At 50.0% G+C, this 71,702-nt stretch overlaps 1 protein-coding gene across 1 annotated transcript; it reads left to right on the plus strand.

Annotated features, from left to right (window-relative positions):
* Window positions 1–16,839: 16,839 nt before the first annotated feature.
* LOC138082818 (uncharacterized) lies at window positions 16,840–33,987 on the plus strand. The gene is made up of 5 exons (XM_068976203.1): window positions 16,840–16,907; window positions 26,023–26,210; window positions 32,115–32,248; window positions 33,402–33,582; window positions 33,875–33,987. The coding sequence occupies exons 1-5, from the start codon at window positions 16,840–16,842 to the stop codon at window positions 33,985–33,987; spliced, it is 684 nt and encodes a 227-aa protein (XP_068832304.1).
* Window positions 33,988–71,702: the final 37,715 nt, after the last annotated feature.

Here is a 71,702-nt window from a genome sequence, read left to right on the forward strand (position 1 = left end):
GCTCAGCTTTCTTCACAGTCCAACTCTCACATCCATACATGACCACAGGAAAAACCCTAGCCTTGACTAGACGGACCTTAGTCGGCAAAGTAATGTCTCTGCTTTTGAATATGCTATCTAGGTTGGTCATAACTTTCCTTCCAAGGAGAAAGTGTCTTTTAATTTCATGGCTGCAGTCACCATCTGCAGTGATTTGGGGGCCCCCCAAAATAAAATCTGACACTATTTCCACTGTTTCCCCATTTATTTCCCATGAAATGATGGGACCAGATGCCATGATCTTCATTTTCTGAATGTTGAGCTCTAAGTCAACTTTTTCACTCTCCTCTTTCACTTTCATCAAGAGGCTTTTTAGTTCCTCTTCACTTTCTGCCAGAAGGGTGGTGTCGTCTGCATATCTGAAGTTATTGATATTTCTCCCGGCAATCTTGATTCCAGCTTGTGCTTCTTCCAGCCCAACGTTTCTCATGATGTACTCTGCATAGAAGTTAAATAAGCAGGGTGACAATATACAGCCTTGACGTACTCCTTTTCCTATTTGGAACCAGTCTGTTGTTCCATGTCCAGTTCTAACTGTTGCTTCCTGACCTGCATATAGGTTTCTCAAGAGGCCGGTCAGGTGGTCTGGTATTCCCATCTCTTTCAGAATGTTCCACAGTTTATTGTGATCCACACAGTCAAAGGCTTTGGCATAGTCAGTGAAGCAGAAATAGATGTTTTTCTGGAACTCTCTTGCTTTTTCCATGATCCAGCAGACGTTGGCAATTGATCTCTGGTTCCTCTGCCTTTTCTAAAACCAGCTTGAACATCTGGAAGTTCACGGTTCACGTATTGCTGAAGCCTGGCTTGGAGAATTTTGAGCATTACTTTACTAGCGTGTGAGATGAGTGTAATTGTGTGGTAGTTTGAGCATTCTTTGGCACTGCCTTTCTTCGGGATTGGAATGAAAACTGACCTTTTCCAGTCCTGTGGCCACTGATGAGTTTTCCAAATTTGCTGGCATATTGAGTGCAGCACTTTCACAGCATCATCTTCCAGGATTTGAAATAGCTCAACTGGAATTTCATCACCTCCACTAGCTTTGTTCGTAGTACTTAGAAGGGATTAAAATGCTGGGCTAGGGTGATGGTTCCATCGTGCCATCCTGAGCAATTCTCTCTGTCTCCTTCCTGAGGTTTGGGACCAGCAACGAGCCTTGTCTTCACGTGTGACTCCTGCGGACATTGGTCTGAGGATAACCATCTTAGTTCTTCCTTAAACAATTACAAGTGCCAAGCCTAGAAGGGCAAGGGGACCTGAGAGAATCAGCGCCTTTTCTGTGGATCAGATATATTCTTTAAAGAACCAACCAATCCCCCAAACTCACAATCACACACACACACACACACACACACACGGCCATATTGCTTACAGGGTTAGCGCCCTCCCCATCTAGTGACATTGAGGATGACCGCCTGAGCCTGACGCCTGCATTACCCAGATCAGCTCCCTCAGCATTGCGCTGGTGGCAGGCAGCGCTGCTCCCCTGTGTTTAGGCCGAGCCTTGCGAAGGGTGCATTCTTGTTTTTACAACTATTTTTAAGCTGTGGTTATGTATCGCCATCCAAACACACCAGGCACTGACCAGACTCTTTGCTGTCTGAGCCACCTGTCCACCTATAGAGAAGGGAACGTGAGGGTGAAGTCGTTCAGTCGTGCCCGACTCTTTGAGAGCCCATGGACTATAGCCTACCAGCTCCTCCATCCCTGGGATTTTCCAGGCAAGAGTACTGGCGTGGGTTGCCATTTCCTTCTCCAGAGAATCTTCCTGACCCAGGGATCGAACCCGGGTCTCCCGCATTGTAGGCAGACGCTTTACCATCTGAGCCACCGGGGAAGTTAGAGAAGGGAAGGGAAGGGTTTTTAACTGAACTGAATTGGATTTCAGTCTTGAAACAGGTGAGTGATTTTTGCTTGTCTGCAAGAATGTAAGGTGGCCAATCTCCTAAGCTGTAAGTGTACCTTAGAAACGATCACGCAGGACTTGCCTGGTGGCGTAGCGGATAAGAATCGACCTGCCAATGCCCCGGACACAGGTTCGATCCCTGCTCCGGGAAGATTCCAGACGCCTCAGAGTAACTAAGCCTGTGCGCCACCACTACTCAGCCTGTGCTCTAGAGCCTGAGAACCACAACGGGGGAGGCCGCTGCAGTGAGAGGCCCATGCGCCGCAGCGAAGCGCAGCCCTGGCTCGTTGCAACCAGAGAAAACCCGCACGCAGCTACAAGGTCATTTACATAAACAAATAAATAACTCTCCCCCGCGCCCCCACCCCGTTCAGTCAGCTCAACTGGCAAACGTTTATTGGCTATCAACTGTGGACCAACAGCTAGGTGCAGAAATACTAAGTTTTAATAAGATGTGGATGCTCCCCTTTGGGAACTTAGACTCAAGGACACCCATCAAAGACGCCTGTGCTGCCGAGGGAGAAATAGACGTTGTGCAATGTTCTCTGAGTCCTGTTAGAAGTCACAAGCTCCTAGCTTCGTGGTTAAAGAACACAGCTTCTAGGATCAGAGGGTCTTAACCAAGACCCAGCTCTACTCTCTGCTAGCTGTGTCAACAAGAGCAGACCATTTGAGCTCTTTCAGTTTTGGTTTCCTGACCCACAAGGTGGATGTCATCCTGGCCCCTGTCTCTACGTTGCTGCAGGATTAGAGACAGTGAGCGCAAACCACTCTGAGCGACACCCCGCAGAGAGCTAGTGTTCTCCCCTTCCCACCCCAGGAGGTAAAACAGACAGCTACTTTCCCAGCTGCTGCTCCACGTCCAGTCTCCAGCACAAAGCCATTTCCTGATGCGAGACCTACAAGAGAACCAGATCCCTTCCTCCTCTGCCGGCCTCCACGGTCAGCACGACACTGACCGAAAGTCAAAACCAAAGGACTAGGGGCTTCCCAGGCGGCGCTAGTGGTAAGTACCTGCCTGCCAGGGCAGGAGACACAAGAGACCTGGGTTCGATCCCAGGGTCGGGAAGATCCCCTGGAGGAGGGCAGGGCAACCCACTCCAGTGTTCTTGCCTGGAGAATCCCATGGACAGAGGAGCCTGGCGGGCCACCGCCTATGGGGTTGCAAAGAGTTGGATGGCGCTGAAGCGACTTAGCGTGCACCGTACAACAGGACCGACGCAAGCGTGAGATTGAGGTCTGACCACCCCAGGGACCTTTAGCAGGCCAGTGTCCGCTTACACATCTTTGTACCTGCGCTTTCCTGTCCCAGGGGAGAGCTGAGCCTCCGGCATGGGCTGAGGGCTCTGGACAGCATGGTGTCCTCCCGTCATCAGCCACCCAGCAGCCCTTCTCCAAGGACATTGCACAGACATCCCGGGAGTCCCCATCTCTGAAGTTCAAGGGCAGGTTCTCAGTTATTCCAGGGATGCACTGAGCGAGCTTTGCTTTCACCGGCGCTGGACGGTCATGCAATATGCCTGGTGTTCTCACAGTGAGGAAAGAGTGAACTGCTTTCTTTTAGGCAAAGGCAGAGAAAACTCTGTAGCTCTCTCCTTTAGTGTGTGCTGCTTAGCACATCACCTGGAGAAGCGTAGCTACTTCTGCCAACAGCAGCAAACCCTGCCCAGATCTCGTGCCAGGATTCCCAAGCTCATTGTTCATCTTCCTGATTCACCCTCAAGACACCAGTGCTGTCAGACAGTTAATTAGAACACGCTCCAGTGCAGAAGCGGTCCTGGTTCAGTTTCTTAACCATACTCTGTACTCAAATGCCCTTAAAGAGAAGCAAAAAGATTTGAAAATAAAATCAAGCCAATAGACCGTTTCCAAGATGGTGAAGAGCCCAGAATCAGAGCGTCACAGCTAATTGGTAAAGTTTTCTTTAAAAGAAGCCTCCGTAATCATTCATTGATCAGCTTTTGCTGTGTTCTAGGCACTATGCTCAGCACCTTACTTAGGTTTTTCTCAGCACATCCTCTCGCGCTCTCTGCAGAAGGTGCAATTACCTCCCCCGCTAAACCCGAGACAACACCAGCGCTTTCGTGAGGTTTAGCAATTTACACAAGGGCGTGCAGCAAGTTTTTGGACCCTCCTCGTTTCTAAAAAACAGCAACAACAGAAACTGTATCATCTGGATAAAGTCAAGTTTTAGCAACTTCAAACAGAAAGAAAAAATATAATCTCAACATTTCTCGGATTGCCTCGGCAGTAGAAGGGCTGGTTGAATGAATCTGATCTCAATGCCTTTAACTGTTTCTGGTTGAACCATCTTCTTTGAAACTAACTGTTTCTGAAGGCTGGATCGACGTAATCAATCAGTTCTGAACGGCAACACAGTCTACGTGGTTTTACAGCCGTTCCTCTTCCCGCCTCCCAGGCTGGCGTGATCGTCTGCTAGCAGAGAGGAAGACCAGGAGGTCTGAAGAGCAGAACAGAAAAGCTCAGCCACCTTCCCTTCCTCCTAAATGGACTTAAGAAACCATCACGGTGTGATCTCGTTTTCTCATTTGAAGTGTAGACATAATTCCTTCTTAGTAACCAGGGCCCTCGAGGTCCTGCTGATTCCAAAACAGAGTCACAGCATTAACACAGGTTACATTCACACAGGCCTCCATCAAGCTAAACCCTCTCCACTCACCTTCCTCTGCTGGCCATCACGTACTGGGCTTAAGTCTCCCCAGGAGTGTGTACTGTGTGGGCAAATGAAAACGGTAATGGGGAGCCAGGCTTCCCAGGGGGAGCAGTGGTAAAGAATGTCTGCAAGGCAGGAGACACAAGAGACATGGCTTCGATCCCTGCGTCAGGAAGATCCCTGGGGGAGGAAGCGGCAACCCACTCCGGTATGCTCTCCTGGAAAGCCCGTGGACAGAGGAACTTGAGGACCCTAAGAACACAACACACACTCTGTCTCTCTCTTAGGTGATGAAGGTTTAGGAGCCCTCTGCCATACAGGCCTGCAAACCTGCTGAAGTCTTACATCCCCCTGGGTCGCCCCCTCTCCTTCTGGTCTCCTGTCCTGTGTCCATCTGCTCAGCTCCGTCAGTGAGCCCAGCTGCACCAAGACCCCACGGTGTGGGTCTTGTTTGTACAACCACGGGTACCACCAGGCCAGACGCCATGACTGAGACCCCTTAGGGCTCTAGGGCCCTGCTGACGGACCATGCAGAGATGGCAAAGGGCAGATTTTGCATCCGGCCAGCCCCTTGATTGTACTGGCCACTGCTGACCTTAAAGTCCATCCTAAAGGAAATCAACCCGGAATATTCACTGGAAGGACTGATGCTGAAACTGAAGCTCCAGTACTCTGACCACCTGATGTGAAGAGCCCACTCATTGGAAAGGACCCTGATGCTGGGAAAGATTGAGGGCAAGAGGAGAAGAGGGTGATAGAGGATGGCATCACTGACTCAATGGACATGAGTTTGAGCAAACTCCAGGAGACAGTGAAGGACAGAGGAGCCTGTCGGGCTGCAGTCCATGGGGTTGCAAAGAGTCGGATGCAATTGAGCAACTGAACAACAACCTCCCTCTTGAACCTGCCTCCCACCTCCCACTCCATTTCACCCTCTAGGTAACGCAACCTCTAGTACCTGGAAATAAATTCCGTGGTCTCGGGGACTGGGTAGGGAGAGTCAATCTCACACTCCGCGCCCCCACCCCCCACACTTCCAGAAGAGAGCCTGAACTTCCAGCCCTTCTCCACCGGAACCCATCCCCACCTTAGGCTGCCAAGCCCTGAGGCATCTGCTCCTTCTAAGGCACTGACTTCTCTGCTTTGCCTCTATAAGCCGCCCAGACTTGTACTTCTCTTGGGAGGACTCAGAATAGAGTTACTCAATTCATTCTTCTGTACGGATTAATGCTTTTGTGGAACTGGGGTTGAAAAAGCTCCCACATAGACTGGACTCTTTGTTTCTTTCTTAACAAGTATAGTTTGTTTTAAGCAACCCAGACTTTGGAAATTTTTCACTGTAGATCCAGAAAACTAAGACAATTGTGTTTTTGTTGCTTTGTAAAACTATTAAAATCTCCGTTAGATATATCCTTAGATTTTGTTTAATGTTTTTGATGTCAGCAAAAAAGCACCATTTTTTAAAAGTTTTTTATCTAATTGTCTTTTTGTACTACACTGAAGGGCTTCCCAGGTGGCTCAGTGATAAAGAATCCTCCTGCAACGCAGAAGATGCAGGTTCGATCCCTGGGTCGGGAAGATCCCCTGGAGGAGGAAATAGCAACACACTCCAGGATCCTTGCCTGGAGAATCCCAGGGACAGAGAAGCCTGGTGGTCAGTGGGATCATGAAGAGTCTGACAGGACTGAGTGATTAAACAACAATAACATTACGTGGGAATCCAGCTGATTTTCCAAACTGACCTTGTATCCAACAAACTTGCTTTTTCTTTTCTTCCTGAAGGATGTTTTCCCTGGATGCAGAATAGTGAATTTATAGCTCTTTTATTTCAGCACATGAAAAATATTATGCCATTTCCTCCTGGCTTCCATTGTTTCCAATAAGAAACCATAGTTAAGGTGTTACATCTCTCTTGCTATTTTCAAGGGTTTTTTTTTTTTTTTTTGCTCTTCAGGTTTCTGGAGTTTGGATGTTCTGGGTCTTGGAGTTCCGGTCTCCTGGGTCTTGGCAAAGATTCCTTTGGTGCGAATTTCTTAGGATGGTGCACTGGATTTGGCTCACAGGACAGAGTTTGGCAATTCCCACCTCGATCAGATGTTCTAATTTTACAAGAAAAACTAGAAATAACGGAGTGTTTTCTTAAACTTTAAATCCCCTGGTTTTTTCAAAACTCTCAATAAATTCTAGTTTGTTTATGCCAAAGTGCTGGATTAAAAAAAAGAAAACAAAAAGGAAAACAATCTTCCCAACGCCAGAGGCCTCGGGACCTATTCGTTAGCCCTTCAATGTGATTCTCTTTAAAACAGTAAAGTGCCCTCTTTGTTTCATTTAACGCTCTTCAAATACTTTAACTTTGACACCAGGATGAAGACTCATGCTGAGTTTCACCTTACTTTTTGCCTGCCCTGACTTTCCCATTCTTTACGTTCAGCCCCTATGAGTCACTTTGTTTTCCTGGCGTCTCTTTTCTCAGCTTACAGTCGCGTTCAGCTTTGTGACCCCGTCGTGTTTTAGAAACGATGCTACGTAGCCCACTTACTGTTATTGACACACTACATATGATTCATCTTAATTTGCTTCCTCTGTGATGAGTGTCTGGGCTTCTGAAGGCACAGACGCAGCTACAGAACTACATTCCAGCAAAGATTTAGAAAAGCGGTCGCCATGACTACACTGATAGGATTTCATATGTCTAATCCTCCCTGGGATGTCTAACCTCTGATAACTCAGTTCTTAAAAGATCATCCTCACTTATTTACAGGGACAAAGATTCCCCTGAGAGAAAAACCTTTGAAGAAAAAGGAATTTCCGCTCCCCTTTCTGCCTCCTTTTGGCAGCAAGCAGAGGAATGCAAAGCCAGAGAGGCCAGTGGGGCTTTCTCTTTCCCGCACACAGCGGGCGCCCCTCACTCCAGAGCCGCCGGCTGGCCAGCAGCTGGCCCTCATTCCAAGAAGCGGACGCTCAGGCATGTGACCCCGGGACTCACTCGGCTGCCCCCCGAAGCAACTGGAAAAATCTGCTCACTCGGGCTCTTTTGCAGACTTGCAACAACTCAAGCTGCCAAAGATCAGAAAGGCATCATGAGAAAATGCCCTGCTTATTGCAGGCCTTCTGCTTCTGGGTCCTAAACAGGGATGAGGACAAGGGAGGGGCCCCTGCCTGGGTCCGAGCCCCACGTCTGTCCCATGGACCCAGCATCCATCCTTCCGCACCGCCCGCACTTCCCAAGCCCCGTGTTTAGACTGAGAGGGGCAGGACTACAGGGTGCGGCGGTCGCCAGGAAACTTTGAGAAGGAAAGGAACGGCAGAGCATCTCTCTGCCAGGCCGGTCACGGGATGATGGACTCTCCAGCTGAACTTCCAGGCACCTGGGATGGAAACCGCACGTCTCCTTCCGTAGAAACTGAGGCACCCAGAAGGGTCAGATCACGCTGGTCCAGCCAACCTGAGCTGGCCAGGACCGAGGCTGGGACTTCTCAGCCTTGAGGGCCAGCTGTGTCCCAGACAGCACGGCCCAGGGAGGCAGCCAGACCAGGGACTCACATCCCCAGTAGATTCCTTGTCAGCTTCCACTAGGCTTCACAGACAGAAAGCCAGGGATTCAAGTTTAAGTGTGCCAGAAGCCCTCCCCTGGACCCTAAGCAGTGGCGTTTGCTGAGCAGAGTGAGAGACTTGAAGTCAGGCTTAGATTTGAACGGTGTCTCTGCCACTGAGCATCCACGTGACCTTCAGTTACGCTCCTAAGAATGAGATGAGGGATTTCCCTGGTGGTCCAGTGGCTGAGACTCTGTGCTCTCCATGCAGGGGCCCAGGTTTGATCCCTGGTCGGGAAACTAGACCCCACAGGCCACAAAGAAGATCCCACATGTGGGAACTAAGACCAGATGCAGTCAAACAATAGAAAGAAAAGGAGTTAACCAAAAAAAGAAAGAGAATGAAATGAGATGTGCACAGAATACCTACTGCGCGCGTGCTAAGTGCGTGTCTGACTCTTTGCGACCCCATGAACTATAGCCCACCACACCCCTCTGTCTATGGGATTCTCCAGGCAAGAATACTGGAGTGGGCTTCCATTTCCTCCTCCAGGGGATCTTCCCCACCCAAGGATCGAACCCACGTCTCCTGCACTGGCCGGCGGATTCTTAACCATTGAGGCACCCGGGACACCCCTTAGTTCCCCTGCTAGGGATCCAACCCAGGGCGCCCTGCACTGGAAAGGCAGAGTCCTCACCACTGGACCACCAGGAAAGTCCCTTATTATGGATATTTTAATTCAATTAATGTTTAGTAACAAATCCATGACATAAATACTTTTATTATCCCCATTTTATAGATGAGGAAACTGAGGCGCAGTGAACCCAGGTCTATAGCCAATAAGTGACAGAGCCATTTTTTTTTTTACCCAAACTAACTCGCTCCAGAGAAATAACTGGCTTAGAAATAATGTTTTCAAAGCCTTAAAAAGTGGACATGTTTAATCACGTTCAAGAACCCTTCCAGAGAGAGACTATGCCCTTGGCGCATAGGAACAGACAAGGCCACCTGCCTGTTTGGGTGGCTCGGATGTCTCTGCACGTCTGTACACAGAATGAAGTCTGAACACCCCGCGTTCTATCGAGAGCCATCAGGACTCTTCCCAACGTCCTGGAGAACCTGCCGGCCATCTTCCTTCCCACACTGGACGACTCGGAGGACCCTGCCCCCGTGGAACGCCCTCCTCCCTCTGCAGCTCCGCCCCGATCTGTTTACTGCGGGGTGGCCCTGCACCCACAGCTCACTGTCCCAGTTGTGTCTACCTCTCCAGATCCTGCTGAGATCTACCCGGCCCAAGCACTCTACCCACGCTTTCTTTCCTCATCAGAATGCATTTCCCTCTCCCCATCCAAGGGGGATCTGTGGGGGACCTCCCTGCCAGTCCAGTGGTTAAGAATCTGCCTTGCAATGCAGGGAACTTGGGTTCGATCCTTGGTCAAGGAACTAAGATCCCACGGAGCAACTAAGCCGGAGCATCCAACTATTGAGCGCCCCCGCACCACAGCCAGAGAGTGCGCACTGCTGCGAAGCTCTCAGGAGCAGCACCCAAGACCGCGGCAGCCAAAAAACAGATGAAAGAATAAATGGAGATGGTTAAAACGTCTTAAAAGAAAAAGACGGATCTGTGGTTCTGTCACCATGAGTGATGAGCATTGAGGGGCTTCCTGGTGTCGGTGAGAAGGGTGCCAGGTGGGAGCTGGGAGGCTGGCTGACCACCCGGCTTCCTTGGGCTTCAGCTGAAATGAAGCGACCGCTTCTTATACGGGCCTTTGGGGGGCGGCGGGGCTGGGGGAGGGGTGCGGGGGGGAGGCGGTACATGCATCAGAATGGAAAACTAGCGCTGAAAACGACCCGTTTCACACTCACAGATAATGCTAGAAAGATGACGAGGGGGTTATAAAAATTACTGAGTCCACTCAAACTTATTTAAAAAATAACTCATCCTCACCTGGTACTTTACTATTGGTAGGAAATTGCTGATGACATGTTTCAGGACTAATGGTGCCCACCAGAGGGTGCAAGCCTGGGGCAAGGCGGGAGAGGCTGCTCCTGGGTCTCCCCTGACTTGAAAGGCTCTGGAGGCCTGGACCGCATCTTAGTCACTTAAAGAGGCAGCTCCACGCTCGAAACAGAGCAGGAGCTCCTTACGGCGCCTGGCACTGACCTGACTCCTTGATCAGGTGTGATTGACGGTTTGGTCAGACCAGCTCCCAGAGTAGAATACTCTGGTAAATAAGCACTTCTGCATGCCCTCTGGGCACGACGTCTTGTGAGCAGACACTTGAATAACAGTTACAAGAGACAATGCCCATCCCCAGCCTTCAAAGAGGGCGCCTGGGAGGCAAGACCCACCAATATGTAGTCAGCATAAACACGAAGAGGGAAGTACAGTCATCCCAGGAGTCTGCCGAGGGGAGAATGGAGGGCCAAGCTGGAAGAGATGGGCCACAGGGTCCCTGGGCGAGCAGACGCTGGCTGCACGTCTGGTGCACCCGGGCACTAGCAGCCCGAGAGAAAAGGCCAGGCAACACTCTGCACTGGGTCTCCAAGCGCGTTCTCTGCGGTGGGGAGAAGGGCGGAGGCCCGCGGGGCCCTTCTCTGGACTTCTCTTCCCAGAGCGCGTCTCCGGGGGGCTGTCAGGCTCCCCCTGGTGAACCTGCAAGAGTGACCTACCTCCCTGGGCACCCAGATTAGCGTCAAACAGGACCAACGTGCACCATAAGGAGGATTCAAGCTTGCAGAGCTGGTGTGGGTGGTCCAAGAGAATCCAGCTTAACACCAACTCTCAGAATGTGCCGATAGGCGTAAAGCTCCCAGAAAGGTGCCTGGAACACCCATAGCAGCTTTCACACCATCTACCTGGAGTAAGGGGCTTCCCAAGGGGTGCCAGTGGTAAAGGACCCGCCTGCCAGTGCAGGAGACACAAGAGACATGGGTTCCACCCTTGGGTCGGGAAGCTCCTCTTGAGGAAGAAATGGCAGCCCACTCCAGTATCCTCGCCCGGAGAACCCCATGGACAGAGGAGCCTGGTGGGCTACAGTCCGTGGGGTGGCACAGAGTCGGACACGACTGAGTGACTTAAGATGCACGCACGCACCTGGAGTAAGAGGGCCAGTTGCAGTCCACCAAGTGATTCTCTGGCCCCACCTTCACCCCCAGGGAATTCCAATCTCCTCCAAGGCCCTTCCAGAAAGGCCTGGGGGTCCCCAGGGAGTGTCCCTCCAACACCCCTACTTAGTACTCGCTCGTTGGGCCTCCAGCAAACAGACCCGCCTCGCAGAGCCCCAGCCCTGCCAGAGCCTTTAATACTAAGTCAGCGTGGTATCATTTGCCGAATCAGGACTTGGCTGGATTACGGTAGCTACCCCCATGGGAGAGCACCTGGCACTTAGAGCCAAGCTTTCAGAGCAGCCTGACCCAGAATCAAAGCCAGGCAAACCACTTACTCACTCCGTGACGCTAGGCTGTTTGACCTTTTCGAGTCAGGTGTTCTTTGTAAATAATAGTAGCTATTCAGAGGCCCCAAGATTTTTCTTTTATCAGACATGTAATTTACTAAGTGCTTATCAAATATGAACCTATCTAGTCCTCCAAACAAGCCTATGACGTCGGTGCTATGATTACCCTCATCTTAGAGAGGCCACCACAGCGCAGAGGCGCCAAGTAAGAGGCTGAAGGTCACACAGCTGGTGGGACTGAACTGGCAGAAGCAGGAGGCAAACTCTGGTGCTCTAGCTTCTGAATCCTTGTCCTTAAGTACCGTCCTACTCAAGTGTTAACAGTCAAACAACGATTTTTCATACTTCTGTTGACATGAGAAATTTCAAACACACAAAAGTAATGAGGATCCCTTGTACTCAGCATTCAACCTAAGCAATCAACAACACTGCACTGTTTCAAAGTCATTGTTAATTTTCTTCTTAAACTGCAATAATACATTTTTTTCATTCTTTTTGATCTTGCTTAACTCATCGGTCACGTTGCAATAATTTTCTTTAGTTTCCTCAATCATAAAATTAAGACATCGAGTTCTTACGTTTATAAAGGACATTTACTATTCGATTATTGTCTATCTCTATGTGTAGCTTATGGAGCACCTTTACTTGATTACTTCATTGGATTTTTCAGCAACCTCTGAAGATGGGCAGTGAGATTGCTAGGATGGTCCGATGAAGCCCAGAGACTTTAAAGAATTTGCTCAAGTCCACACTGTTTGATTTTTTTAACGTTTTCAGTTGATTGGTTCCCGGAACATCAATTTATAGTGGAGAAAATAATGGCTCTGGAATTCAGCATCATTCAATTAGTACAATATATGATGTAAAATCAGAATAGTCATGTGTAGATAATGTGTTTGATCAAATATAGACAGATGTGGTCCATATAGGGGTGTGTGTGTGTGTGTGTGTGTGTGTGTGTGATGACTAACCCACTGAACATATATTCTCTTCCCCCTTCTAGACAGGGATCACTCAGAAAAAAAGTGCCGATTACTCAGGTCACCTTCGATCCTTCTGAATCCCATCAGCACCAGGATATTCACTGGAGTCCTGGATGCTCCAATTTTCCCCCAAAATTGCTGGCTTCTCTGGTTCTCAGGTGAGGGTGCCTCAATGTTATCAATGGCAGGCTTCCCCTTTCAGGAAGATCCAGGAAAACCATCATTACTTTATTTGAACTCTGTTTCCTCTTGAAGGCCGTGTTGGAGATTTTACGATACACTTTTTATAAGAAGAATCATTTGGGCATGACCACTAACAAAAAAAAAGAATGTGCCGCCAAAATCGCTCCCCCCCACTGCCACAAAGCCTTTTCTCAGTAAAATAAACACATCCGCGGCTCCATGTCTTCCTTCCGTGTTTACCAATAAAATTCACTAAGAATATCGTACAAAATTCATTTTTAGTTCAAGGCTATCAGACTTGTAGCTTCCCTGTGGTTCAGATGGCAAGAATCTGCCTGGAATGCAGAAGACCCAGTTTCAGTCCCTGGGTCAGGAAGATCCCCTGGAGAAGGAAATGGCAGCCCACTCCAGTCTTCGTGCCTGAGAAATCCCAAGAACAGAGGAGCCTGGTGGGCTGCAGTCCATGGGGTCTCAAAGAGTCAGACACGACTGAGGGTCTCACATGCACACACGGTCTACGGAGGCCTAGTTTTGGAGCTAGCACACGGATGCTTCCACATCAGACTTAAACAGCGAAGGAAAGTCTGTCTCTTGTGACTGGAAAAATCATCTAAGCCATGCTTCTGTCCTCATGTGTTTGCATTTAAAGTTTCTATGGTTTCCATGGAAACTACACAGAGACTTTTAAAGAAGAAATTCAAGAAAAGCCGTTCCTTTCACGTGTCCCATTACATGATGCAAGTCCCTGACTTCAGACCATAAGGCACAACGCCTAGAGCAGGGTTGGAATGTGGTACATTTTGTTGAAGAATAAACGAATGAATAGAATCATCTAGGCACCTGGTGAAGCGTGTGAAGCGTTACATCCTCCAAGACATTTGTTAGGACTCTTCTTCCACGTATGTGTGATGCAATTTCAGTTAGAGATCACAGGTTTTTCAAATAGTAATACCTTGGGAATCTGTTCTAATGAATAAAGAGTAATAACATTGCATGAAATGATTGATCATCTAAGGTTTTTGCTCAGCTGATAAGTTGTGTCCGACTCTTTGTGGCCCCATGGACTGCAGCACACCAGGCTTCCCTGTCCATCACCAACTCCCGGAGCTTGCTCAAACTCATGTCCATCGAGTTGGTGATGCCATCCAACCATCTCATCCTCTGTCACCCCCTTCTCCTCCTGCCTTCAATCTTTCCCAGCATCAGGGTCTTTTCCAATGAGTCAGCTCTTCACATCAGGTGGCCACAGTATTGGAACTTCAGCTTCAGCATCAATCCTTTCAATGAATATTCAGGGTTGATTTTCTTTAGGATGGACTGGTTTGATCTCCTCACAGTCCAAGAGACTCTCAAGAGTCTTCTCCAGCACCACTACAATTTAAAAGCATCAATTCTTCGCTACTCAGCCTTTATACAAATAGGCATTTTTTAATAAAAGAAAAGATTTCCTGTTTTACTTTAAGTCTCTGTCTCGTTTCCTCTTTTATCTTTTTTAAAACAGAAGATGAAGGTAACCTCAGCTTTTCTCCATCTACAGAATTGTAACTGGAGCAGGGGATATATTTTGCTTCCTCCTCATCCCTCAGTCCAAGTAAAATCCTGGTTCTCAATAAATGTTTATTCCATAAAAGAATTGTTTCATTGCTTGAGCCTCCACGTATCAGAGGGACACATCCTGATTTTGCTCCTCTCTGAAACTCTTGGGTTCTTGATGGGATGTTTTCTTCCCTAAGGCTCTCTGATTCTGACTCCATAGATAACCAGCATCGGCAACATAGAGTCAAAATAGTTGAACCCTGTGCAATTTACAACATTTGATTGGCTCACAAAAGCAGTCATTTCAGAGAGATTAAAAGCCAATAGAATTATGACATAGAATTTCTTAAAGTGTGATTTTAACATCCGTCTGTTACAAACTTATCAAGTGATCAAAAAGTAACAATGATGTTGGATATTGGAACAGCCTGATTAAGACACTGTATGAAATTCACACATTCAGAAATGTATCTCAACTCTTTTAATCTGGATTCTTATCAAGGCTTTGAGAAATATTTCTAAAAACTGAGCACTCACTAGGCCATAAAGGACATCTCAACAGGTACCAAAGAACTGGTAAAACATATATACTATATTCTCTGACCATAGTATGATAAAATAAGGACTCACTTTTTAAAATAGTCAAAGTACTCTTGTATATTTAGAAATTTTAAAAGGTACCACATCTTGTGTGTATGGGCCAAAGAGGAAATCATGCTAGAAATTAGAAATAATGCCAGGCTCAGCCTGGACAGGAGGGGAGTTTGGGGGAGAAGGGATACGTGTGTGTGGCTGAGTCCCTCCGCTGTCCACCTGAAACTGTCAGAACACTGTGTATCAACTGCACCCCAGCAGAAAATAAAAAGCTTAAATTAGAAAAAAGAAATAGCGTCAAGTTGCTTTGTCCTGGCCTGATTTTTCCCATTTTATTCAGGATGGTTTATCATCTGATGTCACTAGTAATGGAGAAGGCGATGGCACTCCACTCCAGCGCTCTTGCCTGGAAAATCCCATGGATGAAGGAGCCTGGTGGGCTGCAGTCCATGGGGTCACCAAGAGTCAGACACGACTGAGCGACTTCACTTTCACTTTTTACTTTCATGCATTGGAGAAGGAAATGGCAACCCACTCTAGTGTTCTTGCCTGGAGAATCCCAGGGACGGGGGAGCCTGGTGGGCTGCCGTCTATGGGGTCGCACAGAGTCGGACACGACTGAAGCGACTTAGCAGCAGCGGCAGCAGTCTCTAGTAAAGCTAACAGAGCAGGCCTCAGGAACAAAAGAGAAAGTCTGGTTTTTAGTGGGGAAAACCATAAAGTCTTAATGAAATGGCTTATTTCTTAATAGCTTATTCATTTCACTCATTTGTCCATAGATTCTGTGTCTAGATTTTTATTCAGATGATACAGAATCCGCCTGCAATGCAGGAGACCCAGGTTTGATCGCTGGGTCGGGAAGATCCCCTGAAGAAGGAAACAGCAACCCGCTCTAGTATTCTTGCCTGGAGAATTTCACGGACACAGGAGCCCAGCCGGCTACAGTCCCTGGGGGTTGCAGAGAGTCAGACGGGACTGAGCAACTGATGCTAACGCTTCCTCCACTTGACTCGCCAGGGCTCAAGTAAGAACAGTCGCTTCCAGCACATGGAAAAGTCAGCCTTTCCTGTGTGGCTCCAAGGCTGCCTCCATCCAGGCTCTTCCGGAAGGATCTTCAAACTGTGGACAGTGGAGGGACACCCCTGGGAATATGAGAGACAGACAGATGGCATCACAAGATGCCAGCACGCTCCCTTTACAACAGGGTTCCCGACGACAGCACCCATCTACGTGAGCCTGCTAGGCAGTCCTGTTGAAACAGGCGTCTCCACTACGAGGGGATGGGCTCCCCGGGAGGCTCAGTGGGAGAGAACCCACCTGCCAATGCAGGAGACTTGGGTTCAATCCCTGGTCTGGGAAGAGCCCCCGGAGAAGGGAATGGCAGCCCACTGCAGCGTTCTTGCCTGGAGAATCCTATGGACAGAGGAGCCAGGCAGGCAATAGTCCGTGAGGTCGCAAAGAGCTGTGTGTGACCTGAGCAGATCTGATCACGTCTCTTTTCAGTTCCAAGTCAACAAAAACACGGGAATAAGGCATCGTTCAGAACAGCCAATGCGTCCCAGTCACAGCTACACACACCAGAGCAGGGGATGTATTTTGCTTCCTGCTCATCCCTCAGTCTGAGTAAAACACTTCCCCACCGTCACGTGCTTGAGTGCACAAGGGAGGGAAAAGCCGCGCCGAGGTCAGCAGAGCTAAAATCTCTTCTTCAGGACTTCAGTTCCAAACGGCTTAGGAATTCCATTGGCAACATCACAATGTCAACATTCCAAGCAAGTCCAGAGCCCCCGGAATCAAGGGCTAGGATGCCAGAGAAAGAATGGCACGCGATCCCCATGAATCCTGGGATTTGGTGTAAGGGCAAAGGCTAAGAAGCCGGAAGTGAAGAGAGAAATTCCATCCACACTACTGAATCTGAACGCCATCCGAAGAATGTCCCGTTTCAGTAACTGGAAGGCCTACCAGGTCAGCAGAAGCTTGATGTCATATGACGACATCAGGTAACTATCCGTCCCTTTCTTCCTTTATGTCCCTGGAGACCCGCTCTGGGTGTCGGTAGCCGAGCTGTCCTTAAGCAGAGGGTTTAAAAAAGCTCACAGCTGCAGCAGCAGTCCTTTCAGTTCAATTCAGTCGCTCAGTCGTGTCCGACTCTTTGCAACCCCATGGACTGCAGCACACCAGGCCTGCCTGTCCATCACCAACTCCTTGAGTTTACTCAAACTCATGTCCATCGAGTTGGTGACCCCATCCAACCATCTCATCCTCTGTCATCCCCTTCTCCTCCTGCCCTCAATTTTTCCCAGCATCAGGGTCTTTTCCAAGGAGTCAGCTCTTCACATCAGGTGGCCAAAGTATTGGAGTTTCAGCTTCAGCATCAGTCCTTTCAATGAACATTCAGGACTGATTTCCTTTAGGATGGACTGGTTGGATCTCCTTGCAGTCCAAGGGACTCTCAAGAGTCTTCTCCAACACCACAGTTCAAAAGCATCAATTCTTCAGTGCTCAGGTTTCTTTATAGTCCAACTCTCACATCCAAACATGACTACTGGAAAAACCATAGCCTTGACTAGATGGACCTTTGTTGGCAAAGTAATGTCTCTGCTTTTAATATGCTGTCTAGGGTGGTCATAACTTTTCTTCCAAGGAGTAAGCGTCTTTTAATTTCACGGCTGCAGTCACCATCTGCAGTGGTTTTGGAGCCCCCAAAAAATAAAGTCTGACACTGTTTCCACTGTTTCCCCATCTATTTGCCATGAAGTGATGGGACCAGATGCCATGATCTTTGTTTTCTGAATGTTGAGCTTTTAGCCGGCTTTTTCACTCTCCTCTTTCACCTTCACCAAGAGGCTCTTTGGTTCTTCTTCACTTTCTGCCATAAGGGTGGTATCCTTTAACAACATAAATAAGAAGATCGTTTCTCTCTCTCTTTTTTTTTTTTTTGAAACTGGATGTCTTTGGGGTACTGTAGAGGGGATGTGGACATTTTTCTCTCCGTATTAATTTCATTTAAAGTTACTAGTGTAAAATTAACTAAGTAAAAGTCGTTGCAGTAGGTGAAATGCATTCAGCACCACTAATCTGACTCAACGTGGGTCCAAGGCCACAAGTGAAAAGTGAAAGTGAAGTCGCTCAGTCATGTCCGACTCTCTGCGACCCCGAAGACAAGGCTCCTCTGCCCATGGGATTCTCCAGGCAAGAACACTGGGGTGGGTTGCCATTTCCTCGTCCAGGGGATCTTCCCAACCCAGGGATCAAACCTGGGTCTCCCGCATTGCAGGCAGACGCTTTACCCTCTGAACCACCTCGTAAAGCATCCCTCTTGTAAGAAAGACTCAGAGAGGGTTTCGGAGTTTACCCAGAGCACAGTGGAGTGGAGAAAACGAAGTCGTTGGCCACCAGGGTCTTGCTCTGGGGTTCCTGGTCCTCCTGATGGCCGAGAAAAATCAAAACTGCCCGTGAAGGGGAACTTACTCTGATCCTGTTTGAAGCATTTCAGCTTGAGATGAACTCAGCTTCCTTTGGGGGCATGAAGAGTCAGCTCGAAAGCTTTTCTCCCTCGAGGGGTCACTCCTCCCGCCCCTTCCCAACACGGAGCCGGAGCCGAGTGCCGGGTCCTCAGCGGCGGGCGGGGCTCTCAGCGCCTGGGCGGGGCTCACTCAGCTGCAGGGCCGGCCCGGGGTCCTCAGCCGCGGGCAGTGTGCTCTCAGCACCTGGGCCGGGCTCACTCGGGTGCAGCTGCTCTCACTGCCCTTGGGGCGCCGTGCTGGCCTCTGCCAAAGCCCATGGTCCCCACGGCCCTCAGACCACCCGGTCCCTGTGCAGGGCGGGCCCCTGACCACAGGGCTGGGCCAGGACTGAGCACTCAGCACCCCGGCGACCTCTCGGCAGGGCCAGAAGGGTCCCAGCATCCAGCCTTCTACCTCCTGCCACCCCGGCAGACACAGGGGGCCCCGGGTGGACCACCCTGTGGAGACTCTCCCGAGTCTGACGCCCCATCATCCCGCCCGGTTTGGTTAAACCAGGTGGAGTCGGGGAGGAGATGCCTGGAGGAGGAGGCGGTGTCTTCTCTGGGACCAAGCCAGGTTAGCACCCTAGCTCTTCCCTCCCAGACATGGCCGCGTGGGGGTGGTCTCCACGTCCTCTTCCTGTGGGGTGGGCACTTCCCCAAAGCCACTTCCTCCAGCTGCTCTGCCCTATGGCCTTCTTAAAACTCATTTTTTCATTGGAATATAATTGCTTTACAATCCTGTACAACAGTGTGAATCAGCCATAGGTATACGCTAATCCCCTCCCTCTTGACCCTCCCTGATCTCCTCCAGCTCTGTGTATGTTAGAGGAAACCCTTAGGCATTTAGAAAACCCTTTCTGTCTTCACAAAGCCGGGTTTCTACCTAGCTGTGGATTCCTTGCCAACGGGAGATGAGGACTTTAAAATGACTTCACTCTCTCTGCTTTCTGCTTCAATAACCCTAATTGTCTCCAGTTCAGTAGAAGCTACATCAGCTGATGACTTACTGGATGGAGGATAAATCAAAGCGGCTTTACAAAGTTAGGGGGGCCACACAGGGAGCAGGAGGAAGCAACACGTAGCTGAGGCTGGTGACCGTGTGCGCGTCACCACCTGGAGATTTGAGGCCCGACGGTCCGAAGGCAGGCTCACCAAACCCAGACACACAAAGTGTGGAAAGTGCGCAGGTTACCTCCAGTTCAGCTTCCCGGGTGGGTCAGTGGTAAAGAACTCACCTGTCAATGCAAGGGACACAGGAGATGCGATAAACGGGGGTTTGATCCCTGGATCAGGAAGATCCCCTGGAAGAGGGCACAGCATCCCACTCCAGTCTTCTTGCCTGGAGAATCCCACGGACAGAGGAGCCGGGCAGGCTATGGCCCATAGGGTTGCAAAGAGTCAGATGTGACTGAAGCGACTTCACGCACGCGTGCAGCCTTCAGCTGAGATCTCAGCTCGCTCGAGACAGCCTCCCAGGGGAGTAGCCAGCCCAAGGAATAAGTACTGCCATCACTTTCCTCCCTTCTTTCCATCCCCCACTGAGCATCCCATCCGCCTAAACTAACTGGACGCCAGAGGCAAGGGCTCCCCTGATAGAATCCAACCGGCAGCTCCACGGTGGGGAAGGATGGGCAGTGGATGGGCTGGACCAGAACCAGTCTAAAAGCTTTTCCTGACACAGCATGGAGAAGGGATCAAGTACCAGTGGGTGAAGGAGAAAATCTTATCGGTATTTTCCAGAGCTATGATCTCCCTATAACATAGGCCTGTCACATCCATAGTTCCGTTCCTGCCAGTGTCTAAGTGTCTGCTTCACCCATCCAGGTATGGATTTCAACCAGATGCCCACTGACCTGTGAAGTGTTCTGGTGAGGATAACCGTAGCTGACCCCAAGGGCTTCCCGCGTGCCAAGCACTGTGGGAAAACTTATTATTTCCTCCTCAAAAGAAACTTCAGGGGTAAGACTTATTATTAGCATCTCCATTTTACAGATGGGGAAACCGAAACTAAAAGAATTAGAAAATTTGTCCAAGGTCCTACAAGCTGCTCCACAGTCCATATGAGATAAAAGGCCAGGCTCTCCAAGATGGGTGGGCTTCCCAGGTGGCTCAGCAGTAAAGAATCCACCTATAATGTGGGAGACACGGATTCTCTCCCTGGGTCTGGAAGATCCCCTGGAGAAGGAAATGGCAACCCACGCCGGTATTCTTGCCTGGAGAATCCCACAGACAGCGGAGCCTGGCGGGCTCCAGTCCACGGGGCCGCAAAGAGTCGGACACGACTGAGCGACTAAACAAGAACAACAACTCCAAGACCCGCAGGGACCCGGGCGGGACACACAGGGCCTTGACGCCAGCGTCTGGATCGTCGCGCCGGTCGCCAGCTGCAGTGGGGGGCCCCGGGCCACCAGATGGCTTTTCAAGAGCAGCTTGTAATCCATGTTACATAGGGAACTTCCCGCTTCTGTGCAATTTACATTTTTTGTTCAAGTTGATTTAAAGTGTACAATCAGGAGGTCCAGTCTGCAAACCTCTGCTCGACTGTAACAGAGAAAACCCACCCAGGACCCCTGCACCTCCCCCGCAACACACACACAACTGCAATGCTTGTCAACAGCCTTTCAAGAGCTGCAAACCAGGAATGTCTGTTTCCTGTCCAATAGGCAACCATTGCGTTTGCAAGTTTGATAATAAAAATGTGACAGTTTGTGGTGACCAGTATGAACGGTCTCATGCTAAGAAGGTTACACGTGTCATTTCCTTTTGTCTTCACAACTACTCTGCAGTTTACATATATCTCATTATTCACGTCTTCCAGAGAAAAACAGAGTTCAACGATATTTTCAGAAAGACTGTATGATATCACTTATATGTGGAATCTGAAAAGCGCATAAAACTAGCAAATATAACAAAGAAGAAGCAGGCTCGCAAAGGCAGAGAACAAGCCAGTGGTTACCAGCTGGTAGAGGCAGGGAGAGGAGAGATGGGGTGGGGACTAAGGGGTACAAACTGTTAGAAATAAAATAAGCTACAAGGGAAAAGAAATAAAAGAAGATACATGGATATACCGTACAACAAGGGGAATATAGCCAATATTTTGCATCACTCTAAATGGAGTATATCCCTTAAAATTGTGAATTACTGCATAGTACACCTGTAATGAGAAGGCAACGGCCACTCCAGTACTCCTGCCTGAAGAATCCCAGGGGTGGCGGAGCCTGGTGGGCTGCAGGACGTGGGGTCTCGAAGAGTCGGACACGACTGAGCGACTTCCCTTTCACTTTTCACTTTCACCCATTGGAAAAGGAAATGGCCACCCACTCCAGTGTCCTTGCCTGGAGAATCCCAGGGGCGGTGGAGCCTGGTGGGCTGCCGTCTACGGGGTCGCACAGAATCGGACACGCCTGAAGCGACTGGGCAGCAGTGGCACATCTGTGATTTGCGCAATATTGTACAGCACCTATGGGGCTTCCCAGGCGGCTCAGCGGTAAAGAATCTGCCTGCCAACGCAGGAGACGTGAATTCGATCATGGGTCAGGAAGATCCCCTGCAGAATGAATGCTTATCACAATCCTCAAGTCTTAAACTAGATGACTGTAGGGCTAAGGACGTGACTGAAGCTCTCTGACTCCCAAAGTTAAGCTTCTTCTACCAAAAGTAGAAGACTTTCCCCTGCATGGCTCCGAGATTCTAGGCACACACACCAGAAATCCGCTGGGACAAGTTTTTCTTCCAAGTGGGTCACCAGTGATAACCGCAAGTGAATGGATTTTGCAGTGCAGGCTGCTCACCAATCATTCAAACATCACGCTCGCTAAGAGCACCACGGACACCTTTAGAACCAAACAGAAAGGGAGATAAGCAAAGCAGAGCATGGAACGGCCTGTTCTCAGACGCCAGCAGGCTGGTGGAAAAACAAACAGAATCTGCTGAAAATTACTAGGAAGGCAGAGACCTACCGGAGAAACGTTAAGGGGAGCCTCTGTACTTTTTTGGCTTTTTCAATCCCTGATGTACAGAGAAAATGTCATTTTTAAAGAGTAGCTTTAAAAAATGGGTTCCACTTGCTGGAACTGAAAGGATCACATTAAATAAGTAGCTTGGATCATCCCTACTGGCTCATCCCTGTGGCTCAGATGGTGAAGAATCCGCCTGCAATACAGGATACACTGGTTCAGTCCCTGCTCTGGGAAGAGGCCCCGGAGGAGGAAATAGCATCCCACTCCAATGTTCTTGCCTGGGAAATCCCACGGACGGAGGAGCCCGGTGGGCTACAGTCTATGGGGTCGCAAAGAGTCAGACATGACTGACAGCCTGGTTTCTCTCTGAATGGCTTGTTCTTAACCAGTTTGTTCTGGGGGGACACACTGCCTCATGCAGGATCTTAGCTCTCCAACGAGGGGTCGAACCTGAGCCCTCCACAGTGGAAACGCAGAGCCCTAACCACGGGACCGCCAGAGAAGGGCTTGAATGTCTCACTCTTATCATTCAGGCCTCAGATCCAAATTCTCTTGCCCAAAGAGGTAGACCAGTCGGTTCAGAAGGTTGTCGCTGGTCAGTCGCTCGGTTGTGTCTCTTTGCGGGCCCGTGGATGGCGGCATGCCAGGCCTCCCTGTCCCTCACCATCTCCTGGAGTTTGACCAAGTTGGTGCCCGTTGAGTCGGTGATGCCCTCCAGCCATCCCAGCCCCTGCCACCTCTTTTCCTTTTGCCTCCAGGTCCCCAGCAGTTCGGAAGGTGGCCCTCACAGTGACTGTCTCTGCCCCTTGTTAGTCTCCCTTCCAGCACTTTTCACAAAAGACACCCACTCTCTTTAGATAGTCACTCACCGAGGCTCTTGTCCCCACTCCACCCTAACACCCAGCACAGCATCTGCAACACCACAAGGTACAGAAAACAAGGGCTGCATAAACAGAGCCCCAGGCCCCGTCCCGCGGCGCCGACGAAGCGCAAGGCAGACTCACAGTGAAGGGAGCCGGGCCACCGCCTCGAGTGAGAAAGCAAAGAGCCAGCTCCACCTATAAAAACATGCTTTCGGTTAAGATCACAGGAGATAGCTCCTAACTGATTATCCTGAGCTGGGGAGTGAGATGCAAAGAAAATAAACACATGTAATTGAAAACAGATGCAGAGCAGTCCGTCCCCCATGGGTGACTTGACGGAGGCCCTCAGACAGCTGTTCTCGCCAACATTTTACGAGCATAATTTTATATGCCAGAATACATTCTCATGAGGGGACGTCTCTGTCCCCCCAGCAGGCACTCGATGGTCAATCCGTCTTGACAAGGAGTCCTGAGGGTCCATGCTTATTTGCATTTCTGCCCAGGTCTGGTAACTGGTACTGCCCAGCTCCGACTTCATAAGTAAGAATCCGTAACAGAGGGACACGGTCTAAGATCCTTGAATAGGGCACGAGAGACACTATAATAGCATCTTTATTGAGTGTTGATTTCCTTCTTGTGCCAAAACACGCCTCCGGGTGATCGGTTCAAATGATACAGCTTGCTAGCAAAGCTGGAGGTTTCTGGTGATCAGACACAGAGCAGATGTCCCCTGAGTGCAAGAATGTTGTTTTTCCAAACAACTGCCCAGGGACTCACAGCTGCACCACAGAAACGGCCGGAGCTGCGTCTTTGCCGAGGAGCAGCCAAGACACCCGACGAGCGCACAGGGGCTTCAGAACCCGTTAAACTCATCAGAGAAAAGCCGCACGCTTTTTTAAGGTTTGGAGAAAATTCCAGGTGCCCGTCCAACCTCAGGGAGGACAGTTCGATGCCTGGTGTTAACCCAGGGCTCCCAGAGGGACACAGTGGCATCTAAATCTTAACATTCTCTTCTAATCATCATATCCAGGACGTTGGGTTTCAGATGCAACGCCTCTGGCTTTCAGGGAAGAACTGAAGCTCGCCAGAGAGGTTACCACTTAGTGCTTCTTCAGATGCTAACCACAAAATGCAAACGCAAAATCATGTCCTCTTTTCTGAGCCTTAGTGTAGCTGGACACTCTTGATGAATCTCGGATCAACCTTCATTGGTACAAGCAGCACCCTGACTCTCTGCTCCTGACTGACTCTGGGTGTCCCTGTGGATCTGAGGTGTCTTAATCATCCCTCCATCTCTCTCTTCCACATAGGTCATAGTTTTGAGCTACTGTCTTTTATTCTCCTCAACCTTTCCCCTATATTTTGTCCTCTACCCATCCACTCATCCATCCACCCACCACTCACCCACCCATCCATCCCTCCATCCATCCACCCACCCAGGCATCCACCCACTCACCCACCCATCCATCCCTCCATCCATCCACCCACCCAGGCATCCACCCATTCACCCACCCATCTCTCCATCCGTCCATCCGCCCACGTGAACTGAGCGTCGGTCTCTCACCAGATACAGCGCTACGTGCTGGGGATACACTGGTGAACAAGATAGAGTCTAAGCCCTCGTGGAACATAATACCTAACAGTGGAGACAGGCACGAAGACGGGCCATTTATTGCACTTGTGGTCATTACTAGAATGGAGATGCTTAGAAGGGGCTGGGGACCAGAGGGAGGGCAGGGCTACACGGATGGGCAGGAGGCGGGAGGTGTCATGGACCACTCCATGGAGGACTGACAAGGAGGAGTCCCCAGGAGGATGGGAGCACACACGAGGAAAGGGAGACAGTGTGGCATTCCAGGCAGAGTGAGAAACGCAGCCCGAGGCACAGAGACCCGGGCCCTGGGATGCCCAGCGCTGGTCGTGGGGAGGGGCGGGGAGGAAGCGGGCAGGGCTGAGTCACAAAGCTCCTGGTGGGTCCTGCCAAGAGGAATGACTTGGAGGTTTGAGGGTAACCCGAGAATTGTGTTTGATTCTCCCCCCAAATAACCTTTTCAACTGGTCTGCCTGCAATGCAGGTTGGATCCCTGGATCAGAAAGATCCACTGGAGAAGGAAATGGCACTCCAGTGTTCTTGCCTGGGAAATCCCATGGACAGAGGAGCCTGGCGGGTGTAGTCCAAGGGGTCGCAAAGAGTCAGACACGATTGAATAACTAAATAACAGCAAATATTAAGCTTACCCCATAAACAGAAATACTAGCTCTTAAAAGTGTCCTGACTTGTAAGATCTTTTCTTTCATTCATATACAAGGATGTGTATAGATATGTATGTGTACACATGCACGCACACATGCACGCACGCACGCACACACACACGCACACATGCACGCACACGCACACACACGCACACACATGCACACACACGCGCACACGCACGCACACACGCGCGCACACGTGCACACGCACACACACACACACATACGCACACACGCACAGACGCACACGCACACACGCACGCACGCACGCACGCACACACGCACACACGCATGCACACACCTGCTGTCTGATCGCCCTGCTGCTTGGGCACTGGACGCGTCCACTCATCTCTCCGTCTACTATATGCAAGGATAAGGGATCGCATCCATCCATTTTCCCTCCAGTTCACATTCTTTTTCCTGAAGTTAGGCTCTTGTTCACTGCTTTCCACTGAAGCCCGCAGGCCAGGCCCCACGCTCGGGGCAGCTGACGCCCTCAGAGCATCGGCGCTGACGGGGGTTTTGTGTTTAGAGCGCCGCGTGAGAGGAGGAAGAAGAAGGAGGCCCTGTCTGAAGAGCAGCCCCGGCCCCTCGGTCAGAGGCTGCCGAAGAAGGAAGGGGCCCAGGTCACGGGCAACAAGGCCAGGGACGCGGGCGACGGCAAGGCTGCGGAGGACGGCGCTTCTCTCGGCAAGAGAGAGTCCCGGAAGGACGCCAGGGGTAAGGCCAGCCATCCTGGGGAACCTGCGGGCTTTCTTTCATTTCAGGAACTGGGGCTCGGGGGCGAGGGTGGAGCTGATGGGATGGGACCCAGGGAATGGAGGCGGGCGAATTCAGGTTTTAAAATGCAAGCCTGCAGAGCTACAGTGCTCAGGGCTTAGCGTCCAGCCCCAAGGCTCCCACTTCTGCATTTAGGTCAAACCCAGGGCTGGGCAAAAGCGGACCGCTCCCAGGGACACCGACGGCCGGGCAGGGCAGGGGGTCAGCAGCCACAGATTGCAGGTGCCTCACCCTCAGGGAGAGAGTCTGCTTCTGGCCAAGGACACACGAGCCCTTCCCGGGCATGCTGCCTTCATGTCTGGGGACTGAGCTCTTCCCGCAAAGCAGGGACCGAGCCGGGCACGCCTCATTCAGGCAGGAAGAGGTCGGCTGCCAACAAGGCATCTCTTCGAGAATGGGGGGCAGACACACATCCCTGGTGGCCCAGCAGAGAAGCAACCAGGTTGCAAAGCAGGGGACTCAGGTTCCACTCGCCACAGGGCCACCAAGCCTGCCCACAGCGGAGAAGATGCCCCAGGACGCAACGGAGACCCGACACGGCCAAACTTCTAAAAACAGGGAGAATGGGGACGCGTCCCCTAGTGCCAGCGGCAGACACCAGAGCGGGGCCGCTGTCGGGAGCGGGAGCTCAGAAGAGAGAGGAAGACAGAGAGGCAAGGCATCCCTGCGTTTCCATCTCCTGCTGTAGCCAAAGAGGCCGCGCCTTCCGCAGAGACGTCCCCGCGATGCTTCTGCTCAGTGTGCCTCCTGGATGCAGGAGAGAAAAGCGGGGGCTGTTTCTAAGGTGAAAAGTTATCTTCAGGCCTCACTTACTGACTGGATGGTGCAATCCTTTTTGATCATTAACTCAGAGCTGTCACTTATACCGAGTCCCAAACAGAGTGACAAATTCCACGCCAGAGCCAGGGTTGCATAACTCCTCTGACTGCCTCCCGTTCCCACTGGCGCACAGAATCCGATTCTGTCCACACAGAATCAGGAAGGGCTCTTACTGATGCAGACCCAGCTCACGTTTTGCAAATTGGTTTCTAGTCCCTGAAAGTCTTTTTGGTTTCAGTCACGTGGAAGCCAGTGAAAACTGTGAAGAAGTGAACCAGATAAAACTGAGCTTGGAAAGCTTTTGCAAGCTTTGCCAAGTCTGGTCCTGCTCCCCAGCACTGAAACTAGTCCTTAAGAAGCTTTGTGAGGGGACTGCCCTGTGGCCCAGTGGCTAAGGCTCCATGCTCGCAATGCCTGGGATTCAATCCCTGTCAGGGAACTAAGATCCCACATGCCCCAACTAGGACCTGGAGCCACCAAATAAGCAAATAAAAACAACATTTTAAAAAAGGGAGACTTGTGGGAAAGGGAAAGAGGAGAAAAACAGCAAAAGTAGGAGAGAGGAGACAACTTATCTTAGGATAACAGCTTCAACCTTGAAGCAAAGCAAGTGCAAACTCCTCGTCTCCAGCGGAATTCAACGTCAAAGGCACAGGAGACAGACATCCGGCTCCTCCTGTCTCCCAGCTCAGACGCCTTCTGAGGGTCTGCACATGAGCCCACAGCGTCCCAGACCCCTGCACGCAGCCGAGTCGATTCTCCCCGGGCTTCCAACCTTCTCATTCACCTTCCCCCCCCAGCTCTGCATCGAGATCAAAGCCTTGGTGTCGTGTGTCACTCATGAGCACACTCCGCTGCGTGACAGGGACTCCAGGGAGCGTGGAGGGCACAAAAGTGGGTTCATTCTGTCATTCACTCTCTGGTGAGCACCCACTCTGCTCCAGACACTGTTTCAGGTGCTGAAAACACCTCAGTGAATGAAAACCAGAGGCGATCGTCCACAACACAAATGCAGAAATCATTCAGATGAGAGACGAGGGTAGCACGGACCTAAGTGGAAACAGTATCAGAAAGGTCCCCCTCTGAAACACGCGGTGCTCCAGGAAGGAGTTCACATGGAAGCCCCCACGTGTTGGGCTTCCTGGGCGGCTCAGATGGTAAAGAATCTGCCTGCAGTGCAGGAGACCTGGGTTCGATCCCTGGGTCAGGAAGATCCCCTGGAGAAGGGAAGGGCAACCCACTCCAGTATTCCTGCCTGGGAAATCCCATGGCCAGAGGAGCCTGGCGGGCTACAGTCCGTTAGGTCGTGAAGAGTTGGACATGGCTGAATGACCACCCCTTTCGCTTTCACACATGTGAAATCTTACTGTATGTGCCTAGATGCTTTGTTGATAGACTGACAATATATCCATGATTAACGACATAAAATATATAATTTATGCTTTATCATTAAAAAAGGCTTCCCAAGTGGTTCAGTGGTAAAGAATCCACCTGCCAGTGCAGGAGAGGCAGGAAACGTGAGTTCAGTCCCTGGGTCAGGAAGATCCCTGGAGGAGAAAATGGCAACCTATTCCAGTCTTCCTGCTGGGAAAATCTCATGGACAGAGGAGCCTGGGGCGGGCGGGGGGGGGGGGGGGCGTTCAGGGGGTCACAAAGAGTTGGACACGACTAACCAGCTGAGCATATCATTAAAATAACACAGTAACGCAGAGAATGCATTTATGGACCATATTCTATTCTCCAACTCATCTCCAGCCTCTCAGAGCAGTGTGGGCAGAGGGAGAATTTGAACGCCACTTTCATCTATACATGGTCCCATCTGGGTCGAATCAGTGACCCCAAGAAGGTCAGGGCTTAGTCCTCGAGGGGCCGGTGGAAGTTTTGGAAGCGTCGTGGGGGCCTGCCTTTCAGACTCTACTCCGTGTGAGCCGGGCCGTGTCTTACTTTCCTCCCACTTGACAGTGATTAGGACTTTCTTCCATTTGGGTTTTTTTACCCACTTCTGTCCCTGGAAGGCTCCGGAAATTACACAGCAAGTTTTCCACCAGATGCTCCTACAGCGGCCGACAGTCCCTCACAGCTGCCCGGCTGCCCTCCCCACATGTCGCAAGCCTGACGTGGCACAGAGGAAGGGAGACTCGAGCCCACGGCCCTGCCGCCTGCGGAATGCCCAGCTCCAAAGCCAGGTTGCCTTTCACAGCCTGGGGAGGCGCCTCTAAACTGCGGGGGGTTCCGCCAGGCAAGAGGTCCCGGCAGGAAATACCCAGACGTGTAAGATGTCAGGGTGGAGTGGTGAGGAAGGGGAGACGGAGAAATGTTCCAGAAGAAACGGGCTTGCTTGGAAAAGTGTGGTTTCTGCAGCGATTTTTGGAACCTCAGTGCAGAGAACAGCGGGAGCGGCTGCATTTGGGGAGCCGGCAGGCACTCCCAGCCCCGGAGTCACGTGCGACGTGAAATCTGAACCACAGCCCTTGCGCTCCACCGCCTCTGCTCGGGGGGTATCTGAGATCTGGAAGACTGCAGGTCAAAGGAGCGCTTGCTCCAGCGCGTCAGGGTCAGAGGAACACAACACCCGGGCCAGCACCGCACAGTCCGGCCAACGTGCTCGAGACCGGAAGGCTGAGCAGAGCGTGGCTCGGTTTTCTCGGAGAAGAGCAGACGGCTGAACGAGAAAGGAGAGCAGAGAGCAAAGGCTCAGAGAGGGTGAAGGTCCGCCCCTCACACGCGGCTTTGTTCACCTCGCCCTACATCCTGGTGCCCTGGTTCTTCTTGGGCAAAATGGAGCTCACAGTGCTCAGCTTGCAAAGTCACTTCAGTTGTGTCCAATTCTTTGCGACCCTATGGACCATAGCCTTCCAGGCTCCTCTGTCCATGGGCTCCTCCAGGCAAGAACACTGGAGTGGGTTTCCATTCCCTTCTCCAGGGTATCTTCCCCACCCAGGGACCAAACTCAGCTCTCCTGCATTGCAGGCAGATTCTTTACTATCTGAGCCACCAGGATGGGACCATATGTAGACGAGACTGGCATTCAAATTCTCCCTCTGCCCACACTGCTCTAAGAGGCTGGAGTCAAGTGGAACAGGACATGGTCCATAAACGCATTCTCTGCAGGAGTGTTTTTTTTAAACCAAGCCTCACCCAAACTCGCCTCCCTGAAGCTTCCTTTGTTGGTTCTAGTTCCATCCACAGGGTCTGGCCAGACGAGCATGACCCTTCTTCACGTCCCCCGCCTGACTCTATCTCCATCTAACCAATCCCTCTCCTTTCAGTCACGCCCCAAAGAACAAAGGGCGTTTTAGGGTTTCCACACCACTGTCACCACTGTCCTCTGAAGGAGACACAGTGGGTCCAGGTGCCCTTGAGTTGAGTTCAAGGGTTCACCTGTGATGAGATAAAGAAGAGAAAACTGGGTGCATTTCCTTCTTGTTCCAGATTCTTTGTCTACTGATGCAGGCGGGGGCCTTGCAGACAGGTTCTCAGTCATTCAGTCATGTCTGACTCTTTGCAACCCATGAACTGTAGCCTGCCAGGCTCCTCTGTCCATGGGACTTTCCAGGCAAGAATCCTGGAGTGGGTAGCCATTTCCTTCTTCAATCCACTCACACAGTTCAGTTCAGTTCAGCCGCTCAGTCATGTCTGACTCTTTGTGACCCCATGGACGCCAGGCCTCCTTGTCCATCACCAACTCCCGAAGCTTGCTCAAACTCATGTCTATCGAGTCAGTGATGCCGTCCAACCATCTCATCCTCCTCCCACCTTCAGTCTTTCCCAGCATCAGGGTCTTTTCCAATGAGTCAGTTCTTTGCATCAGGTGGCCAAAGTATTGGAGTTTCAGCTTCAGCATCAGTCATTCCAATGAATATTCAGGACTGATTTCCTTTAGGATGCACTGGTTGGATCTCCTTGCAGTCCAAGAGACTCTAAAGAATCTTCTCCATACCACCATTCAAAAGCATCAATTCTTTGGTGCTCAACTTTCTTTATGGTCCAACTCTCACATCCATTCATGACTACTGGAAAAACCATAGCTTTGACTAGACGGACCTTTGTTGGCAAAGTAATGTCTCTGCTTTTTAATATGCTGTCTAGGTTGGCCATAGCTTTTCTTCCAAGGAGCAAGCGTCTTTTAACTTCATGGCTGCAGTCACCCTTCTGCAGTGATTTTGGAGCCCAAGAAAACAGTCTCTCACCATCTCCACTGTTTCCCCATCTACTTGCGATGAATGGTGGGACCCGATGCCATGATCCTAGTCTCCTGAATCTTGGGTTTTAAGGCTCATGGCGGGCAGCAAATTTGTCCTGACACCTATTTTCCTAAAGCTTGCATCTAGGAAGTGTTTTCCTGTTTTTAACTGGCTGACGAAGAAATCAAAAGAGGACTATTTGGTGACACAGAAGAATGACCCACAAGTCAAAATGTCGTGCCCACGAATAAAGTTTTATTGGGACACAGTCAGCCCCACCCACTCATTTGCGTATTTACATATTGTCTGTGGCTACTCTGGAGCTGTGATAGATGAGATGGCCCACAAAGGCTTAAATGTTTATTATCAGGCCATCGGCAGAGAAAGTTCTCCAACGTCCATACTCAAGTCAAAGAATAATCCTGCACAAAGGCAGAAAAGTGAGAGGCTTACTTAAGTCATCCTTTAATAAACCAAATTAAATGACTGTGTCAGAGCCCCTAAGAACCTTCTCTACTCAGTTAAACCCCCAGAGCAAGAATCAACTCAACCTGTGTGGCCTCAACTCACGAACAACGAACGTGGCCTGAGACACACCCACCAAGCTGGTCACGTTCCAGAAAAGCAAATCGGAACATCGTCACAAGGGTTCCGTGGGTCTCCTAACAAGTGCTTTCTTTCTGGGCCCTGGGATGAGGATCTGCTTCTTTCTCAGCCGCACAAGCCTCCTCCTCGTTATGCTGGGGTCAAACACGGACAGATCAGCCCTGGTCGCGGTGGGAAGGAAGGGGTGCGGTGCCGGCATCCTCTGCAGTGCCCTTTCTCTCCTCACCCCCCCCAGGAACAGACTGGAAGCTGCCAGTCCCCCTGGGACCTGTTTATCCACCCTTGGTCTCGAGTCTGAGCTCCGTGAAAGCTCTGGGACGAAGCTGGGAGCTGACTCCTCCGACAGCGAGCAGGTTCCGGATACACAACGTGCGTCTCCCGAGGGTCCGTTTCTTCCTTCATCCTTTGCAGGCTGAACAGCGAGAATGGGCTCCGTCCAGGGGTGAGCTGAGCAGAGTGCTGAGGCCAGTGCAAACCAGAGGAGCAGGAGCGGGCGGTGTCTATCCCTCCCCCACGTCCCTGTCCAGCCCTGGCACCTGGTGAGACCAGGGCAGGGGAGAAAGGGAACCCTGAATGCAGGTCCTAATGCCCCCAGCAGGACCCTCACCGGGGATCCCCACAGAGAGAAAAGCAAAACCCTCAAAACAGGGCAGTCTCCTGATGGGCCTAAAGGTTCCTTCCACCTCAGGCCTGCCCTGTTCCTCCCCCACTCACGGTTACCAAAGGGAGGACGCTGGCCGGCAGAGATAAACCGGGAGCCGGGATGGGCGCTCGCCCTGCCATACACGAGGGCGATGACCCAGGGCCTCCTGCGCAGCACAGGGCCCTCTGCTCCAGAGTCTGTGATAAACCATGGGGAGAAGGAATCTGGAACGAAAAAAGGTGCCTGCTTATGTGTACCGGAGGGCTTCCCCGGTGGCTCAGATGGTAAAAAACTCTGCCTGCAATGCGGGAGAGCTGGGTTCGATCCCTGGGTCAGGAAGATCCCCTGGGTTGGGAAGATCCCTTGGAGGAGAAAATGGCAACTGACTCCAGTATTCTTGCCTGGAAAATCCCATGGACAGAGGAGCCTGGTGGGCTACAGTCTGTGGGGTTGAAAAGAGTCGGACACGACTGAGCTACTAACACTCACATGTAACTGAATCACTTTGCCGTATGCCTGAATCTAAGACAACATCGTAAATCAACTACACCTCAGATAAAATTTTAAAATAATAATGATCTGCCACAGAGGCGGGTGATGAGTCAAGGTCCCATAGAGAGAGCTCACGCCCTGACCCTCCAGCCACTGACCCACTGACCCAGAGACACATGGGGGGTTAGGGTTGGCGTGTGTGTGTCGGGGGCCGGGTTGCCCGTTTGATCTGCATCCCGGGGATACAGAAAATGAAGAGAGGGACCCGGAAGCCCAACTCACGCACGAGAGGCCTGAATGAGAGCTGCCCCTTCTGAAAAGCCCCGTCTGCTCTCGCCATGAGCCCGAGGCACTCGGGAACCTTCATTTCTTGGGCTCCTCGCACAGGTGCACGCGGCCCACCTGCCCCAGCAGGGCCCCTTCCAGAACTTCATGGACCTGAAGGCAGAGAAGAGGCTGGCCAGCCGCAAGGAGCATCGCAGCCGCTTTGGAGACATCAACACTCACAAGTGCTATCAGTTTGGACAGATTTTCTGCCCTTTCCAGGCCCTCGCCACCACGGTGAGCAAGCTTTTCTTCCGCATAGGGCTGTAACATCTTTTAGTGAGAACCAGGACAAAGCCCAGGGCTTCCTTTCTTTGGAGGGGATTCATTAGTCAGTTCCGGCCACAAAACAAGTTACCCTGAAGCTCAGTGCTTACGGAGGCAAGCATCTTTGTTTCTCCCTCGCCAGCTTACAGAGAAATACATTCATTCCACTTTTGCTCGCTGCAAATCCACGGGGTAGGAAGAGTAAGAATTGAGAGTAATCCTAACTGTCACGAGAGACTAAATCCAGCCTACCTACAGGTCTGTGACCCCAGATCTAGGGAAAGAGCTGAAGGCAGGTGGCCACAGTTGTGTTCAGCAACACAGCCGTTTCCAGAAGAGGAAGAGGTCTGCGGAGAGGGGAATCTTTTGTGATACAGGATGATGGTTCTGGTTCCTTCTTCCTCATCCGTCACCTTCAGGACCCAGGTCAACTCAAGTCCGACTGTTCCAGGAGGCAGGCCCTTGGGACTCTCACTGTTACGTCTTTGTGGTACTTCCTATAGAGCTGCAGTCTTACCATTCTAAAATCTGAGTATGCGTACGAATCACTTGGGGGATGTCCCTGGTGGCTCAGAAGTAAAAATCCACCTGCCAGCCCAGGACACAGAGACATGGGTTCAGTCCCTGGGTCAGGAAGATTCCCTGGAGAGGGAAATGGCAACCCACTCCATTATTTTTCCCTGGATAATCCCGTGGATAGAGGAGTCTGGCGGGCTACAGTGCATGGGGTTGCAAAGAGTCAGACTTGACTTAGGGACTAAACCAGCAGAATGAATCACTTGGGAAGCTTGATAAACACGCAGATCCCCCAGGCTTGTAGTCATTGCCATACAGGCATCCTGGGTGTCTTGGGTGGGGCCTCAGAATTTCCCTTTTTGATGAGTTCTCTATGCTCCTTGTTTATGTATCATCACTTAGCAGGACTTCCCATCCTAGCTCACTCCATCAGTGCCCCTAGGGCTGAAGGCCAGTATGCCGGGCAGCCTGTAACCCATTCTCAGCTCCATCGTGTACACTGGAACCCGGGTCAGAAACTTCTACCCATCGGTAGTCCCCATACTTCCCTGAACTTCACAGTCACCTGGGCAATCACGCTTTTCCCCATCTTCCCTCCCCCAGAGCAGAGATCAGAAGCTCTGAGGTCAAGTCCCCGGGCAGCAGCATGCTGTAAAGCCCATGTGGTAGAGTGGCCAGTTCATCCCAGTTTCCCCAAGACTGACTTGCTCAGTTTTCCAGGGACTTTGTATCTTTTAACACTAAGAGTCCTGTCCCAGGACCCTGCAGCCCTGGTTTTAAAACTGAGTATCTCAAGTCCCTGGAACTCATGCAGACTGCATGCCTGGTCACCTGTCCACTTGTGATTCCAATGCGCAGCCACGTAGAGAACTCTGCACGCTGACCTTCCCACGAACCAGCCGCAGCGCCTCCTCTCACAGGTCACTGCTGCCCATCTTCCCAGCCGCTGACCAGTGTCCCCGGCAGAGGGGCCACATGCCCAGAGCCAGGCATGCTGGAGCATCCAGACACCTGCTGGAGCATCCACCCCCACCCTCAGGGAGGGCGAGCAAACAGCCACGCACTGCAAACACCAGCAAAATGGAGCAGTAATAGCAGCAGCGCCGTAAACTGATAGGCCCAGGAGACGAGGGCTGTCCAAACTGGAGATGCTTTCTGCTAAACCCAGTACCCCCCGCCTACCACAGCCCTGAGGCCTTGCTGAAGGACGATGTCCCCAGGTAGGGACGATGTCCCCAGGTAGGGACAGCCTCTCAACGCACAGGGCACCTGGGAGAGGGGACCCCCGTGAACTGAAGACCACAGGGTCCTTGTGTGGACTCCTTAGTGTGGGGCAGGTGTGGTGCCGGAGCCCTCACAAGGCCTTGGGCTCCATGACCTCATCATGTGAGCATCATCCTCGCTTTATCCACGAGGAAACAAAGGGCTAGACGTTAAGGGATTGGCCCAAGACGGCAGCCAGTCAGAGCTGGAGCCGGGACGTGAGCCTGCTGTGCAGAGCAGGCACCCCCCAGCCCCCACGCTCTAGTCTACGTTTTTTAATTAAACTACGTATATACAGTGGAATATTACTGAACCATAAAAAGAACCAAATAATGTCATCTGAAGCAGTATGGATGGACCTAGAGATTATCGTACGAAGTCAGACAGAAACAAATACCACATGATACCATTTATATGTGGAATCTAAAATCTGCTGCAAATAAACTCGTCTGCAAAGCAGAAACAGACTCACAGACACGGAGCCCAGACTTGTGGCTGCCGGTGGGGGGAGGAGCTGGGCGGGTGGACTGGGAGTCCAGTCAGCGGGCGCAGACTAGTACACGGGGTGGAAGAGGCAAGGTCCTCCTGTGGAGCTCGGGAAGCTGCTGCTTTTCCATTGTCTCCGTTTAAACTTCTCATTTGGTGCCGGTATTTGGTATTTCATTGGACATGACCGATTAACACTGTTGTGATAGTCTCTGGTGGACAGCAAAGGGACTCAGCTATACACATGCATGTACCCGTGCCCCCCCAAACTCCGCTCCCGTCCAGGCTGCCGCATAACACTGAGCAGTGTCCCCTGTGTTGCACAGCACGTCCTTGTTGGTTACCCACTTTAAATAGAGCCGGGCGAAGCTGACCATTCCAAACTTTCTAACTATCCCTCCCCTCCAGCCATGAGCAGCGAGCTCAAGTTTAGCCATTGTTCTCTGCCCGACAGGAGATGCGAAGACTGGTTTTCCCCCAAGACCTGCCCCTGAGCCCACACATGCAGAGACTGGGCATCTCTTGCCCCACCGAAGGGAGTCTTCAGGACCTACCCTTGTCTTCCGCAGAACTGGGCTTGGGGAAGGATGCCAACAACCATGAAAAGGAGAAACCTTCGAGCCACGTGAAAACACCTCTATTCCCCCCAATAGTTACGGCAACAAAATCTAATGATAGGAAAAAATAAACATTGCAAAACTGCATTGTGGCCTCTTGCTGCAGGGACTAAAACAGCTCCCCAGGACTTGAGAGGTGCTCACTCTAACCCAGCTTAAGGCATTCCATCAGCATGCCTCTGTGAACGGTCTGGGAAGGATGAGCCACTTAGAAGCTGCAGTGCCCACTGAGAACCGAATCCTGCCCGAGTCCATTTGTCTCAGATCTCTGAAGATACATGGGAGGAGGTGGGTACAGGTCAATGAGTCAAGGACCCCATCTTTCCATCCTTCTGGTCTACCAGCACCAGAGTGTTGTGTGGTGACCTTGGGGTTAGCTCCTCGTGGTCACCAAAGAGTTGGCACTGCAGCGACACCACATCCTCACAGGAGCACGTCTAACCCTGAAAGGCTGAAGTTTCTGCCCACATCACACACACACACACACACACACACAGCCAGAAGGAGAACCTCCCCCAGCCACCGCTGAGCAGATTTCCCAGCAACTCTCCTTGGCAAGGATGTGGCTTGCCCATGCTGTGACCACAAGGGAAGCTGGGAAGACAAGTCTTGGATATTTGCTGGGGGCAAGTTCTACCATTAGGAAAACTGCTGATAAGCAATGAGTGTCTGCTACCCTGGGACAGTCCCTAGTTTGCGGCTCAGACCCTTCGAGTGAGAAATTCCTACTTAGGCTGAGTGAAGACCTGGCTTCTTACAGTTTCTAAGCATACATCCTAAGGTTGTTCCTCCATGTTAAATAGCTTTCATTTTTCATTTTAAAAGTAACGTATGTTTATAATAAAAGTCACTCAAAAATATAAATAAGAAAAGGCTTCCCTGGTGGCTCAGTGGTAAAGAATCCTCCCACAATGCGGGAGACTCAAGCTCAATCCCTGGGTCAGGAAGATCCCCTGGAGGAGGGCATGGCAACCCACGCCAGTGTTCTTGCCTGGAGAATCCCACAGACAGAGGAGCCTGGCGGGCCACAGTCCACGGGGTCACAGAGAGTCGGAGATGACTCAGCGACCGAATGGCAACAATAAAAGAGAAAACAACTGCCCAAATCACAACACTGAGCAACAACCAGCGTTCACATCTGGAAGCTTTTATTGTTCTCTGGGCCTGGATCCGTTTTCCAGACTTATTTTCTGGTTGCGCCACAAGGCGTGTGAGATGTGAGTTCCCCAACCAGGGCTCCGACCCAAGCCCCTGCACTGGAAGCCCAGAGTCTCAACCACTGGACAGCCAGGCAGGTCCCGCCTTTTCTGCAGGTTTGACTGGGTGGTTTTTTGCCACCATGGCCCAGCACCTCTCAGAGAGTCATGGCCCCCCTCCAGGTCCCCTTCCAGGTGACTGGTTAGCAAAGTCACGGCCCCTGTTTGCATTACAGCTTTGTCCCCAGACAGGGGGTCTACCCTTTCCTTTGAACTTTTGACTATACTAAACAACTTCCCCAAAAACTAAAAACAAAAGCTATTCCTTCTTTATTTGTAATCTTTGGCCTTTTTTTTGCTGATTCCCAGAGCTTAATTTTTTCACATCAGCAAGCTTATTTCTGAGCCACAGGACACGCACACACAGCAGGGTCCCCTCCTCTCTGCACACGCCTCCTTCCATCCCCAGCAGACAGCTCCCCTTGCAGCTATGCTGGTTAATTCAATTGTCTAGTTGTTTTTCCTCTGACTGCTGTGATTCATGATGACATAGGCAGAATTTTATATTTTAGCCTTTCCCATCTCTCTTAAGCCAGGAATTCACACACTATGGCTCTCAGGTCAAACCTGAGCTTCCTGGTGTTTTATATAAAGTTTTACGGGAAAGGCATTTGTTAGCACGTCTTTTACTTTGGGGCCATAGCAGCAGAGTTGACCAGTAACAACTGCAACTCTATAGCTCAGAAAGCCGAAAATAGTCACTCTCTGGCCCCTTCTAGATAAAGCTGTCTGTCCTTTCTTAAGCCAAATTCCCCTTCATGATTTCCAACTAAGGGATTCTACTGCACTTATCTCCACTTCGTAAAAATATCCTTGAAATCTGGAGTCCGTGACTACGTCCATCGACCAGCAGAGGAAATCAGGAAGGTATCCAGGTCTCTTTCTAGGAAGACGTGGGGTCGACAGATATCTGATGCTGCCCCAGCACACCCTCGCTGCACACAGGCTAGTGTGCCTTCTGGTGAAGAAACCATCCTGCGTGTCTCGTGCGTGACCTGGCAGTGTGTGGAGAAGCTTCTGTCTTTCTCTCTTTTTATTCTAACAATGAGCCACCACTTCACACCAGCTACCACTTCCAGGTGGAGAATTCCATACAGAAAGGCTGGCTCTGCATGGATGCCGGGGAGGGCTTAACCTCAGCTACCCCAACCTGGTTTCTTTTATGCAAGGTGCAGACTTCCTCCCAGACTCGAGCAGAGATAGCTCCAGACAATCACATGGAATGCAGGGAGAGCGCGAGACCCAGGGAGAAGACGCCCACACTCAGACAACGTGCCAGGCATGAGGAGGAAGAACTACCAGGGAAACTCGCAGCTGACAATGAATCTGCTTTACATCCATCTTTGCAAAAACCCAGTAATGCACTGAGAGAATCTACACAGACAAAGCTTTGCTCTAGGACTTGAGCAAGGCAGGACGCAGATGAAAATAATAAAACCCACACCACCAGTGTATCCTGAGTAATTACTCTGTTTTGCATATTGTATTCAAAGATTTTGCGGGGCCACCCTAAAAAAAATTAGCATTATTTATCTCCTGATGAGTTGAGCTTCCCTGGTGACTCAGAATCTGCCTGCAATATGGGAGACCTGGGTTAGATCCCTGGGTCAGGAAGATCCCCTGGAGGAGGGCACGGCAACCCACTCCAGTACTCTTGCCTGGAGAATCCCATGGACAGAGGAGCCTGGCGGGCTGCAGTCCACGGGGTCTCAAGAGTCAGACACGGCTGAGCGAGTAAGCACGGCGCGCAGCACATCTCCCAGAGGCTCGGGGGCAAAGAATCTGCCTGCCGATGCAGAAGACACGGGGTTTGACCCCTGATCCGCGTAGACCCCACATGCAGCGAGGCAACTAAGCCCACGCGCCACAACTATTGAGCCTGTGGTCTGGAGCTCGGAACTGCAGCTCCTGGAGCCTGCATGCCTGGAGTGTGTGCTCTGCGACAGGAGAAGCAGCGAGAAACTCGAGCACCACAGCTGGAGAGGAGCTCCTGCTCGCTGCAGCTAAAGGAAAACCCGTCCAGCAATGAGGACCCGGCACAGCCAGAATAAATAAAACGACATATCGTTTAGTCCACACTACTATTCCCCTAAATTAATCCACCACCATTAAGGATGAGAAAACAGACCTTTAAGGAGATTATAGTGGCATCAGGCAGGCACTGGGCGGGCAGCCTCGACAGCCCGGACGCGTGCCCCCAGGCTTGCCCCAGCACAGCAGCCCCACCAGCATCGTTTATCTCACACACTTGTTTAGAAGCCGCCGCACACACCCTCACCCGCTCCTGCCCTGTGGTTTATTTGCCCTCTGCTCTTTCCTGCACTCTCTTGATAAAATAAGCCACGCGTACGCGACAAATGTAAACGGAGTCAACTGTCACTGCTGGCAGATAACGTCTCTCAGTTTTCGCTGCTGCCGCCTAGACCTGAGGCCTCAGCGTGAGCGCCCCCCTCCTGGCCTCGGAGGGGGCAAGGACCCGGAAGGGAGACGCTGGGCCCTTTATGTGCAGGGCCCCCAGGGACAGGGCCCGGGGTGGACGGGTGGAGAGGAAGGGAGCTCTGGGTACTGCCAGCAGCTTCGAGCTGGTTCAGGGAGAGCTTTGCCACTCAGGACAGGTCAGCCTTGGGCGTGATGCCTGTGCAATGCTGAGGAGTCCAGCTCCTGGTGAACAACCTCGGTCTGATTATTTAGGCCTGGCCGTCCGCAGTTGCAAGGCTTTTCCTGGCAGGTCCCAGGCCAGGCCTGCTGGCAGTCACGCACCACAGCCTCTGAAGGGTCCCCCTGGCCTGGTGGCTTTTCACACCCTCGTCTCTCAGTGTCTGGGGGAAGGATCTGCCCCAGGACTCTCTGCGGATGCTAAAATTACAGGATGCTCAAGCCCCTTACACAAAACTCTCTGCTTGTGACCTGCACACACCCTCCTGTACACTTCAATCATCTCCAGGTTCATTACAGCCCCTAATATGCTGTTGGCACTATGGGGACGGTTGCCAGTGGGGAGGGAGGTTGCAAATTCAAGTTTCGCTTTGTGGAATTTTCTGGAGCCTTTACCCACAGTGAGTTGAATGCAAAGATGAGGGATGCGCAGACGCGGAGGGCCCACGGTGCTGGCAGCCCCAGCCCTGGCGCTTCTTTTCCTGGTGTCTCCGCAGCCTTCGGTGTGGTCGGTGCGGCCGGGCCTCCTCAGGAGCTAGGCTTCCTCCCGGGCAGAAGCGGGGAGGACCTTGAGACCCCGCCCCACCCTGACCCAGGACCCCGCCCACTCCCCGCCTTCCCCTCCCCTGGCCGCCCCTGAGCCAACCTCAGGTTCCCCTCGCAGAGGCACAGCCCCGGCCGCTCTGATCCCACCTGGCGGTCACTGCCGCAGGGAGGAAGACGGGACAGGGCTCAGCCTCTCCTTCCGTTTCTGCTTCTGGGCCCGTCGCATTCGTGTCTGAAGGCTTCACTCCCTCATTCTCGGCTGCTGCCCCGGATCGGCAGCGGCTCAGCGTCCGTGTCCAGCTCCCTGAGCTCCAGGCAGACGTGCCCGCGGCCTTCTCCAGTGATGGGGGGTGACGGGGAGCCTGGAAGGCGTCCAGCGCAGGACCGTTGCTGCCATGCCTTTTCCCTCACCTTTTCCAAGGCTTGATTCTAAGCCTCACATCCAGACCTCTGTGCACATGTGTATGTGAGTGTGTGTACGTGTGTGCACACGTGTATGTGAGTGCTGTGTGTGTGCGCACATGTATGTCAGTGTGTACGTGTGTGCACACACGTGTATGTGAGTATGTGGGGTGTGGGTGTGTGCACACACGTGTGTGTGTGCACGTGTATGTGAGTGTGTGCTCACACCATGAATTCAGGGAAAAGCTGCCTGCAGCCCTCAGTCTGCAACACACTCCCTCCCAGCCCCCCGGAGGAACCCACCTTTCTCTCTGATGCTCACTTTTTTCCCCATAGTGGAGAAATTCTGCCCAAAGGGCGGAGCCGGCGTCTGGCAGATAAGGCCGGCCTGGGGAACCACATACCACCGTCTCAGCAAAACTAAGCCCCAAGCTCCAGGACACAGATTAGCAACAAACCGCTATCACAAAGCTCTATTTTTCCTACAAAAATAGCTAATGACAAAAATCTACCCTATAACACAGGGAACTAAACTCAATAACCTATAGTGGAAAAGAATCTGAAAAAGAATATATATGGATATAATAAGAATATATATATATAAAATAAGAATATATATATATCTCTACATATATATATGTGTGTCTGTACCTGAATCGTTTTGCTATACAGCTGAAACTAACGCAGCACAGTAAATTAGCTATGCTGTGCTGAGCTGCACTTACTCACTCAGCCCTGTCTGACTCTTTGGGACCCCATGGACGGTAGCCCACAAAGCTCCTCTGTCCGTGGGGATTCTCCAGGCCAGAATACTGGGCTGGGTAGCCTTTCCCTTCTCCAGAGGAGCTTCCCAACCCAGGAATCGAACCCAGGGCTCCTGCATTGCAGGCGGATTCTTTACCAGCTGAGTCACCAGGGAAGCCCAGATTAACTATACTTCAATTTAAAAAGTGAACTGAAGAACAAAAACAGCAAATAGGCTGTCCCATTTCTTAATGATTTTGTCATATCAGGAATTTTCAAACAAGTCTTGCTCCTCATTAGCAGGCCTGGGTCTCAAATTATCCACATCCTCGTGAAGCCAAACAAAGCAGAGAAAAAAAAACGAGACTTGCTCACAGTTTTGCTCTGTTCCTGGTTTTTGCTGACTGGGACTAAACGCTGCCATATGCTGAGAAAACAGCCAGCGTTCGCATGTCGGGTTTTTTCTTGTTTAGTTATATCTGGTCGAGTCACGGAGCCGTTGGCTAAGAAAGCCTGTAATCTGTACTCCGTGAATAACCATGTAATCGAGCGACTGCAGTCACGGCTGCGGGCTGCTGTGTGCACAGTAGTCATTGGGGTTTTTTTTCTAATTTTTTTTTTTTCTGGAATGCCCAGAAAGGGAGCACACGAGTTGATTCTCGGGGCTCCAATCCTGGAATCTGCAGCCTTCTCCCAGGAGTGACGAAGGTGAGGGAATCCATCTTGGGAGAGTTTCCCAGGGTGATTTTCTGGGTTGGTTTGTTTGCTTTGGTTGGAAACTTGGGAAAAGCTAGATCTGTGCAGAACCCACTTCAGTGTTTGGAAGGGTCTTTTCAGAGCTCTGTGTCATGGGAGTAACTGTCTGTAGACAGGCTCCCCTCCTCAGGGCACCAACACAAGCCTACTGCTTGACGTCTCAACACATAGAGGGGTGGGCGGATGGATGGAAGGGTGGGTAGATGGATGGGTGGGTGGGTGGATGGGTACATGGATGGATGGACGGATGGGTGGATAGATGGGTGGGTGGATGGGTGGGTGGATGGGTGGGTGGGTGGATGGGTGGATGGGTAGATGGCTGGATGGCTGGATGGATGGATGGCTGGATGGATGGATGGGTGGATGGATGGATGGATGGGTGGATGGATGGGTATGGATGGGTGGTTGGGTAGATGGATGGATGGGTAGATGGGTAGACGGATGGATGGGTGGTTGGATGGATGGGTGGATGGATAGATGGATGGATGGATGGGTGGGTCGGTGGGTGGATGGATGGATGGGTGGGTGGATGGATGGGTGGATGGATGGATGGATGAGTGGATGGATGGGTATGGATGGGTGGGTGGATGGATTAATGGATGGATGGATGGGTGGATAGATGGATGGGTAGATGGATAGATGGATGGGTGGTTGGGTAGATAGATGGATGGATGGGTGGGTCGGTGGGTGGATGGATGGGTGGATGGGTGGGTGGGTGGGTGGGTGGATGGATGGATGCGTAGATGAATGGATGGATGGATGGTTGGGTGGATGGTTGGGTGGATGAATGGGTGGATGGGTGGGTAGACAGGTGGATAGATGGATAGGTGGATGGAGGGATAGATAGATGGGTGGTTGGGTAGATAGATGGATGGATGGGTAGATGGGTAGATGGATGGATGAGTGGTTGGATGGATGGGTGGATGGATGAGTGGTTGGATGGATGGGTAGATGGGTAGATGGATGGATGGGTGGATGGGTGGGTGGATGGATGGATGGATGGATGGATGGGTGGGTGGATGGATAGAGGGATGGGTATGGAGGGATGGATAGGTGGGTGGATGGATGGGTGGGTAGACATGTGGATAGATGGATGGGTGAATGGATGGGTGGATGGGTGGGTGGGTGGATGGATAGATGGGTGGGTGGAAGGATGGGTAGATGGATGGACCACTGATATTCTCAGGACCCAGAATTGCTTTAAGTTGATCATATACATGAGAAAATTATAACGCTTCAAGGTGCCAAACTTTCAACACTCCAAGTAACACAATGATTCGGCCCGAATCCTCAATGTTACTTTGAGGAATGACACTCATGAATGAGATGTGAGAGTTTTCAGAAGGTTGCAGGCATTGACATTTTTTGGTCCCAAATGACACCGACTCTGCCTGCATAAAATAGTGGTCCTGGCAGGAAGTACCAGCGGCTCCTCACCACTTAAGAATGAAAATAAGCGGCAAACAGGAAACCACGTTTATTTTTTACTACAAGCCAGCCAAACTCCCACACCTGTGCTGTGCGTTTCCTCTGCTGGGCGTCATAAAGGGCAGCAAGAGAGTAACACTTGCCTCCTCTCTTTCTGCCGAGAAGCTGTCTCCCTGCTGGGTAGTGTCTGTGAGGAGAAACAGGGGAGCGCAGCTGAGACAGCGCCTCCACCCCCCAGCCCTGATCCCTCGAGAGAGTCACTGAGCAGCCGGCCCTCCCAGGGATGCTGAGGGCTCCTGGCAGTGGCTCTGGGGACAAAGTAGCTTTTAATGAAGTGCCCCATCCAGGACACAGCTGAGTCCCAAGGCAGAACAAGTTGCTGCTGGAAATTATCCTGTGATGAGATGATAAGGAAGGAAGCGATCGGCCCTGAGAGCCACTGGCCGCGTTCCCTGCTTCTCACTCGCCGGGCTGGATAAGGTTTGCCTTCAAAAGATGATTGCCCACGATTCCTTCAGGAAGGTTCTTTATCCCAGGGAGCCTCTTCTTGAGAACCGCTGAACTGTGAATACCTGTTCTAAGTTAGACAGCTCTTTCAGCTCCATGTAAATTACTATCATCGTGCTGGCTTCCTTAATGACGCACCTTGGGAGGCCAGAACGTCTCTGAGGTGCAGGGCCTTAATGAGGAGCTTCGTCCGAGAGATATAATTTGAGCCGTCTGCCGTGAAGCGGTCCCGACTGAGCCGGGCGCGGTCCCCACTGGCGCTGAACTTCCCCTGCCCCTGAGGAGCACTCAGCTTGGTTCTCTCCCTTTTCTTCACGGCCTGGGCACTGACGTGTCCTTCTGCTTGGACCTGCCTGTCTGGTCTTCACGTAAGAATAGCATCACAGTTGAACATGAATAAACAAATTGGAGACACGTCCTCCTTCATATTCACAGGAGTACAAACATGACCATCAGTTTGTCTAGTTGAGGACCAAGTTGCTTTGTTTTTTTAATCTTTTTCTTGTATTGGAGAAGAGTGGATTCACTCTGCTGTGTTAGCAGCTGATGCCCAGTAAAGGGACTCAGTCATATACACACATACACGCACATATGTGTATTCTTTTTCACTGTGGTTTACTGTAGGCCCCGAGTAGGGTCCCTGTGCTGTGCAGCAGGTCCTCGCTGTTCATCTACTTTATATATAGGAGTGAAAAAGTGGGCGTAAAGCTCAACATTCAGAAAGCGAAGATCATGGCATCTGGTCCCATCACTTCATGGGAAGTTGATGGGGAAACAGTGGAAACAGTGTCAGACTTTATTTTTGGGGGCTCCAAAATCACTGCAGATGGTGACTGCAGCCATGAAATCAAAAGACGCTTACTCCTTGGAAGAAAAGTTATGACCAACCTAGATAGCATATTCAAAAGCAGAGACATTACTTTGCCAAGGTCCATGTAGTCAAGGCTATGGTTTTTCCTGTGGTCATGTATGGATGTGAGAGTTGGACTGTGAAGAAGGCTGAGCGCCGAAGAATTGATGCTTTTGAATTGTGGTGTTGGAGAAGACTTTTGAGAGTCCCTTGGACTGCAAGGAGATCCAACCAGTCCATTCTGAAGGAGATCAGCCCTGGGATTTCTTTGGAAGGAATGATGCTAAAGCTGAAACTCCAGTACTTTGGCCACCTCATGCGAAGAGTTGACTCATTGGAAAAGACTCTAATGCTGGAAGGGAATGGGGGCAGGAGGAGAAGGGCACGACAGAGGATGAGCTGGCTAGATGACATCACAGACTCGATGGACGTGAGTCTGAGTGAACTCCGGGAGCTGGTGATGGACAGGGAAGGCTAGCGTGCTGCAATTCATGGGGTCACAAAGAGTCGGACACGACTGAGCGACTGAACTGAACTGAGAGTGTGCACCAGCTAATCCCAGACTCCAATTTCATCCTTGCCCTCCCCATGCTTCCCCTGTTGGTAACCGTAAGTTTGTTCTCTATGTCTGCGAGTCTTTTTCTGTTTCATCAATGAGCTCATTTGCATCATTTTTTTAGATTCCACCCATAAGTGGTATCATATGATATTTGTCTTTATCTCGCTGACTTCACTCAGCGTGACAACCTCTAGGCCCGTCTCTGTTGCTGCAAGTGGCATTATTCCACGCTCTTTACGGCTGAGGAACATTCCAGTGTCTGCATGGACCACGCCGCCTTTATCCATTCCTCTGCTGACGGCCACTGAGGCTGCTGCCGTGTCTTGGCTACCGTAACCAGTGCTGCAGTGAGCGCTGGGGCTCGTGTATCTTTTCACCTGATAGTTTTCCCAGGTGCCTGCTGAGGCGCGAGACTGCTGGGCCCTACGGCAACTCTCGCTCTGCTTTTCTAAGGACCTGCCAAGCTGCTCCCCACACTCACTGCACCAATTCACGTTCCCCCCAGCAGTGCAGAAGGACTCCCTTTTCTCGACGCCCTGCCCAGCGTTTGCTCTTTCTGGACTTTTGAATGACGGCCACTCCGACCAGTGTCAGGTGGGAGCTCACTGGACTCGCAGCGGCATCGAAGCTCAGCCCTCTCATTCCCGCCCCACGTCCCCACCTCCTTCACAGGTGAGCCCCTAGAAGCGCACACCAAGGGACCTGGTCACACGCATCTCCATCCAGGAGCCAACCCTGGCGTCACGGCAATCCGCCGGCCTTCTAGTCCAGCCCTCTCCAACCGCGACCCACTCTCAGGTGTGACTTCTCTGAGCGTCTGCTTAAAACGGAGAATTTAGCGTCTGGAAAGTGAACAGCCAGGGCCTTCAGGAAAGTCTGCCAGCCGTTCTTTGCAGTTTGTCAAAATCACATCGCCTCCGCCCTTCCCTCTGGCCAGTGTCTCTTTATGTCTCCCTGTCTCCACTGAAGCTGCAAACGCCACGTCTTCACAGTGAGGGTTTGTTTATTCAGGGTGATGTTCACCCAAAACAAAATCTCTCGTGAGTGGTCTTCTGCTCGCTTATCACTCCCCTGCCTGCTGACCTCAAATCTCAGACCAAAGGAAATGAGGGACAACAGGTCACGGGCAAAGCCGAGCTCAGACCTCAACGGCGGTCCCCGGGCTGGATGGGCCTGTCCTCACTCCCGCCGTCCTACTAATTGCCAGGTCTCTGCTCCTGTGGACTCACTGGCATGTGGGCCTGGTCTGGTCTTGATGTGAGAGGAGGAAATAAGTCACAAATCTTTATGGGCAAAGATAATTGCCATAGGCCGTGTTTTTCCTACCCGGAGTCTGCTCCTCATCAGCACTGGACTTCACCCCCCAGAGCGGGCGTCTGGGCCCTGGGCCTCGTGGCTTTCAACGCCGCCATTGGCGAGACTTTGATTTCCTCCTCCTCCGCCTCCTGCTACAGAGTTCCCGGGGCTTAAAGAAGTGTCCCTTAACTCTGCTCAGTGTTATGTGGCAGCCTGAGTGGGAGGGGAGTTTGGCGGAGAATGGATCCGTGTATGGTAGGTCTGAGTAGCTCTGCTATGCACCTGAAACCATCACCACATTGTCAATCAGCTACGTGACAGTGAAAGCGTTCATCAGGCTCAGTCCTGTCTGACTCTTTGCAACTGCATGGACTCTAGCCTCCGTGCATGGGACTCTCCAGGCAAGAACACTGGACTGGGTTGTCATTTCCTTCTCCAGGGGATCTTCCCGACCCAGGGGTTGAACCTGAGTCTCCTGCATTGCAGGCGGATTCTTTACCTTCTGAGCCACCAGGGAAGCCCAGTCGGCTAGAATCCAATATAAAATAAAAAGTTTAAAAAATAAAGAAATAAAAAATAAAAGAAGTTTCCCTTTAGAGAAACAACTCCCAATTGTCCAGAGAAAGGATTGTGTACTTGTCCATTGTCCATAGACAGAGGAGCCTGGCAGGCTGCAGCCCATAGTGTCCCAAAGAGTCAGACACAACTGAGCAACTTAGCGCACATGCACTGTCTAATTTTTCAGTTCATAAATTGATGCATGAATTGGCCTGTTATTTCTAAATCTACTTATGCTGTGAACTGGTCTAGGGCTCATGCACGACTTGGAAGTTGTTTAGGGAGACCACGACAGCTGCTGAAGAAGCTGAGGGTGGGGAAGGCCTAGCTACTCTCTCGTAAGCTCCCTGTCGGGGTGGAAGGAAAAGGAACCTCAGACCGAATCCTTCCCATCACGTGGACATTTATTCAACAAACATCTCTTGGCAAGCAGACACAAAATAGTTCATGCAATCAGTTCTATAGACACAAATAAAGCCCCAGCTCCATGTCTCTTGGGCGTGATGAACAGTTCATTTATTAGAAAGGTTTGGTCAGGACAGACATAACTCTAGAAGCAGGATTCAGCTCTCCCCGCTGGACTCAGGCCACTGGAAATGTTCCGGTGTCAGAGGGTGAACACGAAATTGCTCACTCTGAGCAGAGGGGCGACAGCCTTGCAAGACTTTCCTAGCCTGGTCTTGGAAGATAAGGGCATCTTCAAAGCACTTTGTTGTTGTCATTATTTAGCTGCTCAGCCGTGTCCAATTCTTTGCGACCCCATGGACTGTAGCCCACCAGGCTCCTCTGCCCATGGGATTTTTCCAGGGAAGAATACTGGAGTGGGTTGCCATCTCCTTCTCCTCGGGATCTTCCTGACCCCAGGGGTCAAACCCTTCTCTCCTGTATCTCCTGCATGGCAGGCAGATTTTTTAAGCTGAGCCATCAAGACGAGGGTGCTTATATGCATGTACACTGGCATTAAGAAATGGATTCCTTTATAAAGGAGCCAGTTGGTTGAGTCTGGCTTTGAGTTGTCTGAAGTAAAAGTTCTGAGAAGTCTCTTCTGTTGACAAACATGAGCACTTATTTGTCTTTTTTTAGTAAGACTCAAGCAGGCCTTGATGTAGGGCTGGCAGGTTGAAACATTATGATTCCATCCATCATGTTCATAATTCATGCATTCGCATCTCTAAGGAACCAGATCAGAATAAACAAACTCCTGGCACTTTCTCAAATTTTGGTCTCTGTCATCTATGTCTTAATGATTTCCAGAAGAGGCGGTGGAAAAAAGCAGCAGTGGTTCACCCGGGGTCAGCTTCCAAGCGACTGACTGAGGCTAGCGTCAGAATCATTCTTCAAAGACATCCTCAGAAGGGAGAGGCGTGTGGGCGTGTAACGAGCAATCCCCTCATCCCGAAAGGGTGCAAGACACTCCTCAGAGACACTTACAATCCAGCACTTTGGATTTTCCTTTCTTTCTTCTGTGGCTTTGCTGTTTAATCTTGTTAGGAAGGTACCCCAGCTTGTTCCACTGAAGTGAACGTCAGCATGGCCTTTGGAATAACAAGACTCAGAAGTGTATCTGTATCATCTCTTGTTGGGAAACCAGGAAAAGCGGTCCTGGAGGATCATTTGCTGCCCCAGATGTTTTCTTCTCACAGGTCTGGTTGCCCAGTTGTTTTATTGACAAATGAGAGATTAGCCGGCAGGGAGAGCAAAGTGAACGTGGACATGAGGGTCACTCAGTTGTGTCCGACTCTTTGCGACCCCATGGACTATTTCTCTAGGCCAGAGCACTGGAGTGGGTAGCCTATCCCTTCTCCAGCAGATCTTCCCAACCCAGGAATCAAACCGGGGTCTCCTGCACGGCAGGGGGATTCTCTACCAGCTGAGCCACCAAGGAAGCCCAGGAAGGGCAAAGCCCTAGCTTTTCAAAGGTGCAGATTTTAGGGCAAAACCGCAAACCAGCCAAGTATAGGGGTAGAACTAGGAACCGGAATGCAATTCTGATAATCTGACTCCTCCTCACTCCTTAGAGTCCAGGGTATTGTGGTTTCTCCTGGAAGCAAATAAGACAAGGTCAAAAGAATAATCCAGAGGCAAAGTCTGCTGAAAGTGGCTAAATGCAGAGCTCCATAGAAAACCACACAGTATTGGGGAATATGCAAGAGAAAGAGCTACCAGGAGTTCCCAAGTGGCCCAGTGTTAAAGACTTTGAGCTACCAGTGCAGGGGACTCAGGTTCCATCCCTGGTGGGGAACTAAGATCTCACGTGCTGTGCAGTCACGCCAAAAAACAAAAAAAGCTACCAGACTTGCCACCATTTATTGGGGAAATCAAGTCTATTCACATGGTGAAACGTTACGGGAAGAGCACAGAGTAACAGGCCAACGGGAGAAAGGAAACCGGCCATAAATGCTGAAGGTGCAAGTGGTGAAAGATTAAGCAGAATTGGAAGGGGGCTGTTTCTTGCAAAAAAAAGCTTGATTTTACATCAGGGAACCCCCACATCTTCATTAGCAATATTGATTTGGTGACAGTTATATATTAAAAGAATTAGGGCTTCCCCGACAGCTCAGTGGTAAAGAACCCACCTACCAATGCAAGAGATGCATGCAGGAGATGGGGGTTCAGTCCCTGGGTCGGGAAGATCCCCTGGAGAAGGAAATGGCAACCCCCTCCAGTGTTCTTGCCTGGAGAATCCCATGGGCTGAGGAGTCTGGAGGGCTACAGTCCATGCGTTCGAAAAGGGTCAGACACGACTGAACACACACATACATATAAATTAATTAGTGTCAGCCCAGAAACAATAGCGTGAATGTGTGGGCATGTAAAGTAGGATGAGCATTGTCAAAGTGAGGGGGAAAGGCGGGCATTTAACAATTGTGTAGAGATTTTCCATTTTGTGAGAGGAGTGAGGTCTCTCCCACGTATACAAAAATGAATCCCAGCTGGATTACACAATCAGAGACAAACCACACGCTACAAAAGAATTAGAAAAAATGGACAAAATATTTGTGTAGCTTTAAGGATAAGGAAGACTTCACAATGAGGACATAAAACTGAGAAGGTCAAAATGAGAGACTCCGACTGACCAGACAGCAGCAGCATGGGACACCCCCACATGGAGGGCGTCCCAGAGTCAGAGACGCCAACACAGTCAGACCCCAGCATGGGACACCCGCACACGGAGGGCGGCCCAGAGTCACAGACGCCAGCAGTCAGACCCCAGCATGGGACACCTGCACACAGAGGGCGTCCCAGAGACAGAGACGCCAACACAGTCAGAACCCAGCAAACCGATAACAGCCTGAAAAGAAAAGTCTCCAGCAAAGAGAAAGAGGCGCTATCCAGAATGCTGTGTTTATTACAAATTGACAAGAGATGGGCGAACATGGCACAGGAAACTAGCAGACAGTGAGAGCAGGTGAAGGGCGAGACCAGGCGGCAGCAAAGGAACCCGAACCACGAGCACACACGCAAATGCGCTAAACTCCGTCTAAACTCTGGAAGGACAAAAATGGTCACAGCAAGTATTTTCATATTGATAATATCCCCTGCTAGCAAGAAGGCAAGATCAAAGACCCTGCCACACACTCTTGATATGACTGTAACCCCATAAATATTAACTCATTAATGCCCACATCTCTGGAATCAGAAATTCCATTTCTAAGAGTCTATCCTCCGAAAATATCAGTACTACCAAGAAAAGTTCATTTAAAAAAAAGTGTGCAGTAGCCTGTTGCCAAGATACAGAAGCAACTTAAGGTGTCCATCAACAGATGAGCAAATAAAGAAGATACGGTAGACCCGTGGGCTTCCCAGGAGGCACTAGCAGTAGAGAACCTGTCTGCCCATGCAGGAGACCTAAGAGACGAGGGTTCGGGAGCCCTGGGTTGGGAAGATCCCATGGAGGAGGGCATGGAAACCCACTCTGGTATTCTTGCCTGGAGAATCCCATGGACAGAGGAGCCTGGCGGGCTATATAGTCCACAGGGTCACAAAGAGTCAGACACAACTGAAGTGACTTAGCATACACACTTGCACACACGCATACACAGGCAGTAGAATGCTGCTGCTGCTGAGTCGCTCAGTCGTGTCCGACTCTGTGTGACCCCAGGGACTGCAGCCCACCAGGCTCCCCTGTCCCTGGGATTCTCCAGGCAAGAACACTGGAGTGGGGTGCCATTGCCTTCTCCGAATAGAATACTACTCAGCTATAAAAAAGAACAATTTTATTTCCATCTCCAGCAACATGGATAGACTTAGAAGGCATTATGCTGAGTGAGACGAGTCAGGCAGAGAGAGACGAGTGCTGTACGATATCACCTAAACGTGGAAGATAATAAAGACAACAAATGAGCAAATATAACAAAAAAGAAGCAGACTCACGAATATGGAAAGCAAACTAGTACTTCCCAGTGGATTGGAGGAGGGGCAATGTAGGGATGGGGAGAGGGTACAAGCAATCGGTACAAGACGGGCTCAAGGCTGTCCTGTTCAACATGGCGGATATGATCAATACTGTGAAATAACTAAATGAAGTATAATCTTTAGAAATTGTATAAAAAATTAAAATGAAAAAATAATTTTAAAAAATTAGAAACACCCAAAGGTAGAATTCTTGGTCAAAGGGTAGGAAGATTTTTAAGTCCTCTATTTTAAACTGGCCCATTTCAAAAAATACTCTGTGCATGTTCTACACAGGACTCAGGATAAAAATAATTAAACTACCCTATAACTATTCATTCAGTGATATTAGAGTTCCACTGTGGTCTGTAGGCCATGCCCAGCCTGGGCCTGACGGTCATTATGGAATAAGCAAAACTTTCCCAGCCTTGATCAAACACCCAACTCTAATGAAAGAAATAACTTCAGCTAAGTATGAGACTTAATCCTAAGGGAAATCAACTCTGAATATTCACTGGAAGGACTGATGCTGAAGCTGAAACTCCAAAACTTTGGCCACCTGATATGAAGAGTTGACTCATTGGAAAAGACCCTGATGCTGGGAAAGATTGAGGGCAGGAGGAGAAGGGGACACAGAGGATGAGATGGCTGGATGGCACCACTGACTCAGTGGACATGGGTAAGCTCCAGGAGATAGGGAAGGACAGGGAAGTCTGGTGTGCTGCAGCCCATGGGGTCACAGAGAGTCGGACATGACTTAGCAGTGGAACCAGAGCATGAGGCTCCAAGAAGGACCACGCTTTGTCCAATGAAGATGAAGTTAGACCAGCAATTGGAGAGCTGGACGACTTGAGTCGAAGCCCCTTGTTGTTGTTTAGTCGCTAAGTCATACCCGACTCTTCTGTGACTCCGTGGACTGCAGCCCGCCAGGCTGCCCTACCCATGGGATTTCTCAGGCAAGAACACTGGAGTGGGTTGCCATCTCCTCCTTCATTTCCAAGTCACCTTAAGCAAGCTATTTCACCTCCCTGACCTCCAACAAACACGTTTGCAAAATGAGGATAATAACGCCCGTCCTTCTGAAGGATTCTTGTGAGGATTCATGACACGAACTAGGAGATCGAGCTCTGTGGAGACCTGGAGTATTATCAGGGCTGAGTCTCTTGTGCAATAAAGTGAAAGCTGAAAGATACACATGACAGCTAACTGCTTCCTTTCAGGAAATGGTTTCTCCTAATTCTTAGAAACACCAGCAATGGTTTGCCCCGTCCCTGGCACCTGTGTGTCAGCAGCGCCAAGAGTGAGCAGAAAGGACAACCCACCCTGAGCTCTCAGGAACCAGGATTAAGGTTCAGGAAAAGAAGCAAGCACTTGCTGCTTTGTTTCTGTAGCAAGCTGGGGTTCTGACATAAATCTAACCTTCACATCACCTCCTGAGTTTGTGTGATGGGTCCTTGAATAGGGTGGGTCCAGAAACGCAGGACACGTCCTTGGGTCCCTCTGCAAAGCCGTGAAAGCCTGGGGCCCATTCTGGGCATGGTGACCTCAGCCCCTGGTCACAGGGTGAGAAAGGGGTGGCTGCCCAGGCTGGTCCAATCAGAGCATCTCTTCTAGACTCTTGCAAAAGGTCAGCCTCTCTGTTGACCGAGGCTGTTACCTTTAACCCTGAACCTGCACTGCAACCCGGCCCTGCCTCACCACAGAGGGTTTACAGCAGAGGCGAAGCCGAGCTCACAGCCTGTCCCGTGGCTCTGGCCCTGGCTTTCCTCTCTGTCTCTCCCTCTCCCTCCGTCTCTTCCTCTCTGTCTCTGTGATCAACCTCTTGATAAACACGCACATAAACAGGGGGGCAGAGAAAGTCACAGAACGTTTGTACTTGTTATGAACAACTGTCCCCCATCTCTGTGCAAGTTGAGAAAGCAGTAACCATAGTAAGCTTTCTCATGCACACCTCCCGCTCTCCACCAGCGGTTGATATTTTATGAGCCAAAAAAACAAGCTTGTGGCTGGACAGAAACAGCACATGGAAAACAGACAGACTGCTTCCCAGGTCAGAGTTCACCTGGAAGCAATAGAGAACTCTGTGTGGCTTCTCCCGGGCACCAGTGCAAATTGTTGCTGCAGCGAACACATGAGCAGAAGCACGTGACCTGGGGCTCATCAGTCAACACGACAAATGACTTTGAAGAAGACCTGTGTCACCACTATGGAAAGTCCCCAAACACGTGTTGTGAAACAATGACAACACTTATTCTTGTCATTAACAACAACAGTATTATTAACATTAATAACAACAATATGAACATGCAGGGCCTGGTTCATACAGATATCCTCCCCAAATTCCCTTCCCCACAAAATGCAGCTGAGAAGGGAGTCTGATGGGTGGGGTGAGAGAATGAAAATTTCAGCAAGGGAAAAGTAAAAAAGAAAGTTCTTATTCCTGGATTGCCACTGACTTTCCTGCTCCTGGTTCTTTTTTCCTCTGAAGTTACATGAGGTAAACCTGGGGTGGCGGAAGAACCATGAAATTAAAAGACGCTTGCTCCTTGGAAGGAAAGGTATGATGAACCTAGACAGCTTATTTAAAACATAGAGACATCACTTTGCTGACAAAAGTCCCTATAGTCAAAGCTATGGTTTTTCCAGTAGTCACGTACGGATATGAGAGTTGGACCATAAAGAAGGCTGAGTGCCAAACAATTGATGCTTTCAAACTATGGTGCTGGAGAAGACTCTTGAGAGTCCCTTGGACTGCAAGGAGATCAAATCAGTCAATCTTAAAGGAAATCAGTCCTGAATGTTCATTGGAAGGACTGATGCTAAAGCTGAAACTCCAATACTTTGGCCACCTGATGTGAAGAACTGACTCATTTGAAAAGACCCTGATTCTGGGAAGGATCGAAGGTGGGAGGAGAAGGGGACGACAGAGGATGAGACGGTTGGGTGGCATCACCGACTCAATGGACATGAGTTTGAGCAGACTCCAGGAGATAGTGAAGGACAGAGAAGCGTGGTATGCTGCAGTCCATGGGGTTGCAAAGAGTCAGACATGACTTACGGACTGAACAACATCATGAGACACAGATGCAGACATAAGATAGACTGCTGAGGTTGTCTTGAGTGAGGTTCCAACGTTTATAACAGAGGAAGTCTAAATATTTCCGATAGATGTTACGAGTCCCCTTTCTTAATGAGGAAACAGAGGGTTAATGAAGAGCAGGGACTTGGTCCAGGTCAAATGGTTCTCCACCTCTCCCCCCACCACCAGGCTTATCTAACTCAAAGCCTGCAGTCTTTCCACTGAGCTGATGAGCACAGGATGTGTCCAAGCCCATAGCGGTCTGAATTATCTGGGTACACTGTCTCGTCGACTTCCTTCTTGGCTCCGGGCAGTAAGTTATCCAGTGAGAGAATCTCATTCCTTCCTTCCTCTTCTGCTTCCGATTCTCCTGGTCAGGACTGGGATTCCATGCTGGGCCACAGCCCTTGAGATCTCTAGGTCATAGCAGCTCAGAGAGAGAGGAACCTGGGGAAAAAAGCTTCGCGCACCTCTCCTCTTGGACTCAAGGCTGGAAACTGTTGACCCCTGTATTATCTGACTGTGCTCTTAAAGATTAAACGGCAAGAGATAAACTTCAGTCCTTCCAAAGGTCAACGCACTCCATCTTACCTCCCACCTTGCCTCACAGAGAGGCATTGCTGAAATCAAGGATGTGGGCCCTGCTGTTGAACAGAATTAATGAGTCCTCCTTACTTGAACTATCCCTGTTTCAGTAAAAGTTAGAGGAGGGCTTCCCTGGGGGCTCAGTAGTAAAGAATCTGCCTGCCAATACAGCAGACGTGGGTTCGATTCCTGGTCCAAGAAGATCCCACAACTAAACCTGTGCACCCCAACTATTGAGTCTGTGCTCTAGGGCCCGGGACACAAAGCTACTGAGCCCACGCGCTGCAACCACGGAAGCCTGCGCGCCCCAGGCTGCACTTCTCCGCAAGGGAAGCCACTGCGGGGAGAGACCCACACGGCGCAACTAGAGGGAAGGCCGCGTGGACCGGAGACCCAGCACGACCAAAAATAAGTAACTAACACGTTTAAAAAACGAGGTTCAAAAGGATGCATCACACAGAACCCTACCATTCTCGCACTGCCAGCGTTAGGCGTTTGGCACATTTTTTCCCATCCTTTTTCTTAAGCATCTGTTTCAAATAAAGTTGTTATGAAGAGGTCTAATGTCGTAGCATATTTTCTTTAATAAGCATTTTCCATCTTGCTGTATGTTCTTTACAGCCATAAATTTGAGGATAGACCAATCCCAAGGATATAAGTATCATTACGATGGACATTTACAGGGGTTCTTCGCAAGGAACCGAGTCCCTTTGCTGTCCACCTGAATCACCGTAAATCAACTTTAACTTTTAAAAAAAGGTAAATAAGCACCAGGGATGTTATGCTCAACAGGGTGACTATAGTCACTATCGTTGTGTGATACACAGGAAAGTTAAGAGAGCAGAGTCTAACCATTTCCATCACAAGAAGAACATTTGCTTTCTTTTCTTTCTGTTGTATCTACAAGTGAAAAAAAGGGAAAGTTGCTCAGTCATGTCCAACTCTTTGTGTGACCCCATGGAGTGTAGCCCACCAGGCTCCTCTGTCCCTGGGATTCTCCAGGCAAGAATACTGGAGTGGGCTGCCATTCCCTCCTCAGAGGATCTTCCCGACCCAGGGATCGAACCCGTGCCTCACATCTCCTGCACTGGCAGGTGGGTTCTGTCACCACTAGGGCCACCTTGGAAGCCCCTTATTTCTCAGGAGTGCTGGGAAAATACATATACAGTTAGTGGCTTTTGAAAAACACACACATCTGAGTAGCTACCACCACAATTAAGATGCGGAGCTTTGTCTTCAGTCCAAAATATCCCCCATCTCCACCCTCAGCCCCAGACAAGCACTACACCGCCACTGTGGGTGAGCTTCTCTGCCACAGATCTCATATAAATAGAGCCACACATTTACTCTGCTTCTGTGCATCCGAATATTCTTGAAATGCAGCCATGTTGCTGCATATGTAAGTCACTTTTGTTTCTTTTTGTTGCTGAAGTATTCTACTGAATGGACCCATCACAGCTTCTTCACTCATTCACTATCCGATGAACATCTGGGTTGTCTCCAGTTTTTTCTTTTCTGGTTATTATAAATAAAACTGCAATAAGCATTTCTGCATAATCCTTTTTATGGATGTATGTTTTCATTTCTTTTATGCACATACCTAACAATGAAATTTCTGGATTGAATGGTGAACGCATAAACTTTATAAGAAGCTGTTTGTAAAGTGCTTCTACAATTTTACATTCCCTGCAGTAATAAGTTGGGTTCTCGTTTCTCCACATCCCCACCAACACTTTTTGTTGTTAGCTATTTCAATTTGAGATGGATGGAGGCAGGATCAAAATTTCAACCTTTTTTTTTTTTTGGAAAGAGATAAAGTATTATTCTACTATATAAAGATATAACTTGTGCCATGCCAAATGATACTGATTAATTTCTGTGATGAAGTGAAGGAGAGTCTATCGGTAGGAAGAGGGTCCCTATGGAGACACTCCAGGGGGCTTAGCTGGGTGACATAAGAGCAACCCATGTCAGCCGGAATTCAGAGGCGGGCAGATGTTTATTACTCCCAAGCTTAGGTTCCTGGACTTAAACTCCATAAAAGGAGTTGCTTACATGTGGAATCTAGGGAAATGGTACAGATCAACCTATTTGTGAAGCAGAAATAGAGTCATAGACGTAGAGAACAGACGTGTGGTCACGGGGGCGCAGAGAGGGAGGGGTGAATCGGGAGGTCGGGTTGGACGTGTGCACACTGTTGATGCTGCGTGTGAAGCAGACAGCCGACGGGCTCACGCGGCACAGCCCGGGGACCCACTCGCGGCTCTGCGATGGCCTCGATGGGAAGGAAGCCTAGAACAGAGGAAAGAGACGCACAGGGGACCTGGGTCACTGCGCTGCGCAGCAGGGACTGGCGCCCTGTAAAGCGACTGTGCTCCAAACGAGAAGTTAAAAATAAATAAATTTCACCCTTTAGAAGTTAAAAAGGGGGGAGGAGTCCATCGAATTTGAGCAGAAGCCCAGAAATCACTTATGACAGCAGACAGCGATTCCTCCATATTTATAAACTTCCCAATGATAAGACTCAGAGTTCCGTGAATTTTATCAGTCCTTACTCACGGACTTGTGAACCCTTGTCTAGAGTTGTGAATATCTAGCCTCAGTTACTGAAATGAGCTGTGTGTTTAGGGTGAAAATACCCTTTCCCTTACCAACTCCAAACCATGTGTCTCGGTTTTTGGCTGTAACCAATCATGAGGTCAGCAGGTTCAGCCTAACCTAGCCTACCTAACACAAGCATTCGGGAATATTTTGCAAGTGGCCATGCTTCAGATCTTGTATGTTAAACCCAGGGTCTGAGGTTTGTTGAATCAACACACTCACAATAAAATATGTGAGAGCCATAATTCCCGTGGGGAAAGAAACAGTGGTTAGTGTACATCAGAGGCTTTGCTCGCTTTCAGAACCTCACACAAGTTAAATAATGTCTTTGTGCCCCTTGGGTTTTTTCCATCTTCATAAACAAGGACCAAACAAAGGACCTCCTTGATAATAACTAAAGGGGGGAAATTTTCAGAAAACCAACGCTGTTTGTACAACGCTCATCATAAATTAACATTTATTCTGTGCTGGCCAAAGTCCAGGCACTTGTTGTCCTGAGCTCTTGCCATGCATTACGCAGCTCATTCTGTCATCAGATGGTTCTGCCCCACACGCCCTTCCCTTGGCACCCATGGGGAAGGGGCCCCAGGGGTCCCTGTTGATGCTGAGATTCAACGATGCTGAAGCCTTTCGTGGAATCACCTCCTAAGTGAAGAAGTGAGTTTCCCAGGTGGCTCAGTGGTAAGAAATGTGCCTGCAATACAGGAGACCTGGGTTCAGTCCCTGGGCCGGGAAGATCCCCTGAAGGAGGAAACGGCAACCCACTCCGGTATTCTTACCTGGGAAATCCCATGCACAGAGGAGCCTGAAGGGCTACAGTCTGTGGGGTCACGAAAGAGTCAGACACAACGGAGCTACTAAGCAGCAAAAACAAGTGAGTGAGCAGACCCTCCACGTCTGCAGAGTCAACCAAAGTGAAAGTCGGAGCTGTAGCCTGCCAGGCTCCTCTGTCCATGGGATTCTGCAGGTAAGAAGCCTGGAGTGGGTGCCATGCCCTTCTCCAAGGGACCTTCCAGACCCAGGGATCAAACCACGGTCTCCTGCACTGGAGGCAGATTGTTTACCATCTGAGCCACCAGGGACTCAACCAAGCACAGATCTAAATTTCCCGACTGGAAATCCTCAGTGGGTTGAATTCCCAAAAATAAAACCCAGGACATGGAGGGTGGGTACCGCATTCCTAGTAGCTTGCCCACGGTCAACCATGTGAGGCGTGTCAGACCCAGGAACTGAACACAGGCTTTCCCACCCCAACGCTGGCGTCCGTAACCACCCCCCAGCACACAGTAGAATGAGCGTGCCTCCAGCACTGTCCTGATGAATTGAGTTGAGCTAGCTTATCTCACATCGCTACAAATGCACGGCGGTTGGGGCCTCGGTGTAAGTCACACTTTTTGAAAGCGTAATCCAGCAAAGCTCCTGGGCGAGTTCGTTTATTCCCCTTCCTTCTCGAGCCCTGAATTTCCCACCTCTTGGGATCTGGTGCTATTTTAGCAGACATGGGGTGAAACTAAAGGGCAGAAAGGCAAATGTGAAGAGTTCCTTCTAGGAGAAACACAGCATCATTAAAACGCCTGCAAGGTGGAAAAGGAGTCGAAACACGCTTATTACACACAGATTGCACGGCACTTCATCTGAGGCATTAGATTTTGCAGCAACGTTAGCACATCTCAAACACTCTTCACTTCGGGCCTCTCCGTTTTGGCCCTTCTTCCGTTTTTAACAGCAAAGGTATTGTATGCTTTTGTTTCAGGGGATGATGTACAGAAGAAAGTAAACGGGGGGAAAATCGTATTTTCCTGGCTCTACTGTTTTAAAAGCTTTGGATGGCAGGAGCCTGGAAAGGACTCTCAGTTTTGACACAATACTTCTTGGAAAACATTCTGAATAAGAGGAAAGCCAGGTAGGAACTCTGCAGACAGGAAAAAGGAAGTTTCTACAGAGACAAGCTTGGGCCAACCAAGGAGGACCGAAGTGGATGGCAGAGGTCTCATCCAGGACCCTGACAACCAGATTAAAGAGGAGACGCGCCCACGGGATGTTTATTTCCCCAGATTTAAATACAATCCTGGAGCAGAGAAAGAAAAAAAAAAAAAAAAAAACTGAGGTGAAATGCTCTCCACCCTGGTGAAATGAAGGTTGGAAAGAGAAGTTAGGCTGAATCTCAAAAGTCTATTGTAAGTTGTTTCTTCTGTATACTCGGGCTTCTGGGCTAAGATCCGATTCACACCTACAGCAGCTCACACAACCAACTGCAAACCAGGCGTGCACTCCTGGCAGGCTGCTGTCCCCAGGGTTTCTCAGGGAAGGAGTGAAAGGAAAAGGCTACAGGCCAAGAGTCAGGGAAATTTCTGGACAGCCGAAGGGACGGGCCACACTTTCCTGCCAAGTCAGCTCGGGTGAAAGGACAACTTGTCTCTTTACAGATGTCCCACAGCAGGAACAGCAAGCGGTTTCGAAACACTTCTTCTCAGGGAAAGGGCCAAGATGTTACATAAAGTTAAAAACCAGTGTGCAGCCCAAACCCCAAGACGAGCGAGCGCTGAACCCTCTCTGAAGGCGCTGGGAGCCCTGCTTCCCTGCACGCTAACCTCCACCTCAGTGCTCTGCGGACGCCAGGCCACGGCTCGCTTTCCTCCTTAAGAGGAGCCGGACAGGCTTCATGTTTAGCCAAAAAAAAATGAGGGGAGAAATCCATAGAAACACAGGTGCTGAGTCTCACCCTCTCTGATTGCAAACATCCCACAAGTGTATCCAATTTCCTACAGGCTTTTGACCCAATCGATGGTTTGGAGGCGGCACAAGGACAGAAAGGACAACAGAAGTGCCTCCTGCAGACGGATGATTCTGGGTCCTTACGTGCAAAGTATGTGTTCCCAGAATCCACAGGAATCACATCACCCAGGAGCTTGTTAGAATGGATGGTGGACCATGCCCCAGGGCGCAGCACAGAGGACTTTTATAGCAGTGAAAATATGCTGTTTGATATTATAATGATAAGTCATTATATCTGCCTGCAATGTGGGAGACCTGGCTTCGATCCCTGGGTCGGGAAGACCTTCTGAAGGAGGACACGGCAACCACTCCAGGGTTCCTGCCTGGAGAATCCCATGGACAGAGGAGTCTGAGAGCTACAGTCCACGGGGTCACAAAGAGTCGGACACGACTGAGCACGAACACGCGCGCGCGCACGCACACGTGTCATTATAAATTCGTCCAAACCCACAGGATGTTCGACATCGAGAGTGAACCCAGCGACTTCCCCAGTGGTCCAGTGGAGAAGGCTGCCTGCTTCCACCGCAGGGCTACAGGTTCAGTCCCTGGCCGGGGAGCTAAGACCCTGCATAGCAAGCGGCACGGCCAAAAGGTGGTTTTTGAAAAAGAAAGTGAACACAACGGTGAACGAGGGACTTGGAGCGACTGCGACGTGTGTCCGACTGCGACGTGTCGTCCATTGTACCAAACGTCCTGCTCTGGTGAGTGATATGGATCTCGGTGGGCGGGGGTGGGAGAGGCTGTGTATGGAGAGGTGGGGGAGGGGAGGAGGGGCGGGGGTATACGAGAAAACTCTCTGTCTTGCTCTCAACTTTGTTTTAAACCTAAACTTCTCTAAAAAATATCGTTGCTACTGTTGTTTAGTAGCTAAGTTGTGACCGATTCTTTGCGACCCTAGAGACTGTAGCCTGCCAGGGTCCTCTGTCCATGGGATCCTCCAGGCAAGAACACTGGCGTGGGTTGCCATTTCCTTCTCCAGGGGAACTTCCCAACCCAGGGATGGAACCTGGCTCTCCTGCATTGCAGGCAGACGCTTTATCCTCTGAGCCACCAGGGAAGCCCCGAAATCATGAGCAGTTCAGCCAGCTCTAAGAGGGAGAGGCTTCCATCACTGGTTCTCAAACTTCATTCATCCTAGAAACATTCACTCTCTTTTAAAAGCCATTTCCATATACAGCCCTTATACATTGTTTTTCATTAGTCAATTTACAATGAATTTGGTTTCTTTAGAAGCAACCTTCTAGTCAATAAATAAGACCGATAAAATCAGAAATCTGATGCTCTAAGTTGTGTGTGTGTTTTTTTTCCTAATCCACTTTCAAGGGAAACTATTACTATGGAAATGAAAACAGTCACACCTGCATAAAAATGTGACTTAGAACGCCAGGATGTCCCTTCATTCCTACATTTACATCTTATTAGCTCTCAGGGGCAGTTCTGTTTCGACACTGAATCTCTTCACCCAAGTGGCGGGAGCAAACCTTCTTGGCTCCCAGCTCGTCCAGGTCAGTCAGGGACCAGAACTGACAATCGATTTGCCGAAGTGACGCGCCTGCTGCGCGGCGGGAAGACGAGAGTGCGGCTCCTCAGCGCAGGGCTGAGCGTCCGCAGCCCCCGCCAAGCCCCGCCGCCCCGGGACTGGGGTCGTGTCCTGCTGGTGCACAGAAGCCCCCCTTCACGTCGGCATGATTGGTGGGTCTGTACCGCAGGCGAGGAGTCGCTATTCCCGAGTGTCAAGGCTTTCATTTTGCAGCTTTCTGACATCCGAGGGGCCCCATCTCTTTCAGAGCAGCTCATCAAAGTTTCTCTTCACGGAACCAAAGCCACGTCTTGCTCTTCCTGCCGTGCCGCTTGTCACAGAGCAGATTCCAAAGGCTGGTCTTCCCAGGCCGAATTCTATCCTCCTTAAACATGTTTTTTAAAAACAGCTCCTACAAAAGGAATGTGTGAGCGAGCTCCCGTGAGTGACAGCCTCTGGCCCAATTATTTCTTCTCAAAGTTTTTTTCTCTGTGACTTTCCTAGCGATATTCTAGTGATTCTTGGCAATATTAATTCATGTCTGAGCAATGAGGGTGGATTAGCACTGTCTTTCTGCTCTGCTCTATGGCAAGCAGGAGAACATCCTTGCACACTGTATTATCAATTCTCAGTTCAACTCTGGAAATATGTTTTGAGGCTCCCAGACAGGCCACAGGTGTTAAATGCTTCCGGGTCACAAGAATTCCATGTGACGTATTGCAGTCTTCACGAAAGAGGGATGTATGTGTCTTTTCCACCCAACAAAAAAGTTGTCAACTTGTATTTTTCTAAATCATGTGTCCTCAGTGGGGGCAAAGTTGGTTCTAGGAGGTGAAAATATCTTGGCTATGAGAATGGTATGTGGCCCTTCAAAGCTTTTACCTCAACCCAACAAAATCTTCTTCACTCTAGAATTTAATTTCTCTCATCAGAGTGAAATTTAATCAATTTAAGTAGTTCGTTGAATTTAAAATTCAAGTTTATTTTTTTTCCTTAGGGGCAGTGATAATGGGTGGGGGGAGGTTGAGAAACACTGAAAATGCAATGAAATTGTATTTCAATTGTCCTTCTCCTCTGACCTATAAATTCTTCTATTTCCCTCCTGGAGAAAAGATTCCCAAAAGAAGCATTTACACGGAGTTGCTGCCAGCACCATCTTTTTTAATAGTGGAAAAACCTGAATGTTCATTAGTTGAAAATGGTAAAAAAAAAAAAAAAAAAAAAAGAAGAAGAAGAAGAAAAAGTGCATCTGTATTATGAGATACTGTGTACGAGTGCTCCTTGGAAGGAAAGCTATGACAAACCTGGACAGAGGATTTAAAAGCAGAGACATCACTTTGCCAACAAAGGTCTGTCTAGTCAAAGCTAAGGTTTTTCCAGTGGTCATGTACTGATGTGAGAGTTAGACCATAAAGAAAAAAATTGATGCTTCTGAAGTGCAGTGTTGGAGAAGACTCTTGAGAGTCCTTTGGACTGCAAGGATATCAAACCAGTCCATCCTAAAGGAGATCAATTCTAAATATTCATTGGAAGGACTGATGCTGAAGCTGAAGCTCCAGTACTTTGGCCACCTGATGCAAAGAACTGACTCATTGGAAAGACCCTGATGCTGGGAAAGATTGAGGGCAGGAGGAGAAGGGGACAACAGAGGATGAGATGGTTGGATGGCATCACCAACTCAATGGACATGAGTTTGAGCAGACTCCGGGACACGGCGAAGGACAGGGAACCTTTACGTGCTTCCAGTTCCTGGGCTCACAAAGAGTCACACAACTTAGCAACTGAACAGCAAGAAAGGACACGCTGGCATTTTCTGTTCCTCCTAATAAAACACTCCCAATAAAATTATGGCACAAAGTTTACTTATCACTTTGAATTTTTCGTCTACTTATTGAAAAAGCTGCTTTAGACATCAGCGATTATTTATCACAGATTCTTCGTGTTTCTTAAAGAGAAAGAAAACATAAGAGTTATAAAACGTTCAGAGTCTGAATGATCTAAATTGTTTTTCAATTCAAGTCAGCAACCATCACATTTCTCCAAAATCACCCGTCAAGCGACCAACGATTCTCCTCCAGGATTTTCTTTTAACGCTGACACCCGTTCTGCAGCTTTTGATGTTGGTGCTTTCTTGATCAGCTACAATCCATCACAACAACCTTTCATGGCTTTGAAATTGTCTTCATCCAGTCTGTGGAACTTCACAGTTTCTCCTGCCTTCAATCACATAGCTTAGCATGGGATAAAAAAAGAAAAAAAGCCCTCTTGCATGCATTTTCAAAATAAATAAATAAATAAATAACAGCTTTATCAACTTAGGAATCCTTTCCTTAGGTCTCATGAAGCAGTCATCATCTGGCAAGAAAAAAAACATGGAACTGTGATCATTTCTCTAATGATGAAAACTTGCTTCACAAATATGAAATTTATGCATCAACTGGCAATAATTGCAAGATGTATCTTTGATTTCAGAGATGTTAAAATATGTACCATATACATCCTAGAATTGATGACATATAGTGCCATGGAATTAAAAGACGCTTACTCCTTGGAAGGAAAGTTATGACCAACCTAGATAGTATATTCAAAAGCAGAGACATTACTTTGCCGACTAAGGTCCATCTAGTCAAGGCCAGGGTTTTTCCTGTGGTCATGTATGGATGTGAGAGTTGGACTGTGAAGAAGGCTGAGCGCCGAAGAATTGATGCTTTTGAACTGTGGTGTTGGAGAAGACTCTTGAGAGTTCCTTGGACTGCAAGGAGATCCAAGCAGTCCATTCTGAAGGAGATCAGCCCTGGGATTTCTTTGGAAGGAATGATGCCAAAGCTGAAACTCCAGTACTTTGGCTACCTCATGGGAAGAGTTGACTCATTGGAAAAGACTCTGATGCTGGGAGGGATTGGGGGCAGGAGGAAAAGGGGACGACCCAGGATGAGATGGCTGGATGGCATCATGGACTCGATGGATGTGAGTCTGAGTGAACTCTGGGAGTTGGTGATGGACAGGGAGGCCTGGCGTGCTGCGATTCATGGGGTCGCAAAGAGTTGGACACGACTGAGCGACTGAACTGAACTGAACTGAGTGTCCTACTTGGGGCTTCCCAGGTGGCGCATTCATAAAGAATCCACCTGCCAGTGCAGAAGACACAAGAGACTCGGGTTCGATCCCTGGGTCAGGAGGATTCCCTGGAGTAGGAAATGGCAACCCACTCCAGTATTCTCGCCTGGAAAATTCCATGGACAGAGGAGTCTGGATACATTAAGTGTCCTATTTGAGCTTCCCAGCAGCCCTGTGAAGTAGTTACTGTGTTTGCAGATGAAGAGGCTGAAACGTACCTAGTGAAAAGAACTCTCTCGAGGTCACAGAGCCATTGAGCTAACAGAGATGCTCAACTCCAGAATCTTCTGACGCTATGCCCAGAGCACATGACCTCCACACTCTGGCTTCTCAAGTCAGTAGCGCCATCTTCATCCCTGGCACCGTTATCAACACGATGGCATTGTCACCATCAGTCATCTTGGGCATAGTCCTCATCATCAGCGTCACGGTGAGACAGATGGGGCCTGGGACTCTTTGCTGCCCTGCCTGCCCCTGGGCGAACGTCTCCCTCAGCAACAAAACGCGAAGTAACTGTGAAAGCGTTACTTGTCTCAGTCATGTCCAGCTCTTTGTGACCCCTTGGATTGTAGCCCACCAGGCTCATCTGTCCATGGAATTCTGCAGCAAGAAGTTGGAGTGGGTTGTCATTGCCTTCTCCAAGGGGTCGTCCTGACCCAGGGGTCGAACCCTGGTCTGCATCGCAGGCAGATTCTTTACCATCTGAGCCACCAGGGACTGAAAATATTTATAAACGCATGCATGCATAGTTGGGGCAAATGCTGGACAATGAGATACAAAGAGACCAAGAAGTCCAACTGCCACTTCTGAAGAGCCAGGAGCGAAAGCAGAGTGCCCCCTGCACACAACACCACGTCAGGGGTGGGCAAACCACCCAAGCCACCCCTCCGTCCTGATTCCTGGACACCTCTCTACCCTGAGCCCACGTAAGAACCAGCTCGGCCCGCCTGAGTGGGCCAGGGAGACTGTTGCTTGTTCTCGCTCCTTCCTGCTGCAGCGAGGGCCCCGTAAAGGCTTACCTGGATCTCCTGTCCAGTCTCCTATCAATTTCTATTGATTAAGGAGGCCAAGAACCCTGGTCGGTAATGACAGCAATCAGCAGCATTGTCACCATCATAGCTAATATTGACTGAGCACCTATTTACCATGTGCTAGGTTCTGTGCTAAAGCTAGCATGGTGTATAACTACCCTGTAGATATGTTTATTATACCCTCAGTCTACAAGCGCTGATAGTAAGACTCAACAGGATCAAGTAACTTGTTTAACATCATTCATCTGAGGCCCAAAGTCATACCCTGGCCATCTGAGTGTAGATACCACCCTCATAACTACTAAGGATTAAGTACAGGGCACAGCAAACTGTAGGCATTTAATAAATGATATGGACACTTGTGCTGAGCCTGGTGACTGGTATGTGGAAAATAAACAATTATAACAACAGTAGGGGCTTCCCTGGTGGCTCAGTGGTAAAGAATTCACCTGCAGTGCAGGAGACCCGGGTTCAATCCCTGGGTTGGGACGATCTCCTGGAGGAGGGCATGGCTACCCACTCCAGTATTCCTGCCTGGAGAATCTCATGGACAGAGGAGCCTGGTGGGCTGTAGTCCATGAGGTCACAAAGAGTTGGACATGACTGAGTGACTAACACTGAGAGCCTTCCACTCTCAGATGGCGAGATTTGGGGTCAGCGTAAGCTGGATGAAGACACGCGCAGCGTCTAACATCTTTACCACGTGTGTCTAGTCCCTAAGGCAGGACTCACCCCACAGCAAATGCTCTTTTGTTTTCCCCTACATGTGACGCTTTGTTCGCTTCGAACTCCCTGTTACAAAAGCTCAACCTTTGCCACCTCTCAAACTCGACGTAAACACACCCAAACCCAATGTCTTCTCCTCACTTGCTCCTCCTTTTTCTTAGAAGGTCCTTTAACTGCCTCCATGTTCTTCAGTGGCCCAGGCACGCCCTCCACTATGGTTGGAAACTCTGACCACTCTCCTGAATTCTGCCTGAGTCAGCCTCTTCCCCAAGCCTCCCTTCATCCTGGCCCATCCTACACACTGCTTCCCAGAAATGTACAGGGTTGAAGAAGCCTGACTCCACATGGATCTGCTTCGTCTGCTTTAGCCTTTGTGCTCCGTTGCCTGGGCTGAGTCATGGTGACTCGGCACCTTCTGTACAAGAATGCTGCCCATAGCCTGAGATGTATGGGACAGCTCGTTCCCAAGGCTCTGACCTTGAAGGGTATAACACTTTTCCATTCATGCAGAGTTAGAGAGCTGCAGAACAGAAAATAACATTTGTCTTGTTGGATGTTTACGGGAAGATCTACACCTGACCTAGGTAGGCAGCTGCAAGAACAAAGGATTCCAGAAACCAGAAGTTTGTCCCCACCAACCCCACACCCCTGCTCATCTGGCCTTTAGAAATGCTTTGCTGAAGCCCTGTGGGGAGTCTGGGCTTGGGGACAGCAGTCACCCATCTCCTTGCACGGCCCTGCTATAAACCTTTCTCTGCTTCCAAATGATGTTCCGTTTTGTCTGACCTCTTGCGTCGGGCACATGAATTTGTGTTCAGTAACGAAACCCAACTATTCACTCCGCTGCTTAAAAACTCACCATGGCTCCTTACATCCCGTCTAATAAAGACCAAATTCCTTAATGAAGCTTGGGAAGGCCCCACAACCTCAGTCTGTCCCATTTCTGTCACCCTGTACGGAACACCACCCGCCCTGCGCTCTTGCGTCTCTGTGGGTCTATCCGAGCCCCACGCTGCTTCGCTCTCATGGGAGCTCACAAGTCGCTTGAACCCCAGCACATGTGCTACTTATCTGTACGCCTGCCTCGGCCGCCGCACACGATGCGAGTGCCTGGTTTGGGGAGGGGTACTTAATACGCAGCCCACAGGAAGGACACCTACTAGATTCACACTCAGGGGTCTCTCTCCCACCATCGGTGACTCCACCCCAGGGAGGGAGAAGATGGCCCGGCTGGCTCATGAGTTTGGCAAAAGGATCTGATGTCCTCAGCTCAGCATCCCTTCCTCCACCCTCCCTTTGAGGAAACAGCCACTTATACTTAACCTCTATTCGCGCTGAATTCTCTTTTCTTCTTGGCCATCCAGAAAGTTTATTCAGGCGGGATCATTCCAGCAGAGAAGACTTCCACGTTGGGGGAGGGATGTAAGTTTGAACCAGGGATGTGTAAACAAACCTATCGGCCAGATTAACTCCTGCCCTCTGACAGAGCGCTTTGTGAGTAAGAAAGGTGATATTTTTATCTCCATCTGTCTGCCTCTTACATCAATTTTCAACTCTTTCCAATTAAGGCAGGTTAGAGGGATATTATAGTTTAGGTTGTCTTAAGCCCTAGTGTCTCATACAGACAGTGTGTATCTTATATGTGTCCTTGATTTAACTGACTTGAATTCTATCCCAAAGACTTATTTTCAGCTTTCTTATCCTGAGTGAGATTGAGCAAACAGCCTTACTTTATAAATAGTACAACAGCAACATGGAATCTTTCAGCTGAGGAAACTGAAACATTTGGGGTTTGAGAAACATCATTTGTTATTTCACAAATAGCAGGCGGTTGGGAAAAGCCAAAAATGGATTTTCCATGTCAAATTTCTCTTCATCTATAAATCCTTCCCTTCCTGGGGAAATTTATAGGGTTCTGGCTTCCTTTTCCCTTTGGTCATCAAATTTAATTTCCCAGGAGTTTTTTTTTCCTTTCTCTGATGTTCCGTATCTTCTAGCTTATCCCTTCCTTTCACCTCCACTCCCCACTTTTATTTCTCTGTAAATTCTAGAGATGACCAGACCTCCTGCTTCGCTAAGATCTATGTTGAGCCTTTGTATTTAACATCTCAAAACATCTGCCAACATTCTTCATCCCTCTCTCCAGCCTCTGACTACACATATGCCTCTCTCCCTCCAAAGTGAGATTTTGACTTCTACCTGCCGTTGAACCCAGGAGACTCCCTCCCTCTTGCGTCCTTTCTATTTCTTTTTCTCCCCTGGTTCCTTCCCACCTGCCTTGAAACATACCCAGATCCCCTCATTTTGAAAAACCTCTCATTTTTCACTTTGTTCCTTGCCCACCTCTAGCTGCTTCCCTCTGCTCCACTCACTATCAAAGCTCGAAAAACATCATCACACAGGTTCTACCTGTATTTCCACATGACTGAATTGCTCCACGATTCCATGACCTTTTGCTTCCAACCCAAGCATTCAGTGGAAAGAATTACTCTTAACGTGCACAACAGTTTCTTTACTGACACATTCCTCAGCTTTTACTCAGTCCTTATTCTTCTTGATTTCGTTGCTTCTTTCAACACTGACGGCCACTGTCCACCCCACCAACACCACCAGCTTATTTGCCTGGCTTTTCGTGTTAGTATCATGTTCTTCCTCTCAAAACTGTGACCCAGTCCTGAGTCTCGATAAACTTGAAGGAAGCACTCCTGGTTGCCACTGTCACCTGACCTAACAGAACAAGGTGTTAAACCCAGTCATGGAAAACTGTTCCCATCTGACAGTGAGCGGTGCAGGGATGGGCAGGTGGGCCATTTCTGATGCAGGATAAAGGGAAGGCCTCTCAGGAGCTCAGGGAAACATTCTACTTCCTGTAAGAGGGAGGCCCAAGGAGAAAAGCACTTTTTTCCTGCCCATCCCTTTTTCCTTGGGATGTTGTCACGTAAGAACACGAGGTCCTGAGCTGTGCCACCTTGTCACCAAGAAGGAAGGTCAACAGAAGAGCACGGAAGCCAAGACTGTTTCTGAGACCAAGGAAAGCTTCCAAGTCAACGCTGTAACTTCTGACATGCTTGAGTAACAATAGGTCTAGATGAAAGTAATAACTATTGGCTGTATTTCTATCACTTGCAGCCAAATACACTGAAACATTCTTCCAAAATGCTCTGCCTCGTCCGCTCTCAGAGAATACATTGTAGGGTCTATGCTGACACCATCAAAATCCTTATTTCCAAATGTCTCTCCCACCCTCGACTCCCCAGATCCTAGATGCTTCCACTCGGATTCTCACACCATCAGCTTAAAGCGGCATGTTTAAATCCACACCGATCAGTTTTCCCCTAAAGTCAGCAGTCTTCAGTCACCTTCATAAAGACTAAGAAGCCCTTTGAGCTTTATTAGAAGGATGTGCACTTCCAACCAGCTAGTTGCGGTGGGGGGCGGGGTCAATGTGCAGACACGACAGACAGAGTTTAATGTTCCTGTCTTAAGGAGGCTTCTCTCTGTCTGGGTGTGCTGGGTACTTCACAATGGGTTTGGGTGTAAAGGCCTGGATGACACACAGGATACTCAGCAGGAAGTGGCCAAAGATAAAGCTGAAATGAAGACCATCAGGAGACCACGAGAGACGCCTTCCTAAAGAGCTCGGATTTGGCAGTGTAGACTGTGTCAGATTTTAAGCTGAGGAACAGCATGATCAGGTTTACATTCTGCAGAAATAGCTTCAGCGACAGCATGGAGAATGGGTCAGAAGATGAAAGCCTGAGATACCGGAGCTCTCAAGGCAGTTAACTGAGCCAAGCAGCAGTTGCCAAGATCCCTTCCTAGCTAAGGCAGCC

Source organism: Capricornis sumatraensis, chromosome 8 (genome assembly GCF_032405125.1).
Source record: "Capricornis sumatraensis isolate serow.1 chromosome 8, serow.2, whole genome shotgun sequence".
Lineage (NCBI taxonomy): Eukaryota > Metazoa > Chordata > Mammalia > Artiodactyla > Bovidae > Capricornis > Capricornis sumatraensis.

Bases quoted from the DNA above. Each gene is read 5' to 3' on its own strand.
- LOC138082818 (XM_068976203.1), top strand. From the start codon at position 16,840: ATGTCCCGTTTCAGTAACTGGAAGGCCTACCAGGTCAGCAGAAGCTTG. The intron at 16,908-26,022 runs GTAACTATCCGT...TTTTGTGTTTAG, and splicing joins ATGTCATATGACGACATCAG to AGCGCCGCGTGAGAGGAGGA. The intron at 33,583-33,874 runs AGCTTTTCTTCC...GGTCTGTGACCC, and splicing joins CCTCGCCACCACGGTGAGCA to CAGATCTAGGGAAAGAGCTG.